We start from the raw sequence: 72089 nt of genomic DNA, 5'->3' as shown, positions 1-72089 counted from the left end.
TTATCTTCTTTATGAAGCTTTAAAGCTGCATTCTCACAGATTTTCTGTTTTTCCAACTTTTTTATTTTTTGTCTTGGAATAAAAAAAAAAAATGCATAAATAATTGCTAACCAGTGTTGAATGATTGCTGACAAAAGATAAGATTGCAGACCTTCATATTTCCATTCCAAATTCAATGTTTTATGGCTTAAACCGTTACTAACCGTTTAAGAAAAATGCATAAAACATCAATTTTGGGACGGAAATATGTAAAGCTGCATTCTGGTCTTTTATCACTGGTTTGTAGATATTTACGCAAAAAATTTGCTCGTTCCTAGACAAAAAAAGTTTTCAAAACATTTAATCTGTGAGAGTGCAGCTTTAACGGTTTTATACAATTTAAAAACAAAACAATTTACCAACTGACTATCATGGTAGGGTTGGCACCTATTTCCTGGGGAAGGGTTGGGTCACACGAACCAAATATATTTTGATTTTAAGCCTAACGCTATATTGAGAAAAAGCATTGAAAATCATGTACTAGGAACTTTCAATTGATTAGTAGTAAATAAGTTTCTATCAAGCAGGATACTAAAACGAAAACTACAGGGGCTTTGTCTTACACTAAAGGAAAGGGGGATAACTGAATAATTATTGAAGCCAGAGATATAAACCTTGCTGACAATTGTGTATTTTATCATGTAACACAGTACCAATTTCTATTGGAGTATTCAATATCTTGGAACAATTTTTCGAGTTTTGGCCAAGTTTTTGCACACTGACAACGAGACAAATGCTATGACAATAGATCAGTTCCCTCGCCTCCTCATGAAATATAGACAACCTTAATAAGAAATTGGCAACTGAGATGCCCAAAAAATAACATAAAAATTATGCTGCTATGCTTTAGGGATATTCTACTAAAACATGTGGTGGTGGGGGGAGACACTTGTATTTCAAACCATCCCATTACTAAAGCTGATTTTCCCTTTTTGGGGTCCAAATTAGCAAAAAAGAACAGCCCTACATTTACCAGTCATCGAAATTAGTCTTTTGGATGAAAAAGCCCGAATTTAAATACTATTGCTTGGCATTACATTTGTGAACAAGCCCTGCTATATAAAACCAAGAATTTGAGCAAGCCCACAAAGCTTTTAACCAGTAAGGGTCTTGCAGACTTGTATTAATTTCGACCACTGCATGTATTATGAAAAAATTGCCGTCCCCTGTTGGTAATATGTTTTACTGGAAAGGCTCTTACCTAGCTCCTGGATTTTTGCGTCCCGTTCATTGATGATCTTCTGGTATGTATTGATAACAGACTCCAGTGAGTGACGTATGGTATCACAGCAACTTCCACCACTAGTGTAAAAGAATATAGGGCCGTTTTTTTCAACAAGCATACAACACAATATTGTAAGATATAACCTGTCAAGGCCAATACATAAGAACCAAACATAAAAATTTTGAATGAGGCTTAAGGTCCGATCATTATAACCATTTAAAACTTTTGATTTTTTTTCTTAAAATAACCGACAAGCTACCTGGTTTGTTTTCCAGCAAGTAAGGACTGCAGTTTCTTATTCTCCAGGAGTAGCTGGTCATTCTGTTTCTGCAAGGCATCCAGTTTCTCTTCCTTGCTGTAATGCACACAATAATCAAGTAACACTGAGAAAAAATATTTGCTTTAAATTAAAAATTGGGAAAATTTACAGTTTAAAGAACATGCTCTCCTGTCTTCTGCAATGTGGAAATCATTTATATGTTAGTTTCTTTTCCCTTTCAATAGATCTGAAACGGCTGAAATATCAACATGTGAGGATGTACGGTAAATATATATGAATCGTGTGATGAAAAAGTTTTGGGGACTATTGAATTGTTTTTCATCACGTCATTAAGAGATCAGTATATTGCAATATAAACTGTCATGATTTATTGCAATATACTGATCTCTTAATGATGTGATGAAAAACAATTCAATAGTCCGCAAAACTTTTTCATCGCACAATTCATTAGGATGATTGATAAACAAATACAAGTAGAAAGACTCATATTTTTTTTCTTTTTGCTTTTGACTGGATTATTTTTCTCCTGATTGGGAAAAATAGCATACCGGTTTATTTTGCTAGGGGAATAGATCTGATAGTCGGACCCCTGGAAATTATAGTAAAAGGCCTGGGTTATGATTAAAATTCTGATTTAAATGACATAGAATTTATTTCACTTTCTATTCAATGGCATTTTATGTATAACTTGATTCAATAAATAAATTAAGCCTACCTTCTAATGACTGAAATCTTTTGCTGAACTGCATTCTGTTGCACTTAAAAAAGAGAGATAACATCTTTTAAACAAATAAATCTGTATTTTATAAAACATGAGGTTGAAACTTTAATCATTAGTTTCAACTTGAACTCACGCAAAACTCCTCTTGAATAGCATTAACATTATACTTGATATCCTTAAAACAGAAATCAGCTGAGGTTCAAAGCATTTAAACATGTATGTATTTAAAGATCTTAAATCTATTTGCAAAACAAATTCAATCCCCCAGGGTTTCCGCCAGCCCTTTATGGCTTGTCGGGCCCGACGTGCCTTCCGCTGGCAAGGCTAATTACCGACATGCGTTAATTGTGCCGACATGCTTTAATCCGCTTAGCGACAACCCTTATCAAAACAATCATCAGTTCTGACAATACACAATTTTGTTGCGATTGCAACCGTTGCAACGGTTGACTGACAGCTAGAAGGCGTGTCGGGACTATTACGACATTTGTATCAGCCATTCAGGATCGACGACAGCATGAAGGCGTGTCGGTGAGGTTCAACAGTGCAATTAACCAAACTCCTCCTATTCTTTATCAAAATGGGAATGTGTGAAATACACCACTGTCGTAATTGCGACCTTCATCACAATATGTCTTAATTGAGTTCGGTAACATAAATCATGTGTCGTTTTATTTTGTTTCTTAATCCCGAGTCCGTTTGTTAACCAATTATTAAATTATTATTGAGAACCGTGTGAATCCCCTACCATCTACTTATACAGTTAGAGTCCCAGAAGCCGAAATTGACCACTTCCTGTAGTCTAGGAAAATGGAAATTATCGGTAGATTTTTTTTGCATGAATTGTCTGCTACTGGCTAACTTAGGCCTAAAAAAAATAATTGTTTGGTTAGGGTTACATCCTTTTCAAAAATAGGTAGGGTAGGTAGGCTTTTTTTTTTTTTTTTTTTTTTTATTAGGCTTTATATGAGAATATCATTTTCATCATTGGAGAATGGTGTTAAAGCAATCTTCTGTATAAGCATTTAAGGTTTAAACTTCATATTGAAAAGCAATTAAAAAAAAAAACGAAAAAAAAATTTTTTTTTTTTATTTTTTTTTAGTTTTTCATATTTTTTTCAAACTGACTATAAAAACGGTAGGGTCGGCGCCTATTCCGTAGGTAGGGTCGGGTAACCCGAACCAAATGTATTTTTTTTTTAGGCCTTAGGTCATGCACAAATTGAGAATTATATTTTATTATTTCAGTTGTTGACAAAAATCGCTGTTAGATACCTCTGATCCCTTCTTTATATGTGGCGTAAACCCTCCGTAGAAGCTGTTCTATCTGTAGATTGTGGTCTCCTCCCTCCATTATGTCAACTGTAACATTAATCCTTAACTGTGTATATGTGTAAACAGTGGGTCATTACTTGTTGATGTAAAACATTATTACAAATTAAATAGTAAAAAAACAATGCATTTGTATGTTGAATTTAATATTAAAACACTACTACTGTTACAGGCTTAATGATGAAAAAAGTTGTAAAAATTGGAAGGACTCCTGATTTCAGGAAGGGACACTTGATTTCAAATGTTGATGTTCCTTCAGGTACTTTGGAAAAAAGAGGTTTGTGTCAACATCAGGCGTCGATAAATCCACTCGCCCGCTTGCAAGTAAATATTGAGGTCGGACGAGTAAAGATTTAATGAAACTTGTCTGCCCGGGCGAGTAAGATTCTCCAAATTTAAACATAAATGCATTTTATTTTCGGAAATAAAAGTTTGTGTAGGGCGAGTAGATTCTCAGAGTCACTTGCCCTACAGTACCAGTGAACCCCAAAAATGTGTTCATCTATCAGAAGGGTAAAAGAGAAAAAAAAGCATACTCATTTACTTCAACAAACAGCAGGCAACAAGGCCTATGACATTTACTACCCAAAACAACCAAACCTTGGATTGTATTGCTGTTTCAGTAATGTTTATGCTGCTAAAATAATAGACGTGTTATACGGGATTCTTCCAATCCTGAACGTCTAAACAGGTTTGTGAAAAAAACTGGGTGGGTTTGAAAAATATTGAAATTGTATTTTGTGAAGTATTTTATGTTTGAAATGGATAATAAAGGTTTATATTCATAATTTACCATGTAAGTACAAAGCTATTTTGCACAAAAAGCATTAAATGCATTGAAACACATGATTTACCTTTCCAATAAAACGAAACTTGACTGACACAGACAACAATTATGCCAAGCGGATCAGCTCGACCCAATCGTAATAACTCGGACACCTCCGACAAGCTTCGTGATAGACCTTGTAAATACAATCGTAACAACTCGGCCATGACCGAAGTTCTCCGATTGTTGTAAAACTGTGAACTGCAGGCTTGCGTTAAGTTTTGACAGAATGAAATGAAGAAAACCCCATCAAACTCATAATTATTTGTTGGATATTTATTTTTTGTGTACGGAACTAATATAAACTAACATTATCTAGTAATATTTCTTGTTTTTATGATATTTAATGGACGCAATATGCTTTAACCCGGAATTCCGATCGGTACAACTAGCCACTTTTGGTCCAAAACAATTTGTACATGAAGGATTTGCCATATCAAAAATCGTAAAAAAAATATGTCAACATAAAATTATTTGGACTAGCTGCTGAAATTGAACACAGGTACCCACCTAGTCACAATAATGCGCATTAAGGGAACTATTTTAACATTTGGTCATTCATTATGTTCCCTAAGAGTCGCCAAAACAAAAATTGTCAAAGACTCTGTAGCAGCTGTTTATATCCAAGATCGGCGTAAACAGCTACGATTGACCTTCATGTATAAGGTGGTGGAAGGGCTAGTACCGGCCATTAACATACGGAAATATCTCTCTCCTCAGGGCAATAGACGTTCTATCAGAACACGAAATTATAAAGACTATATCAGTGATAATATTGTAGAAAGATCAGTGTGTAACAATAGCAAGTGTTATAAACCAGTGTTTGCAAATACCTTAAACTTTAAAAACTCATTCTTTGTTAGAACAGTGATAGACTGGAATAAACTCAGTGAAAATCAAGTGAATGCAACATCAATAGACTTTTTTAAGAATAGAATTTCACTTTGTGACTAATTCGCGCACTCCCTCCGTCGTGTTAAAGCCAGAATTGGTTACTACGACGTACCCATACAGATACAGATACAGATATGGACTATGAACAAACCACACCAGGCCTGCAAGTACCCACCTAAGCACTAGCCGGAAACGTAGCCACAAGGAGTGTTCATACTTTTAAAATCATTTAAACATTCTTTATGTATCTGTGAATCTATCTGCCAAATAAAAATCAAGAGACTCTATGACGTCCATTTACGTGAACTGAGACGATGTAATCTGTGATGTAGTCGTAGAAATTGTTAACAGGTCAAGGGAAAATATCTACTCTTTAGTCTTACAACTTCAAAGCAAATGTTCTTTAGAAAGGTTACTATACTCAAACTATATATAAATTGAAACAAAAATAACCCCTTTGGTTATTCAATTCATATTCAGGGCGCTGTAAATATTTAAATAATTAAGTGTACGTACCAGTGTCCCACTCGCAATGTTTACATTTTCTTAAATCACGCGCCGATCACTTATTTAGTCAAAACGTCCCCAGCAACATGCAAATTATCTCCTTCGCAGTGATCTACCCTGACAATGTGAATAGATCACTTACAATAAACGTGTAAAGCTGGATTTCAGCTGGGATTAGGAGTTGTATTTAGTTTCAGCTTTTAGCTATATAAACTATATAAACTATTTTTTGAATATTCTTTAGGTTTTTTTTGATAGTTTTATTAAATTTCAATTATCCAAGGTGCACTGAGGCCCGGAGTAGGATTTAACTGAGAATTGTATTAAAGGAAGAAGAAACTAAGCTTTAAAACATGAGTCAGTCTGAATATGCTGTCGTTGGTTTATTTGATCACTTATAACAATGATTTGATTGATATCAACGCGGTCTTAATGATTTGTAGTGGTGCGGTTTCGGATGAATACAGGTCGCCCTTTAGGAAAACTGTCATAACTTTATAAACAAATATGGCATTTTTACAATCAATACACCGATATAAAACTGAAAAAAATACCTTTCATCCAATATAAAACACCATTGAAACAAAAAAAGGAAATTGGCATTGAAACGGCGAGTTAAAAAGGCCGTGGTCTTCCGAATTTCGTCATAACTTTATTATTGAAATGTTATTTATGCAATTTATTCACCGATATAAAACTAGGGAGATTGTTATTGGTCCCAGGTTTAAATAAGTGAATAGGATTGAATATTTGTTATGGGTTTCAGATTAGGATTACAGCTTTATACAATATTTTTTTTACAATCTTTACCTATGGTATCTATATGGTCACGTAATTTGCATGGTGGCAGTGATTACTCTACCGTAAGGGAAGTAACACTGCATAGAATTTGTACATGCTGCGTTTTTTGACACCTGTCCCGATGCATTTAGGAGTAGACCACTGGGTCGGGTGCGTTGTTGTGCCACATCCTCATTCATTATAACTAAAGAAGTATGAATATGGAATACAAGGAAACATACTTCGAACTTTTTGGCACAAATATCAAAAAAGTTTAATCATGTGTAAAATCGTTGTCGTCATATTCTTCTTATTTTTTTTTAGTTTATCTGTTAGCTTACGGCAAGGAGAAGTAATGTCCCGTTTAATGTTTTCCCTATGATTAAAAGATATTGAGTTGTATTTGTAAACACAGCATAGCATAGCACAGCACAGCACAACACAGCACAGAACACGGCACAGCACAGCACAACGCAACATAACAAAACTTAAAATAAACTAACTTAAGTACGCAGCGCTTTATTGCATGTAGTTCTATTTATCCTATACAGCAATATGATTTGTGAGATATTTTTTTTATTTAAGTTTTGTGAACATGAATGATTATTACTCTATCGTAAGGAAAGTAACACTGCGTATAGTTTGTACATGCTTCTTTTTTGTCACCTGTCCCGATGCATTTAGGCATGGACCACTGGGTCGCGGTGCGTTGTCATGTCACATCCTCATTCATCATAACTAAAGAAGTATGAATGTGGAAATACAAGGAACTATATTTCGAACTTTTCGTGACATGTATCAAAAAGTTTAATAATGTGTAAAATTGTTGTCGTCATATTCTACTTACATATATTTTAGTTTTTCTGTTGGCTTACGGCAAGGGAAAGTAATGTCACGTTTAATGTTTTCCCTATGCGTAGAAGATATTGAGTTGTTGCGTTGTCATGTCACATCCTCATTCATCATAACTAAAGAAGTATAAATGTGGAAATACAAGGAACCATACTTCGAACTTTTTGGGACATGTATCAAAAAGTTTAATCATGTGTAAAATTGTTGTCGTAATATGCCACTTACATATATTTTAGTTTTTCTGTTGGCTTACGGCAAGGGGAAGAAATGTCCCGTTTAATGTTTTCCCTATGCGTAGAAGATATTGAGTTGTATTAAATTTTGTAAACATAAAATAACATAACATAACATAACACAACACAACATAACACAACACAACACAACACAACACAACATGACATAACATTACATAACATTACATAACATAACATAACATTTCATTACATAACATTACATAACATTACATAGCATTACATAACAAAACACAACACAACACAACATAATATAATATAACATAACTTAACATAACATAACATTACATAACATTACATAACATTACATAACATTACATAACAAAACACAACACAACATTACATAACATTACATAACATTACATAATTATCCAGCGCTTTATTGCAAGCAGTTCTATTATTCCTATACGACAATATGATTTGTGAGAGACTGTTAATATATAAGTTTTGTGAGCATGAATGATTATTTTAAGTATATATGTTTACGAGATTAACATTATATGTACTTAGCTGCCATTGATGTTACCCCAAGTTAAAGTTTGCTAGATACACTTAATGGTAACTCTTGTCTCGTTTCATATAGGTGGTTTGATTAAAGGGATTTACGGTTATAGACTTACACGTTGATTTATGAATTTTGATTAATGCAATAAGAAACCATGTTTACCATGTAAATATACTTATTTAAGGAATTTGATAAAATATATAATAACTGATTAAACATGCATACGCAATGGCATTCTTAAATTTAGGCATATTCATAAAATGTAACACTGTTCTCCGATTGATTTACCTTCTGTCATAGATACATTTATGCATTCAACTTTTTGTATATTGGTTATTTAATTTGTATGCGTATATGCTTTGTTTTAACTGTAACACTTTTTACATGTATTTAATTGTCCACATGGGCCACGGCCTTCTGGATATTCTTTAAATAAAACTTGTCAAACTTGTCAAAACTATGTACGTTGCATGTAGGTTGCGAATTAATTTGATTTTAGCAGTTAAATGCGGAATGCCGTTAGGACCATCGCCTGTGAATGTTTTGATCTGAAATGCGACACTCGAAAGTACGATGATGAAAACGCAATATCACGAAACTACGATCATGGTGAAAACGCGACAGGACGATGGTGACAACAAGATAGTTTATCGCATTATCATCATCGTACTGTCGTATTGTCGCGTTTTCATCATTGTACTGTCGTATTATCGCATTATCATCCTCGTGCTGTCGTATTATCACGTTTTCATCATCGAACTGTCGCGTTTTCACCATTGTATATTCGTGATTTCGCGTTTTGATCATCGTACTATCGAGTATCGCGTTTCAGATCAACACATTCACAAGCGATGACCCTAACGGCATTCCGTAGTTAAACTAAATGACTTAACTCTTGGGAATCTTAATTTTGTTTGCAATTGCAATGATATACTTCCCTCAATTAATCATTTTAAACTGAGATACACATGTACAAGCTAAATCACTACATACATTTAATTAAAAATATAAATATAAAATTTTACGGACTAATTCTACTCATGTACCGGCATACATCCGAGGTTGTTTCCGATAAAAATGGCCAAGGAGCTCCGAATGGACGGAGAGCTGACAAATTAAATAAATGTTGATTTCAACTTTCAACTTTTATTTCCAAATGCTTAGATCCGCCTTATGTGGAGTACAAAAGAAAAAAAAACTATATACAAATACATATTTAAAAAGACTAGGCACCAGATGATACGATTGCAAGAAATAAATGTCAATGAGTTCCATAAATTGGTATCATTGTCTAAAACGAATTGAATCTTACTTATGTATCATATCGTTTACGACATATGTATCATTCGCAGTTTTTGCGTATTTTTCCAAATCGAAATTAACTAGGTTTGTCTACCACGTATTTTTTTTACCAGTAAATTTAAAAATAACGTCGGTATATTTATCTGTACTAATCTTGTGACTTTTTATCCCCCGCCTTGAAAAGGCGAGGGGATATAGTAATGGTAGGCGCGATTCCGTGCGTGTGTGTGTGCGTGCGTGCGTGCATGCGTGTGTGTGTGTGTGTGTGCATGTGTGTGTGCGTGCCTGCGTGCATGCGTGTGTGTGCGAGCGTGTGTGCGTGTGTGTGTGCGTGTGTGCGTCCGTCCGTCCCACATTCATTTCTTTGCATCTCCTCTTACAGTTTTCATGCGATTTCTACCAAACTTTCACAGATTGATGATCATAAAGTGAAGCAGCGCATATTGTCGGGCTTTACTGATTTGACCATTTTTGAAAGAGTTATTGCCCTTTGCTTATTTTACATTTAAAATTGGTTTCTTCGCAACTCCTCTTACGTTTTTCATGCCATTTCTACCAAACTTTCACAGATTGATGATCATAAACTGAAGCAGCGCATATTGTCGGGCTTTCCTGATTTTACCATTTTTGAAAGAGTTATTGCCCTTTGCTTATTTTACATTTAAAATTGGTTTCTTCGCAACTCCTCTTACGTTTTTCATGCCATTTCTACAAAACTTTCACAGATTGATGATCATAAAGTGAAGCAGCGCATATTGTCGGGCTTTCCTGATTTGACCATTTTTGAAAGAGTTATTGCCCTTTCTTTATTTTACATTTAAAATTGGTTTCTTCGCAACTCTTACGTTTATGACTAAACTATGTATATAGTGGCGCAGCGCATATTGTCAGGCTTTTGCAATTTGACCTTTTTTGAAAGAGTTATTGCCCTTTCTTAATGTTACGCATTTCTTATGTTCCTGAGAAACTACGCTTACCATTGATTGGCTTTCGTTACAAAAAATGTCCCCATGAGGCGGGGGATATAGCTGTCTGTGACCACTCTTGTACATGCTAAAAAAGTATAAACTTATGAAAAACCATATGCGCTATTTTTAAAAGGGTAAACTCAGCTCAGGCAGTGCAGAAATATTTTTTTAATCATATAAAATATACGTATCATCTAGTTCGTATTGAGAATTCTAGGCTTGTTTTAAGCAAATACTACAAAATTTAAATCACACAATGGAAAGCGGCTACGTATTAAAACAACAAAAAATGCAACACCCAAAAACAACAAAAGAAGATGAAATATGCTTTTTATATAAACATTATAATAAAGCAATATTTGTAATATCAACTTTATTTTCATTAAATAGTTGTCATTAATAGTTGTTGATTAGTACATACATTTTAAGTTTTTAAACTTTAAGCGCTCAGCTAACTGTGCATTATCGACATTTTATTAAACATGTCAATAAGAATTGTCGACATTTTATTAAACATGTCAATAAGAATAAATTACAGAACTACTTTCATGAAATAACAACAGTGACATTATTATTATTATCATTATTATTATTATTATTATTATTAATTATTATTATTATTATTATTATTATTATTATTCCAATAATTTATTAATTTATTGTTGACATCATCGGATATAAAAGGGACAAAAGGGAGCGGAAGAAAAAGAAGAGGATAGAAGAGGGAAGAGGGAGAGGGGAAATAGAGTAGAAGAGGGAAGAGGGAGAGGGGAAATAGAGGATAGAAGAGGGAGAAAGAGTGGGAGAAGGGAGGATATAAGAGGGAGAGGGGAAGAAGGGAGGATAGAGTAGGTAGAGAGGGAGAGAGAGAGAGAGTGGGAGAATGGATGATAGAAGAGAGAGAGAGAGAGAGAGAGGGGAAGCAGGGAGGATAGAAGAGGGAGAGAGAGAGTGGAAGCAGGGAGGATAGAAGAGGGAGAGGGGAAGAAGGGAGGATAGAAGAGAGGGTGAAGGGGATAGAAGAGGGAGAGAGAGAGAGTGGAAGAAGGGAGGATAGAAGAGGGAGAGAGGGAGAAGGGAGGATAGAAGAGAGGGCGAAGGTGATAAAAGAGGGAGAGAGAGAGTGGAAGAAGGGAGGATAGAAGAGGGAGAGAGGGAGAGGGAAAGAAGGAGGATAGAGGAGAGGGGAAGAAGGGAGGATAGAAGAAGGGAGGATAGAAGAGGAGAGTGTAAGATAGAAGAGGGAGAGAGATTGGGAGAAGGGAGGTAGAAGAGGGAGAGAGAGAGTGGAAGAAGGGAGGATAGAAGAGGGAGAGAAGGGAGCGAAAGAAGGGAGAATTGAAGAGAAGATGAAGGATGTAAGGGCAAAAAAAAGGGATGTAAGGGGGAAATGAAGGTCATAGGGACGATAGAAGAGGAAGGAGATAAGAAGATTGGAGAAATTTACAAAAAGAACTTAGAGCAGGGATGAAGCTGAAAGATAGGCTAAGGAGAAGAGAAAATGAGTATAAGAAACCATTAGAGCTAATAGTAATAAAGAAAGGCGGTTTGATAGTTCTCGTAACATGCGCGACCACATACGCATGTACGATGGTGACTCTAAGAGTCAGCGGAAAGACAGTGGAGAAGACAGATCTCGTACCATGCACGACCACACGTACGAGTGGTGGCTCTGAGAGCCAGGTTCGAGAACCAGCACCGCTAGTTCCCGTACAAATTCGTCCAAGATTTCAAACCCTGGGATTTGGTCATGATATAAAATATTGAGGTTTAAATGGCAAATTTCTATATCCCTTTCCGTGGAAATAGTATTTATATAAATGTTCGCATTGGTAAACGAAAAACATACACCTAATAAAATCTAATTTTCAGTGCTTTATTCTGGTGCGATATTTCCAAAAATTGAGTTTTTTTGTCCTATTTTAGCGATTTAATAATATTTTTACGCCTTCCGGTTTTGTTTTCTTCAGTCTATTTATATCATTGATAAACTTTATAAATACTCTATAAATAAATGTTATATTTTAATAACAATACGTTACTTTTAGCGCATTTGGCCATTACAATAGAAGGTGCGAAAGAATGGTCATGCATAAACAAAAGGTTTAAAACTTAATTCACTTGCATATCGGTCGAACATAAAAAACCTGATGTTTCTTCTACAAATTTGAGTCTAGCTTTTGAAATATGAAGTTTATTATTTATTATCTATAATTATTATTATAAATAAAATGTACGCACAAAATATGTTTTCAACTCGACGTCATAGTTTTCTTATGTCTGTTTTTGTGTGTAAAGATCTGATATAATTTATGTACTGTTTAGTGTACTGTTAATTTAGTCTGATTTTTAATACTATTTGAAAATATATAACTTAAATTTGTTTGTTAGACAGTCATATCAGAAACTAAAGTATGTACCATTTTAAATCTTTTTAACAGCTTATGCAGGTGTTGGTTAATTCATTATTGACAATTCGGGGCAAAATAATTGTTTAAAATAATGAGGGAAACAAAAAGAAACTTCTTAAAATCATGACTTCGAAACTAAACATAATTTTCCTTCGCCCCTGGATTGGAAAATTGAACAATATATTGATAGTGAGCCTTAAGGTTAACAGCATGAATTGTAGACCGCAAAATTAAAAACAAAAGTTATTGAACAGAAGACACACGCGTTGCCACTGGAAACAGGTAAAGAATGAGAATGATCATATGTAACCATGTGTAGCAGGGACTATAGCTGATAAATGTCAAGCTTTTCCCTTTGTTTGACTTAAATCAAGAAAACCAAACAAGCCAGAAGAGCATAGGTGCTCACTCTGTTTTGTCCTTGTGTTAAATGTGTTTTATTATTCTGTTATGAAAATATGAAGACATACCATTGTATGCGCACACATACAACAAGTCATGAAATGGGTTCAGATTCACGTTTTAGCAACAATAGTTTGAGCACTTCGAAGGATTGTGTATAAATCGGCTGCTACCTAGCTATACCTTTAAATGGTCAGGAATATTTGATACAAGTAGTTTGTATACACATTCTGTAAGTTAAATAGATCAGGGAAATTTTGTTGATCGAAAACATTTGAAAAGGTCGGGCAATAATGATTGAATTTCTTTTAAATTAAAACGATTTGAAATCATGTTGCATAGGCGTTGTTTTCATTTTGATATTAACCAACACTGTGTATTCAAAATGAGTATAATAAAAAAACATGGAATAAAATGCCTTGAGAAAAAAAGATAAAACATAACTAAACCCAAGGTGACTAAAATTGTTCATTGTCACAATAAAGTTTATGGAAAATTTCTCATCAAGACTCTTGTGTAATAACAATCAACAAACATTACTTTATTTCAGATTCCGTTCCTTTTCCCAGGCGAAGTTGAATACAGGGAACCAACTCAAGTCTACTTCTCTACAGGAGAGGAAATGTGTAACTTATCATTTTTTTTAATTAGGGGGTCCAAGGTGTCCCTCCAAAACACCCAAAATCCTTTCAAAAACCGCCATTTTGTTCCGCATCCAACATTTCCCTCACTTAAATTTCGGAAAACACAAAGTACGTTGGACCCCCTATAAAATATGGGTATCGAACTTTTAAGTCCGACAAGCAAAGTCTATTGAAATCTAATTTTATTAAAGGTATGATGGTAAAAAGCTCACAAACTTTATGTTAAAACAAAATTGACAGCTATGGTGGCTGACATCTGCCATTTCGTGTTTAAGCGTTTTACTCCCGCTACTTGTCGCTTTTTCGATTTTTCGCCCTTTTTCGCTCAGTTTATTATCAGTGTGTGTTGTTCATATGTTGATTTCATGGCCTGGTAATGTTTTGACATGTATATTTTATTATTTCACAATGCGCTGTATTTGTTGTGTGATATCTTTATGTAAAAATGAAATAGAAAGGACAAAACAAAGATTAAATTAATGAAACAACATTTTGTATTTATTCTTATTAATATTTCTGATGTAATACATTAGTCGATACTTCTTGAAAGGATGAAAAACATAGATGAAAATGTCCAATATTACGATGGCCCACATACAGGGTATACATGATCATGTCACTTCCGAAAACCAATTCAATTTTTTTTTATTATTCCGAGTACTCGAGTACTCGATCGGAAAATTATCCGAGTATTCTACTATTTTACTGCTCCTCGTTGCCATCCCTACTATTATCCAACTGTTGAGTTCATACGATGTTGCCAGGGGCGATTCCAGCTAGGGTTGACCTTAGAGGGTGCAATTTGGGTACAAAAGATTGGATGTGCGCCCCAATTCGGAACATCTGGGCCATTTTCCATCGAAAAAAAAACTCGGATGTATACAACCGAGGGCGTTTTCAATGGAAAATTGTCGATGAGTTCCGATTGGTGCGCCTCTCCCCCAATACGAGTCAAAATAGACTAAAGGTCTATTCACAAAGAGCTATGGTATCGCGCCTCTCCCCCAATACGAGTCAAAATAGACAAAAGGTCTATTCGCAAAGAGCTATGGTATCGCGCCTCTCCCCCAATACGAGTCAAAATAGACTAAAGGTCTATTCGCAAAGAGCTATGGTATCGCACCCGGATCTATTGCATCATAGTCTGTTTCCTCAAGTCTTCTAATGTCTGGATTTGGTTGCGAATTGCAGTCACTTCTATGTCATGTCCTTTATGGCGTTTAATCAAATTTTATTCGTGAAGGCGTCACGGCGGAGTCAAGCCATGATGCAGCCGATTGGTGCCGGCAGATATTGATAAACTTAATGAACAAACAAAATCGAAGTGTGGAATGGGGGTTGGGTAAGTTTCGTCTAAAATGTGCATTCTTGTGTTATTTATGCAGATTATTTCTTCCACGATGGCATAAGATTCGCAGGTGACCCCACCACCACTCATTCACTCTGATTCTGCTTAAGACGTTGCTTAAGGTAACTTATTTTATTTTCTATCTATATTTTTCAATTGTACTTTGCTTTTTTTTTTATTTTCAAACACATGTCTTATAAATTTCATTTTCAAACTGCGTACATGAACATTTTGGAAATGGTTAACAGAGTTATAGATATGAATGTGTGTGAGGAATATGATACTATAAAACTTGCTCTTGAAATCGTTTTCAAACAGGACTATTTATATATTTATTATACGCACTGTAGCCAAAAATAAAAAATAAAATATTCAGAAATAATAAGTTTATTGGCCAAAGAATTTCCTTTATTTAGCCAATAAGAGTTATCTCCCGTCGTCAACCGAAAAACGATTTATGGATATGGTTAAACTGAAGAAAGTTACCGAAAGACGCCTCCTTATGTATATATTTTTTAATAATCCTATTTATATATTTATTATAGTATAATAAATATATAAATAGGATTATGAAATATTTCCAAATATATTTTTTTTTGTATTTTTTGGCTACAATGCGTATTACGCATTGAAGCAAAAAATACAAAAAATACATTTTTTTTTTTAAATATTTGGAAATAATGAGTTTATTGACCAAAGAAATAGAGGATATTTGTTTATTTCAGTGTAAGATCGTATTTTATTTCACGAGTGTCAAAGAAAAACATATTTTCACGAGTGGCGAAGCCACGAGTGAAAATGTAGTTTTTTTATGATCACGATTGAAATTAAATACGATCTTACACTGAAATAAACAAATTTTCTGTTTCTTTTATGCTCATTTTCGGAGTTTTATTTGTTTTTTATTCATTTCTGAATTACCCCGTTTTTTGAAAAGGGTGGGCTTTACGTCGCTACCCGTGGGGCGCCCCTCATGCATAATTATAGCTGTCAACTTTTCTACTTTCGGTTTGCTGAGAAATAGTTCTCTGCTATTCATTCTTATAGCTTAATATTCGCTCGTTTTTTATTGCAAAGTGTTATGAACAGTAAACAATGAAGTATTATTAGTGCACATATGTTCCAAAAAATAATGAATTCACTTTTTATTTTAAGATGGGCATGAATACATAACCAAATTACTACGCCGCGATTTAAAGAATGAAAATTTGGAAGGTCAAATGTGTCAGCAAAACAAATGTGGATACTCATTGGATTTTAACCATTCTTCTTAGTTTAAGACTGCATGTACGCGTGTTTTTATAGTAAGTTAATATTCGGTCATCTTATTGTCAGAGACCAGTCTGTTTCGCTTTAAAATGATTGTTTTCCAGATAAAGAGTAAACGTCACGCTAGTTTGTTGACACATTTTGAGGTGTGGGTGGGGTAAAAAATATCGGCTCTATCTGTAAATTGTTGTGTGAATTCTCCAGGAAGCTCATTTTACGTACTACAACGGTTAACAGTTCAAAATACATTTGAACGATGATATAAAATTTTATTTATGTTCGAACAGTTGTTTTTGTCTGTAATTTGTTTGGTATGAAAGCAAATGTTCGAACATTCAGCTTCAAAGATCAGTAAAATGTTTGCTAAACGGGATAACCGGTAATAAACGGTAAGTTGTTAATTTCCAATTATATATTTATTTAAATTTCTAAAATATTTTTTTTAACATTTTTAAACATAATTTACTGAAGTCCAGTGTTCTGTTTTGATCAAGGCATGTACATGTAACAACAAAGGAATTTAAAAGTAGTTCTGAAAGTTGATATTTTCACTCCTTATTTTGCAGTGAAAATATCAAATTGATATTTTCACTGTTGTTATTTCACTGTTAAAACCCCATATTTCATCATAAAGCATGAAAGAATTTCCTTTATATAACCAATAAGAGATTTCTACCGTCGTCAACCGAAATACGATTTATGGATATGGTTAAACTGAAGTAAAAACAAAACAAATCGGGTGCTAATGATGCTGTTTTAAACATCACCTGATTTTGTGTACTTTATGTGGTCAACCTTCATATTTTCCATAAGTAAGCAAATGTATTTGAAGAAGAGCACTTCGCTGTTCAAAAACTTTTTTTGCCCTATATTTTTATACTAAATAATTGTTTGAAAGATCTAAACTATAGGTCTAAGTTATAGTTTATAAGAAAATGATTTTAATGACACTATCGACCTTTTCCCAAAAAATGTTTCGAACATTTTCCTAAATATTCTCATTAGCTCTTTATTAATCGAAAATTTCTATCGTAATGAAATATGATTACCATCATTTGAATCATCATTTCTAGTCATTTTCATCATCAAACAACAAGGAGTTAATTTTAACCGACGCGTTCAATCGTCTTTCGGTTGGCGAAGGGAGACAATTCTCACTGACATATTGCTTTCATTCTTATTGACGAATAAGTAAATATATTCTTTAAAATTTCTTTTTTATTTGTGTGTTTTCGTTATATGAATATTATGAGGTCATCATTAATGGGATAAATTGTGTATTTTGGTACCTTTTATCTGTCTTTCGGTTGGCGAGTCAGAACAAGGAATTTGATCTCGAAAAATGAAATTTCAAATGTCTACAATATCATTAGGTTTCAATATTTTTTTCTAAAATTTGGGTTGGTAATGTATTTATATAATATTAATATAATAACAATAAAAATAAATGTATAGAAGGCGTCTTTTGGTAACTTTCTTCGTCTTTCGGAATAAAGCGTATATCGGTAAGTCCAGTATCCGAACAAGACGTGTTGACTGTAAAAAGCAGTGAAAAGTAATTTGCAGTTGCCTGCCTTTTAACCAAATTTGCCATTTTCTTCACGGTACATATCAACTATTAAATCGTGTTGTCTGGTGATATTGTCGGTAAACAATTTAACTTTGAACAAAAAAATTATAATTGCATTTTTTATATTGTCACTGTAGTTTTAACTGTGTAGCTGATCATTTGTTTAAACCTGTATGCATTATATTTAGGCCAATTAGGGTTTTCAAATGCGATAAGTACAGTAAGTGCTAACGTCGTCGTTAAGGACACACTTGGAACATATGAAGTAACAAATGGTGTGAGAAACGGTTCTAAATAACAACAAATCTTATTCGATTATGTATATTTATTCAAGTTCATGGATATTGTTTTCAGTGTTCAGAACCAGAGGAACTAGACACATCTTGAACTTTTCCCGTGTTCTGCGAACCAGCATGATGCCATCCCAAATTTTGTAGTTATATCTACTGTTGTATGGTTTAAAACATTTTCAGACATATTCATTATATTAATTTCATGATTGCTTAATTTCCTATTCATTTCTAAACACAACAACTATCAAAGCCATATAAAACTATACAATATATCTGGTACGATCTCTCCATCCGAATGATACGAATTCTCCTGGTACGATATTGACATGTTTCAAAGCCTCCGTAATTCATAAGAACTAGCCACCCAGCTAGCTCAGTTGATTAGAACTCTATGCTAGTGTTCCTGCGATCTTGAGCGCTCTTTTCCTCCCTTGTTTACTTTCAGAATCCGAACACTTTATTTATATTACTGATTCTGGTGATTTAGTACTCTGTGAAATTGCATCTTTGTATGTTTATGATTGTGAATTTCAAGTTAAGCAAAATATGATCATAGGCTCATAGCAAGAGTACCTTTAATCACTTACCTTTCATCAAATCATTGTGATGTTAAAATACCTAGTTGAAATCTTGAAAAGACATTTACGGACTACTTTTACAAGAAACTAAGACATCCTCATGGATTCAGTCTTCGATGCAACCCACTTGAAGCAAAAAAACTGAGGAAAAGAAAGAGGTTACTAAGATATATGAACAGGCTAAAACAGGGTTATTTCTTATTGTTTCCTATTGATTTCTTTTATTGTTCTATCCGGACAGTTTTTTTGGCTCTTGGAAGTTGGAAATGGACTGTGCCACTGTTCTAGCGTGTAGGTGAGGTTTTTTCTGCAAACAAAACAAACACCACATACACATGTTGTTTAATATCTTGGCCTTCGTTTTTGTTGCGTTCACTAGGGCTGCCACGATACGCCAAGACCGTATCACGATATATCGCGATACAAGAGCAGCGTATTGCGATACGTACCACGATATTTTTGTGTATTAATAATATTGTTTCGAATTGGAACATTTTTATTCAAAACTGCTTAAACAATTCATAGATATGATGATATCATATTTTGACTAGAACATATCTAACTAAATACAAATGAACCAAACACAACAATAAAACCATCACGGAGTTCAAAACTTCTATATCATTTCAGTCTTTAACTTTGGACTAGAAATATGTAAACAATTAACACTAAGACCACACATGCACATGCACGATAGATCTATAGCATATTAAAATATGTGGTAAATTCACTGTGAAAGAAATGAAACATCTGTTATTATCTATATTCGGCTTATTGTTTATCATTACGTAACTACAATGAAACAAAATTATTAACTGTTACGTTTAAAGGGATTGTGTCACAGATTTGCACCAAAAAATTTTTTTTTTGTAACGAATCTCAGGACAATTATCTAATAGAATGTGTTACGGTTTGATGTCATAATTGTAAAAAAGTACCAAAATGTAAAAAAAAAAGATTGTGTCGGAGACGCGTCGCCAAAATTTAAGTCCAGCGTCTTCCTTACTGAGCTATCAAGGCTTACACTAAATGGGTGACATAATTAAGCTAATAAACCTACCTCAGTAATATCACGTGATAACACCGACTAGCCAATCACGCATAAGGAATTAATTCTACCTGGTAGACATACCCAGTAATCTTTTTTAATGGAAAAATACGAAATAACTGCTAAACTTAAATAAATTGTAAACTATGTGGTACTTCAATTAGTAAGTTTCAATGCATTTTACACATCGATGCCAAGTTTATGTCATTTTTCGACAATTTTTTTTTTTTGCTATTTCATCATCTGTGAGACAGTACCTTTAATAACAATACTATAAACTGTAAGAAAACACAAAATTGATCGGTAACAAATTGATCGGTACGGCGATCCGGTGACCCAGGGATATTGCAAGCGCCTACATGACTGGAACAGGAAGTAATCGATTATTGAATCTGCACACGTCAATTGTTTCATAATCCAAATTAAGAAAAGAACGATAAGTTTTGAAAATTGAATTTTAATGGAAAAAAACCGGTACGCTAATTTTGTACCGCGGTCCGATTTTTTTTGCTTCGTACCGCGATATACTGGTATACCGTGGCAGCCCTAGCGTTCACCTGGTGTTTTAGTATCTTGGCCTTTATTTGTTATTGCAGTCCCCTGGTTGTTCAGTATCTTTGCCTTTGTTTGTTATTGCGGTCCTCTGGTTTCAGAATCTTGGCCTTTGTTTGTTATTGCGGTCCCCTGGTTTCAGAATCTTGACCTTTGTTTGTTATTGTGGTCTCCTGGTTTTCAGAATCTTGGTATTCGTTTATGATTTCAGTCCTCTGGTTATTCAATATCTTGACATTTGTTTGTTATTGCGGTCCACAGGTTATTCAGTATCTTGGCATTCGTTTGTTATTGCGGTGCCCTGGTTTTCAGAATCTTGGCATTCATTTGTTATTGCGGTGCCCTGGTTTTCAGAATCTTGGCAATCATTTATGATTTCAGTCCCCTGGTTATTCAGTATCTTGGTATTCGTTTGTTATTGCGGTGCCCTGGTTTTCAGAATCTTGGCATTCATTTATGATTTCAGTCCCCTGGTTTTCATTATCTTGGCCTTCGTTTGTTATTGCGGTCCCCTAGTTTTCAGTATCTTGGCATCGTTTGTTATTGCGGTCCCCTGGTTATTCAATAATTTGGCATTCGTTTGTTATTGTGGTCCCCTGGTTTTTCAGAATCTTGTCAATCGTTTGTTAATGCGGTCCCCTAATTTTTCAATATCTTGGCCCTTTTTGTTATTGTGGTCCCCTAGTTTTTTAGTATCTTGGCCTTCGTTTGTTGTTGTGGTCCCCTGGTGTTTCATTATCTTGGCTTTCGTTTGTTATTGTGGTCCCCTGGTTATTCAGTAATTTGGCATTCGTTTGTTATTTTGGTTCCCTGATTTTTCAGAATCTTGGCATTCGTTTGTTATTGCGATCCCCTGGTATTTCAGTATCTTGGCCTTCCTTTCTTACATCGGTCCCCTGGTTTTTCAGTATCTTGGCCTTCATTTGTAATTGTGATCCCCTGGTTTTTTAGTATCTTGGGCTTCACTTGTTATTGTGGTCCCCTGGTTATTCAGTATCCTTGCATTCGTTTGTTATTGTGGTGCTATTTTAATGGTTCAAATCAATTAATCTTACATACATGAAAACTATATTAAATATTGTAGGCCCGATGTCTGGTGAACAGCAGAGCAAGTCCATCGCCTCGCCATCTTCTCGAGGGATGGACATGTGCAGTTCAGTTGCCGTGAACAAGGCAGTCATGAAACAGCTGTACAACCAGATGTTGAAACAATCAAACTTCTGTGACACAACTGTATCCTTTGGAGAAGGCGTAAGTTTTTGAGAATTTAACTTTTTTGGTTTTACTAATTATGCAAATGTCTTATATACATGTAGTTTATAGACGTGTATTCAGGTCTGTGTGTCCTGGACAAAACTGTCGTAGGCGTATCTAACATAATGTAATTATTTAACATTTTAATGTTAAAACTCAACGGTAAAATATCTCTAGGGTGAGTTGTAGATATTTCACTCTTTTATTTCAGCTCTAAAACAAGCATTTTCTTTCCAATCTTTTGCAAAATGTTGCAGCAATGCTTATTGGCATAATGTCTTCATTGAGTTCGATTACCTCACAAATCGCTGTAAGAACTTTAGTGTTATGTTTGGCCAGTATTCAATGTTGATCTTATCCTAAGACACGCTTCAGTGATTTCATATAGCCTATTTGTCAGCTAAATATTCCGGCAAGGCTTTTACTGCCCATTTTTGGAAAAAGACCCTATCCCGGCGAAAAAGGTTCATGAAGTTCATGAATTATTCATGAAATAGTTCAAATAGGACAAATGGCCGATTTATTCATGAAGTTCATGAACTAAATGTTCATGAACTTCATGAACTTTTTAATGAAAAGTTCAGGAAGGAAAAATGGCCAATTTATTCATGAAGTTCATGAACTAAAGGTTCATGAACTTCATGAACTTTTTAATAAAAAGTTCATAAAGGAAAAATGGCCAATTTATTCATGAAGTTCATGAACTAAAAGTCATTCAACTAAAGTTATTGAACCAAATTTCAAGAACTTCATGAACTAAAGGTAACTGAACTAAGTGTTCATCTTAAGTGGTCATGAACTTCTTGCAGCAAATTAATATTATGAATTTCATAAATAATTATCAACAAAATTTCACTATGATCACAACAATTTACTCAATAATTGGAAACTATAATTGTTATGCAATAAACATGTAGAAATGTGATGATCACAACTTTAATAGACTATTAGTGGATTGTAAGCAAATTAAACTTGACCATCACATAAATATTCTAATAAATGTACTTTCAATAGTTATGCAATTGAACACACATTAATTTATAATACTTATTCATTGTTTTTCATAATGGTTTAAGAAGTTATAATGAAACAAGACTAATCTTTATAAAATATGACAGTTCTATTGTTTTGTCAAGAAGTCGTCCATTTATAACACTTCCACTTTTTATGACACATAACACTGTTGTGAGTATATACACCTAAGACCTTGCCAAATGATGTAATCATTGTAGATGATGACGGTTCTTCTTTAGGGTAGAATGTGTGTAAGCTTCAAATTTATTTAATTACTGCGACTTGCCAAACTTTTTCTGACAGGATCTAGTTTGTGTAAAGCAGTCCCGCACTATACAGGAACAGTTTTTCCCTTCTTCTCTAGTTAAGATAGTGTAATTCATATTTTTTAACAGTTTCCAAAATTACATCTGTATCAATGTTGATTCCCACAGCAACTAACATGGAGTTGGTAGATGATTTGATTCTATACTGCAGTGCAGTAATATGTATCGCCCATGTCCTCCTTTTCTTTCTTAACCGGCAGTTGTCTGCCTCTATTTTAAGTCTGTTTTCCCTGAAAAATATATGACATTGAATTTAGCTTTTGATGATAAGAAGCAAGTTTAAAATGCATAATTAGTCTTCTTTCTTTAAATAAGGCCAATTTTAAATCATTTTAACTCTAGAGGATTATAAAATTGATGAGATTTTAAGCTGTTCACATTTAAGTTTCACTATGCAGTTGAAACAAAATTAGCTAGTATTAATTGTAGGTAGAGGACGATTCACATTTAAGCCTCAAAGTTAAGTGATACCAATTGCGATCTACTGTCAAGTTCTTGAGTCATATGACAGTTAAGGGGCATTGCTCTCGTAATTGAATTGCTATGTTTGAGAGAAAAGGGTCCTCCCGGGAAAAAAACAAATGTATGACTTTGTATTAACACTCGCTTCTGTCAAATATGTATTTGGTTCCATTGAAATCCACTATGAATTGTTCATGACAAGAAAAAACTTCATAACTTTTAAAATTATCGTAGCTTAAACCCTTACCAGTTACTCTAGTCAGTAGTGTCATGAACACGTGGGCATCTGCAGAAATTGTACAGGACATGTTGGTGGGTTGGGGCTCTGTATGGTGGCAACATGATCAGGGTTCAGGCATACCGGTAACAAGAAAAGTTGACATCCTCACTTTCGCCACATCTATAGCTGAGTAACTGCATAATTTGTTGTGTTTTACTCGTCTCCATTGAGTCTGAAATGGACAATATACTTTAGTGAATATCATAAACAATTATATGTAAGACATGTTTTCTTCACCCAATCACCTAAAAACATTAAATGAATGCAGTCACATATCACAATTCTAAACTGTCACATATTTTCGCGACTTCTGTAAATTGTCTCTTTTCCAATCAAATGAAAGTATTACACAAGAAAACACATTTCAAAGTGATGAAGCGAAATGACAATAAGTTCTAATGATTTTTTTTGTAAGAAACATATATAGTTCATAATTAGAAAAATCAAATTGCCGATTGACATGCTCTTTCCAGAAATTACAATTTACAGTCAATTGATATTGTCATTGAATAACGTTGTACATTTAGTAAGGAGTCAAAACCAATTAAGTTCAACAATAATTTACAATTGATAGGTAAAAACTCACCAGTTTGCCATCCTGATCATTTTAATGACCTACACAATGAAAGCTTCATCCAGTATCGTCTGCAGAACTATACTTCCGGTTCAGTTCAAAATGGCGGCTTATTGTTGTCATTCAGCTGTGTTTGCAATTTTTTCAGTGTTAAAGACAACTAATGGATTTTGAATTACTCTGGAGGAAAGAAATCATAGCTATTAATTATCTTACCATCTATCAGTCAATGTGTTACATTTTCACGCTGTCTAATAGTGGAGATTAAAAACTACTGTTTGGAACATTGCCGTCACCGCAAACTCAAGACATTTGTTTAAACAAAAGGTAAGTTAATTTTGAAGTTTAGAAATCATATAAACGACTATGACTGCCTATCAGTTATATATGTACAGCATGGTCACTAAAACAGAAGTTGTATGGGAAAACTATTTCTTAAGAATCTTAACCAATAAATCTTCTTTTCTTTTTCAACACTTTGTTAAGAATATTCCTTCAGCCACAAATCACAGAACATCTGTATACGAAGTTGATGAACAAGAAAGGTAAAAACATACCACATTCCCCTCTCAATCCCTGGTGTACCCCGGCCCTGGGGGGGGGGGCGTTGTTACAATTGTCTGACTGGTACATTAACAACTAGAAAAGATATTTTTAAATGCAAACTTGAATCTTACGTTGCAGTTCTGCTAAACGTTAATGAAATGTTCAGGAACTTGACAAACAAACTTTCAAAGTTCATGAACTTATTCAAAAGTTCATCAACTTCAAATGTGGTTCATGAACTTTCAGTTAACTGGTCAAAAGTTCATGAACTAATAAATTATCAGAATAATAGTTCATGAACTTCAATACTTGGTTCATGAACTTCACAAAAAATCTTTCAAAGTTCATGAACTTATTTTGAAGTTCATGAATTTATTTGGAAGTTCATGAACTTTTGGAATAGTTCATGAATTTTTGGAATAGTTCATGAACTTCATGAACCTTTTTCGCAGGGGTAGACATTTAGGAAAATTTGCGTCGCGAAATTTGCCGCAGTTGGGATATTCAACAGTTACAATAATAGGCTTTTCAGTCTTCTGCGAATGAAGAAACTATTAAAATATAAGTTTCTTTTCGCTTTCAAACGACCTAAAACGGCTGAAATATCAACCCTTGGGGTGTATATATCTATTGCAATAATATTTCATACTGATCTCTGAATGTGGGGAATATCAAGGATTTCTGAATTAATGTTTTTTCAAAACTAAAGATTGGGGAAAATATATATTTTGCCAGGGGAATGGGTCCGAAATGGTACTATAGGGAATGGGTCCGAAATGGTACTATAGGGAATGGGTCCGAAATGGTACTATAGGGAATGGGTCCGAAATGGTACTATAGGGAATGGGTCCGAAATGGTACTATAGAAAAAGGTATGCGGGCCAATCAAGTTCAATGTAAGTTAATTATTGAATACCACCCATAGCCGTGATGGATGCTCCTAACAGACAACACGTCCGATTTCAGAAATTTTTATCTTCAATACAGATCATGATATGGTCAATTTAGGAATATAATTTTGATGAGTAATTTATCTCATTGCTTTTGGAGATCGTTTTCGCAGTATTCCAGAAAATATGTGTTTTCCCCCTTTTTTCAGGACAACTGGGCAAGCATGAAGGCCCACTGGTGTGTGTTGGTTCACAGCCCTTACTTCCAGTCCATGTACAGAAGTGGTTTAAGGGAAAAACAGCAAGGTAATCCGTCACACTTAGATGATAATATAACATTACTCTGTAATTTGTCAAATTTCTCAATCGTTCAAGACAAATGAGCAATTAATTGATTTAACTCATATAATTAAGTTTTTAGGTTGTCCGGTTAGCGCAATGTGAGTGGTTAGCGGACAAGTGGGTTTTCTCTGGGTACTCCGGTTTCCCTCACAACACAAGACCACATTCTTGCGCAACATCGTGCCAACGAGAGTGATTAATATATGTTGCAATAACTTGTTTCACAATCGTTGTAAAATTAAATAAGTTTAAACTAAGTTTTGATTGGGCAAATATACAACACATTGCTATTTTCTTGGTCTTTAAAGAAAAGACTTAAGTTTTGGACTGACATATTATGACCAAATGTTGTGTGTAGGAATAGTTTATGGAACCTTTATGGGATTGCGTTTGGTTTGGGGCCTAAAGGTAAATCGTCATTGTAACATTGTCATACTAAAAAAAGGTTGAAAATGAATTTTCAAAGTTTTTGGTTGACATATTATGACCACATTGGTAAATAGGAAGAGCTTATTAAAATTCAAACCTTTCATGACAGTGGGTTTAAGACACCTTGGGTCAAGGTCAAGGTCACTGTTATTGAAAATAAAAACCGTTTGAAACTAAATATCTTTAGTTGCAGTCGACATATTGTTATCAAATGAAACAAAAGTTTATGGAAACCTTTTATTGGATTTCGTTTAAGGCCCCTAGGGGCAAGGTCAAGGTCACTGTGTCTTAAACAAGAAAGTGGGTTGAAACAGAATATCTTAAGTTGCGGTTGATATACAACTTCTGTTTGCAGGAATAGATTATGGAGACCTTTCATGGGTCCCTAGGATGAATTAAGGTCACTGTTACTAAAAATAGAAGAACAGTTGAAAATGAATATCTATTTAGCTTGTTTTTGAATAGTTTGAGATTTTGTGAAAAACTTGGTATATAGGAATTATTTATAGAGACCTTTCATGGGATTTCATTTTGAATTTCTAGGGTCAATTTCAGTTACTAAAAATAGTTGAAACTGAATTTCACAACACTGGTTTCATCTCATTGCAGCGTTTCTTATTCCATTAATGTATTAACATATATGTACCTTTGCAGGAGAAGTCCATATAGGGATAGGAAAACCCGAGTTTGTGAAGATGGCACTGACGTACCTTTACACAGGCAAAATCTTCATTGAATATTCCACCATTAAGGACATGCTTGAAGTGGCCGACTATCTTCAGATAGACAGCCTAAAGGCGGACTGTAGCAGATATATTCGCGATGTTGAATTGACTGTTGAAAACTGCCTCTCGCTATGTTTTATAACTAGTTTGTACAATATAGAAGGCCACTCTGAAGTGCTTGAATTTATAAGGGCACATCTGCCGGAAGTTATGAGCCAGCCAGAAGCATTGAAGATGTCGTCAGATTTGGTTAATGCTCTGCTGTCTGATCCAACCTTAAGCTATGTTCCAAGAGAAGACCTGTTCAATTTTCTAATAAAGTGGATAGAATTTGATCCAGAAATACGGACCAAGCACTTCGAGGATATGTTCTCTTTACTTGATTTGTCCCGAATGTCTTTGCAGTTTCTCACAAATGTTGTAAATCGCTGTAAGTTTGTCAAGGCTTCTGAAAAGTGTGCGAAAACCTCGTTGGAAGTAGAGCAAGTGATACGGAATGGAAGAGGACCTGTGTTTGCTGATATAGATGTTCTTATTGTTGGTGGGAGTTTACAAAATGGCGACGAACAAATGTTCATATACTTGATAAAAGAAAACCGTTGGGTGCCATTATCAACATTGTGTAATGGCAATGCAGTATGCGTTTTCGATTTAATTGCCACAGTGAACTGTAAAGGAGACGAATTATATTATCTGAATGAGGAACCACGTTTCAGAGGCCCAGATGGATTGATGAAATTTAATAAATATAACTTTAAAACAAAGAAAAGTTCTTCGCATGAGGTTCCATTTAAAGACAATGTTGATATTAGAGATGGGGCGTATCTCGCCGGAATCTTTGCGCTGAAGGAATTCAATGAAATCTGCGTAATTACTCATAATTATATGTGTAACACTTCTGGCAACAATGAACCGGCTATGGTTCATGCAGTTTTCTTCGATGCTGAAATGTCTCGAATTGTTTCCAAAACACTTGTGTTCAAAACTTTTAACCCTCACGCAGAACTATTGCTTTCTTGTTGTCTAGCAAGGGATCGTTATCTGTGCGTCTATGTGTTTAACAATAATGGTGGCAGTGTGACAAATAACGAATACCAGAAATTCTTCGTGTTAGATACGCACAAGAAACCAAACAACGAATTTCAAGATTTCTCCAGAGGATCATATCGAGGCGATGTTATCTTTCCTGTTGGTCGTGAAATTTATGTATGTACATTTATTAATAGCAGCGATTCGATTGGAAGATTTGATTTGAAAAAAGGAAAGTGGTCCGTATTTGAGTCTCCAGCATTACATGGCATAGACGAAAACATATGCGGATTAGGGTTCTTTGATAATAAGGTTTTTGCTTTTATTGGTGACGACGAAGATATATTTGTGGAAGAGTGTAAAATGTTTGATTTTAAAGGCAATGAATGGGTGCCCGTTGCACCATTGCCAAGGCCTCTATCCTGTTCGATTGAGTCCTTTACTGTTCTTTCACACAAAATTTCCAGCCAGTATCTAACATGTCACGCGGACTGTCCACACTGCAAGCTGGCTGTACTGAAGCAGTAGATGGTTCTCAAATACTGAAAGGAAGCGTGTCAGAAGAAATGATTAAGGTCCAACTACAATAAATGTTACTACATTATGCTGTAAGTTTATGGACTCGTGTGCTTAATAATGATCATGTTCCTACATTATGATATTATGGTTAGGACTATTGCACGAATACGAACGGTATTGTTAAAGAAATTGAAGGGGCACATAATGACACATGAACAAGGTACTTATCAATAGCAATTGATTAGACTATATATGGTATTCTAACGTAAGTATTTTTTAAGGGAACGTGCACTAATAAATGATGAAAAACAATTCACGAGGCTAGTCATCATTATGTCATAACAGTAAGTACAGGCAAGAGCAATTAATGGGACTAGATTATGCTATAACTGTAAGGACAGGCAAGAGCATTCGATTGGACAACATTATGCTATGACTGTGAGGACAGACAAGAGCATTCGATTGGACAACATTATGCTATAACTGTAAGGACAGACAAGAGCATTCGATGGGACAACATTATGCTATAACTGTGAGGACAGGCAAGAGCATTCGATTGGACAACATTATGCTTTAACTGTAAGGACAATTAGGAGCAATTGATGGGACTACATTATGTTATTACTGTAAGGACAATTGGGAGCAATTGATGGGACTACATTATGTTATTACTGTAAGGACAATTGGGAGCAATTGATGGGACTACATTATGTTATTACTGTAAGGACAATTGGGAGCAATTGATGGGACTACATTATTCTATTACTGTAAGGACAATTGGGAGCAATTGATGGGACTACATTATTCTATTACTGTAAGGACAATTGGGAGCAATTGATGGAACTACATTATGTTATTACTGTAAGGGCAATTGGGAGCAATTCATGGGACTACATTATGTTATTACTGTAAGGACAATTGGGAGCAATTCATGGGACTACATTATTCTATTACTGTAAGGACAATTGGGAGCAATTCATGGGACTACATTATTCTATTACTGTAAGGGCAATTGGGAGCAATTCATGGGACTACATTATGTTATTACTGTAAGGGCAATTGGGAGCAATTGATGGGACTACATTATTCTATTACTGTAAGGGCAATTGGGAGCAATTCATGGGACTACATTATGTTATTACTGTAAGGACAATTGGGAGCAATTGATGGGACTACATTATGTTATTACTGTAAGGACAATTGGGAGCAATTGATGGGACTACATTATTCTATTACTGTAAGGACAATTGGGAGCAATTGATGGGACTACATTATTCTATTACTGTAAGGACAATTGGGAGCAATTGATGGAACTACATTATGTTATTACTGTAAGGGCAATTGGGAGCAATTCATGGGACTACATTATGTTATTACTGTAAGGACAATTGGGAGCAATTCATGGGACTACATTATGTTATTACTGTAAGGACAATTGGGAGCAATTCATGGGACTACATTATTCTATTACTGTAAGGACAATTGGGAGCAATTCATGGGACTACATTATTCTATTACTGTAAGGGCAATTGGGAGCAATTCATGGGACTACATTATGTTATTACTGTAAGGGCAATTGGGAGCAATTGATGGGACTACATTATGTTATTACTGTAAGGGCAATTGGGAGTAATTGATGGGATTACATTATGTTATCACTGTAAGGGCAATTGGGAGTAATTGATGGGACTACATTATGTTATTACTGTAAGGGCAATTGGGAGCAATTCATGGGACTACAATATGTTATTACTGTAAGGGCAATTGGGAGCAATTCATGGGACTACATTATGTTATTACTGTAAGGGCAATTGGGAGCAATTCATGGGAGTGCATTATTCTATTACTGTAAGGGCAATTGGGAGCAATTGATGGGACTGCATTATGCTATTACTGTAAGGGCTATTAGGAGCAATTCATGGGACTACATTATGTTATTACTGTAAGGACAATTGGGAGCAATTGATGGGACTACATCATTACTAAAGGACAGGCATGATCATTTGATGGGACTACACTACATTACTGTAGTAATACCAAGGTATTGATTAAGAGCAATTTATTGGACTGCATCGTTATATAACCGTTAAGACAATCAAGAGCAATCGATAGGACTACATTATGCTATTACAGTTAGGAAACGAGTTCTACGTGAACGAAGTTATTATCAAGTGCATGGTACTGCTGGTTCTATAAAAAAGTAAAGGGGATTCCAATGTTATTGCGAGCACAAGTGCTACCACCGTCAATTGACTTTCAGAGAATGAACACTAGCCAGTAAACTGGTGCAGATATACTCGCATACTAGTATGTGTTGTTTGTCTGTTTGCCAGCTTAGGAACATTTATTATGCATTATCATGAATCGATGATATATGACGTTGGCACGTGCTTGTTCATCACGTATTTTAAAATCATTATTAATAAATTATTGTGTTAGGCTGTTTTCGAGATTGGAAACCAGCGTCCAAAATGGTTTAAACTATGGTGTTTGAAACATAAAACAATGAAACCACGTGGATAGTTTTTATTATACCTATATATCCGGTCGCTATATATGAGTTGCTTGTATCGCATGACAAAACAATGAAACCACGTGGATAGTTTTTATTATACCTATATATCCGGTCGCTATATATGAGTTGCTTGTATCGCATGACAAAACAATGAAACCACGTGGATTGTTTTTATTATACCTATATATCCGGTCGCTTTATATGAGTTGCTTGTACCGCATGACAAAACAATGAAGCCACGTGGATAGTTTTTATTATACCTATATATCCGGTCGCTATATATGAGTTGCTTGTACCGCATGGCAAAACAATGAAACCACGTGGATAGTTTTTATTATACCTATATATCCGGTCGCTATATATGAGTTGCTTGTACCGCATGACAAAACAATGAAACCACGTGGATAGTTTTTTATACCTATATATCCGGTCGCTATATATGAGTTGCTTGTACCGCATGACAAAACAATGAAACCACGTGGATAGTTTTTTTATACCTATATATCCGGTCGCTATATATGAGTTGCTTGTACCGCATGACAAAACAATGAAGCCACGTGAATAGTTTTTATTATACCTATATATCCGGTCGCTATATATGAGTTGCTTGTACCGCATGACAAAACAATGAAACCACGTGGATAGTTTTTATTATACCTATATATCCGGTCGCTATATATGAGTTGCTTGTACCGCATGACAAAACAATGAAGCCACGTGGATAGTTTTTATTATACCTATATATCCGGTCGCTATATATGAGTTGCTTGTACCGCATGACAAAACAATGAAGCCACGTGGATAGTTTTTATTATACCTATATATCCGGTCGCTATATATGAGTTGCTTGTACCGCAAGACAAAACAATGAAACCACGTGGATAGTTTTTATTATACCTATATATCCGGTCGCTATATATGAGTTGCTTGTACCGCATGACAAAACAATGAAACCACGTGGATATTTTTTATTATACCTATATATCCGGTCGCTATATATGAGTTGCTTGTATCGCATGACAAAACAATGAAACCACGTGGATAGTTTTTATTATACCTATATATCCGGTCGCTATATATGAGTTGCTTGTATCGCATGACAAAACAATGAAACCACGTGGATAGTTTTTATTATACCTATATATCTGGTCGCTATATATGAGTTGCTTGTACCGCATGACAAAACAATGAAACCACGTGGATAGTTTTTATTATACCTATATATCCGGTCGCTATATATGAGTTGCTTGTATCGCATGACAAAACAATGAAACCACGTGGATAGTTTTTATTATACCTATATATCCGGTCGCTATATATGAGTTGCTTGTATCGCATGACAAAACAATGAAACCACGTGGATAGTTTTTTTATACCTATATATCCGGTCGCTATATATGAGTTGCTTGTACCGCATGACAAAACAATGAAACCACGTGGATAGTTTTTATTATACCTATATATCCGGTCGCTATATATGAGTTGCTTGTACCGCATGACAAAACAATGAAACCACGTGGATAGTTTTTATACCTATATATCCGGTCGCTATATATGAGTAGCTTGTACCGCATGACAAAACAATGAAACAACGTGGATAGTTTTTTATACCTATATATCCGGTCGCTGTATATGAGTTGCTTGTACCGCATGACAAAACAATGAAACCACGTGGATAGTGGATAGTTTTTATTATACCTATATATCCGGTCGCTGTATATGAGTTGCTTGTACCGCAAGACAAAACAATGAAACCACGTGGATAGTTTTTATTATACCTATATATCCGGTCGCTGTATATGAGTTGCTTGTACCGCATGACAAAACAATGAAACCACGTGGATAGTTTTTATTATACCTATATATCCGGTCGCTGTATATGAGTTGCTTGTACCGCAAGACAAAACAATGAAACCACGTGGATAGTTTTTATTATACCTATATATCCGGTCGCTGTATATGAGTTGCTTGTACCGCATGACAAAACAATGAAACCACGTGGATAGTTTTTTTATACCTATATATCCGGTCGCTATATATGAGTTGCTTGTACCGCATGACAAAACAATGAAACCACGTGGATAGTTTTTTTATACCTATATATCCGGTCGCTATATATGAGTTGCTTGTACCGCAAGACAAAACAATGAAACCACGTGGATAGTTTTTATTATACCTATATATCCGGTCGCTGTATATGAGTTGCTTGTACCGCATGACAAAACAATGAAACCACGTGGATAGTTTTTATTATACCTATATATCCGGTCGCTATATATGAGTTGCTTGTACCGCATGACAAAACAATGAAACCACGTGGATAGTTTTTATTATACCTATATATCCGGTCGCTATATATGAGTTGCTTGTACCGCATTACAAAACAATGAAACCACGTGGATAGTTTTTATTATACCTATATATCCGGTCGCTATATATGAGTTGCTTGTATCGCATGACAAAACAATGAAACCACGTGGATAGTTTTTATTATACCTATATATCCGGTCGCTATATATGAGTTGCTTGTACCGCAAGACAAAACAATGAAACCACGTGGATTGTTTTTATTATACCTATATATCCGGTCGCTATATATGAGTTGCTTGTACCGCATGACAAAACAATGAAACCACGTGGATAGTTTTTATTATACCTATATATCCGGTCGCTATATATGAGTTGCTTGTACCGCATGACAAAACAATGAAACCACGTGGATAGTTTTTATTATACCTATATATCCGGTCGCTATATATGAGTTGCTTGTACCGCATGACAAAACAATGAAACCACGTGGATAGTTTGTTTTATACCTATATATCCGGTCGCTATATATGAGTTGCTTGTACCGCATGACAAAACAATGAAACCACGTGGATAGCTTTTATTATACCTATATATCCGGTCGCTATATATGAGTTGCTTGTACCGCATGACAAAACAATGAAACCACGTGGATAGTTTTTTTATACCTATATATCCGGTCGCTATATATGAGTTGCTTGTACCGCATGACAAAACAATGAAACCACGTGGATAGTTTTTTATACCTATATATCTGGTCGCTATATATGAGTTGCTTGTATCGCATGACAAAACAATGAAACCACGTGGATAGTTTTTATTATACCTATATATCCGGTCGCTATATATGAGTTGCTTGTATCGCATGACAAAACAATGAAACCACGTGGATTGTTTTTTTATACCTATATATCCGGTCGCTATATATGAGTTGCTTGTACCGCATGACAAAACAATGAAACCACGTGGATAGTTTTTATTATACCTATATATCCGGTCGCTATATATGAGTTGCTTGTACCGCATGACAAAACAATGAAACCACGTGGATAGTTTTTATTATACCTATATATCCAGTCGCTATATATGAGTTGCTTGTATTGCATGACGTCCTACGTTTTCATCATTTTTGAATGTATTCCATGAAAAATACTTATTCGATCACGACGAACAAAAATGCTCGATTGCAACGCACGTTATTATGACTTAGGGAGAAGTTTCTCAGGTCATTATTATTGTAAATAACTTATAACTTACCAAAATTAGCTCCTTACGTTGACAATTGTTCGTTTGAATCCGTACGGTCATGTGTGCATATGAATCAAGCACTAGAACCCAACGAACCTGTCACGTTAGACCCCCTGAATGAAATTTAAACAAACTCCACTTTGTTGTTGAAGTTTATATGCAATATCTTAATGGTTATGTTGAAGTTTGATATGAGTTAATTAAATTCATGGCAGAGTACATATATCACAACTATCACACTCTCACATCACCCTTCCTTAACTTTTTCATGAGTTTTGTCCCTTGCTTATGTTGAAAAATCACTTTCATACCCACATGCATTTAAAATGCTTTTCAATGCGGACATAAGAAGCTGAACAGTTTTTAATAACATGTATTTTGAAATATTTTAATTTAAATATTTGTTCTAAAATTACTAATAACAATTTAACGAAATGCGATTTTAAATGCCTAAGTTAAGGAACGTCTGTCATGTAATCCCGAGTGATCAGCCCATGTTTTATGGCCACGATGTTACAGCAGGGTGCCAAATATGCTATGTATAGGCAATCTTCCTTTTAAAGTGTGTGCTCAAAGTAAAGAGACTATATGTAATAACATAGAATTGGTAAGCGTGGGGGTCTTTAAACTAGGCTTTTAACCAAACGATACTTTCTTTATATTCACGCAAAGTTCAAATGCGCATAAGGGATAATAAAATTACCGTTCGTATGTCCATGTGTCCTTCGTATCCGGACTGTAACGTCCTAATGCACATGGGATGAACTAAGACACAATGTAGCACATGGATGCGACTTTTCCCATTTAGATGCATTGCAATTACCTTAAAGACGTCCGACATATGCTCTATGGGCCATAACTGTGAAAATAGTACTATGCACAACAATGAAAAGATGAAGACGCAATGTCGTTGGCTGGACCCAGGATCCTTCTTATGGTGAGGATCACCCTTTAGAACGGTTATTGTGCAAACGTTTCATTTCTAACATAGCCTGTGAAAACTTCTAATTGATCTTTGTATTAATGCCATAACATTTAATACAAAGCCACCGGTAAATATCGTGGTTCAGTAACTAAGATTTCGTATAAATGTAGTGTCCATATATATTGGTTGCGCTTAAATCTTCAAAAACAATTATACTACACTAAACGGCTAGTTGCCAGACAAAATTTCCAAGGTTATTTTGTTCATACGATTGGATGCAGAAGTAATAAAACTTCGGGAAGCACAATAAGCACAAAGCCTATGACCCTTTTTTATGTTCTCAAACACTGAATCAGTTAGACATTTAATCACAATGCCGTTTGCAATGTGTACGTTTTGACCGTCGGAGTATGTGTTCTTGATTTCTCTTCAGTTACCTCCCTTATATTCGAAAGTAACATTTACATACACGTGTATGCAAAGGCCACGAACGTTCCTTGAAATTAAAGGTAGACAAAACAGGTACTTGTAACAAACCAAATTCATTAATTGAATTCTTTAAAATTGTTTCATTATTCATATTTGCCAGAGATATCGGGTATTCAATTAAAGCTCGACTATTCGAGGAATAAGAAAAGCTATACTCACCCTAGCGTCGGCGTCAGCGCCGGGGACACACGTTGGTATTTCTTTTTGCATGTAAGCACATTCAAGTCATTATCTCCAGGGGCGGATCCAGGATTTGATGTTAAAGGGGGCGTAACTTAGGGTGTAACCTTTTAACTTGCGCACCCCCGGACAGGGGAGGGGGCGGTTCCTCCTTTTGGGGGTCATCGGGCCAGAGGTCACAGTGACCTTGAATGGTAAAAGGTTGTCCGAGTGATAACTCGACAATGCCCGCACCCATAGCCCTCATACTTGACTTGGAGGTTGGGTCTGACCAGTAGATGACCCCTATTGTTTTTGGGGGTCATCGGGCCAAAATTCAAGGTCACAGTGAACTTGAATGATAAAAGGTTTTCCGTGTAATAACTCGACAATGCCTGCACCCATGGCCCTCAAACTTGACTTGAAGGTTAGGCCTGACCAGTAGATGGCCTCTATTGATTTAAGGGGGTCATTGGGCCAAAGGTCAAGGTCACAGTGACCTTGAATGATAAAAGGTTGTCCGAGTGATAACTCAACAATGCCTGCACCCATAGCCCTCATACTTGACTTGGAGGTTGGGCCTGACCAGTAGATGACCCCTATTGTTTTGGGGGGTCATCGGGCCAAATTCAAGGTCACAGTGAACTTGAATGATAACAGGTTTTCCGTGTAATAACTCGACAATGCCTGCACCCATGGCCCTCAAACTTGACTTGAAGGTTGGGCCTGACCAGTAGATGGCCTCTATTGATTTAAGGGGGTCATTGGGCCAAAGGTTAAGGTCACAGTGACCTTGAATGATAAAAGGTTGTCCGAGTGATAACTCAACAATGCCTGCACCCATGGCCCTCAAACTTGACTCGGAGGTTAGGCCTGACCAGTAGATGACCCCTATTGATGGGGTCAAAGGTAAAGGTCACAGTGACCTTGAAAGCAAACCCGACAATTCCTGGAATTATGGTCATCAAACTTGACATGAATGTTGGGCCTTACCAGTAGATCACCCCTCTTGACTTTGGAGAACATCAGGCAAAGGTCAGGGTCACAGTAACCTTTAACGCAAAAAGTTAACAAATCTTTTCCCAGTGATATCCCAACAATGCCTGAACCTATGATCATCAAACTTGACATGGAAGTTGGGCCTGATCAGTAGGTGACCCTTATTGATTTTAGGAGTCATCGGGTCAAATGTCAAGTTCACAGTGACCTTGAATGCGAAAGTGTTTCGAATGATAATTCGACAATGCCTGCACCCTTGGCCCTCAAAATTGATTTGGTGTTGCGTCTGACCTGTAGATGACCCCTTATGATTTTAGGGGTCCAAGGTCAAGGTCACAGTGACCTTGAACGAAAAAAGCTTGTCTGTGTGATAACTTGTCAAAGCCTGCACCCATTGCCCTCAAACTTGACATTTAGGTTTTTGGTGACCAGCTGATGACTCCTATGGATTTTGAGGTCAAAGAGTCAAAGGTCATGGTCAAACCACAGTCTATCCTCACACTTTGAATGATCATAATCTTAAAACTGCCTCAACGGCATCCAATGTCAGTCACAAATCAGCTGTCATTTCGTTCCATGCATATTTCATTCAATTGTCCATATAATCCTGACAACATGGCGCTCAGGGGGGGGGGGGGGGGGGGGGGCAGCATAATGTTTGACAAACATCTCTTGTTTTAATTGGTTCACGGAGAATACCGAAGAATTTCAAGCGCGCAATCGTCTATATGATCAAGATCATTACCAGACCTAAACAAATCAATATCAGACGTAAACAAACAATGTCCCTCGGTGTCGGCGATGGCATTCCTATCTGCCCCGGGACAATAGTTCAGAAGTCATCCCCAACACCGAGGGACATCAGTTTTGACTGTTACACAAATGCCCAGGCAACAACTGTATATTGTCCGGACTACATTATGCTAATACTGTTAGGTCAATCAACAGGCATTGTCGGGAAGATATTATGCTATTACTGTACGGACAATCCACGTGTAATGTCGGGACTGCATTATGCCATTACTGTAAAGTCAATCAATAGGTATTGTCGGTACAACCTTATGCTATTACTGTACGGTCAATTAATAGGTATTGTTGGTACAACATTATGATATTACTGTAAAGTCAGTTAATAGGTATTGTCGGTACAACATTATGATATAACTACAATGTCAATCAATAGCAGTGTACGATATACGACTATATAATGTTATTACTGTAAGGAAACGAGTTCTACATGGATATAAATGTGACCACTAGTGCTACCACCTTGAAAATACTTTCAGAGAATAAACAGTAATAAATAGACTCGTGAAGATATACTCATCACTGGTATTTGTTGATTGTCTTTTTGCCAAATAAAATGTCTCAAATCAATGCAATATGTCGTTCGCTTGCTTATTTATCCCCTATTATCAAATATATTGTGTTTAGACTGTTTTCTAGATTGGAAGCCAGTGTTTGATATGGTTTTAAATATGGTGTTTGAAACATAAAAAAATGAAAGCACGAGGATTTGTTTTGTTATACATATATCTTGTCGCGATATACGAGTTGCTTGCATCGCGTGACGTTCAACGTTTGCATAATTATTTTTAAAAAATCCATAACATAACATATAGGTTGATGAGAGACGCAACTGCTCGCTTGCAATGCACAGTATTGTGACTCAACTATTTAGGATTCCTTTTTTTTCTTATTTATTTTTTACATAGATATATATAAATTCTCAACATATACAACATATCTATGTATTTTGATAGGATTTACATATATTCAGAAACAATAATGCACACACACACACACACACACACACACACACACACACACACATGTACACGCACACGCACTCGCTCACATACACGTACACACGCACACACACACACGCACACACACATTGCATACACACCCGAAAAAATCATATGATTTAACACAAGTGTGCATGACAGACTACATAGAACTAACCTACTTTCACATCACTCTGAGCTTTGTCCTATGCTCTTGTAGGAAAAACAATTTCATCCCCACAAGCATTTAATATTTTTATGGGCACGATGTTACTGCAGGGTGCCAAATTTCCTGTGTATTGCTTATTGGCAAATCCAAATTAGAGTTATGTGCAAAATGAAGGATTGCACCGTTTACGCACCAATAAACAACCGTGTGTAAAACCATAGATTTATCGGGGTAGGGGATGGTTGGCACTATATATACTAATAAAAGGGTGAAACAAGGCTTTAAAATAATTGATTCTCTCTACAGAGTCTCAAATGTCAAATGTGTAATACCATATATGGATGGGGTTCAGCAAGGCTTTGTACTAAACGATACTCTTTATACATTTTCGCATCTCAAATGTGTTATACCATGGGTTGGGTGGGGTTGGGGGTGATTTAACTAAGCCTTTAACCAAACTATACTTTCTTCACATTCTCGCAGAGTTCAATGCGCGTAAGGGATGGATAATTGATGTACCGTTCGTATGTCCATGTGTCATTCGTGTCAGTAACCTCCTTATGCACATGGGATGAACTTCAGACAGCTTAGGCACAATTGTGCACCACATGGATGCGACTTTTCACATTTAGATGTATTGCAATTATCTTAAATACGCCCAATATATGCTCGTCTCTGGGCTATAACTGTGAAAATATTACTATGCACAAAAATGAACATATGAAGCCGGTTTGTCGTAGGCTGGACGCAGGTTTCTTCCAATGTTGAGCATCACCCTTTAATAAGGTAATTGAGCAAATGTAAAATTTTAAACATAGCATTTTAAAGCCTCGGTCTTATTGATCCTTGTTTTAATGCAATAGCATACTAAATAATATAAAATACACCGGTAAATGAAGTTGTAAAGTAACTAAGAGTTTGTATAAATTGTTTACAATGTAACCATATACGTATGTCGGTTGCGCTTAAACCTTCAAAACCAATCATACATATCTAAACGCGAAGTTACCACTAAAATAAAATTGCATGGTAGATCTTTTATAAACGATTGCATGCAGTGGTTATGGCTGTTCGGAAAGCACAATAATCACAAAAGCTATGACACTCTACTTATGTCCTTAACACTAAATCAGTTTGATATTTAATCACAATGCCGTTTTCAATGTGGACGTTTTGACCATCGAAATATGTGTTCTTGATTTCTCTTCAGTTACCTCCCTTGGAATCGAAAGTAACATTTTGTACACGTGAATACAAAGGTCACGAACGTTCTTTGAAATTGAAGTTAGACAAAACAGGTAAGAATTGTTGTTGAATACTTCAAAATGTTTCATTAATCATAGTTGCCATATTATGTAGGGAACTCCTCAACCCCTATTTCAATCGGAACTCCTCGGCTAGTATCAAGATATGGCCTCGGATATAATACGGGTCGTAAGAAAATAGTCCATCATGACCGACCAAGAAGATGTTCAAACAACCAAGAGATATGTTAGTCCAAAGACAGAATGAGGAGCGAACTTTTACCACTTATTTGTGTGTAAGTGTTATTTTTATATTATTTTAATAAAATATAAAAATAGTTTTAAAAGAGCCCTAATGAGAAACTAATTGGAAATGTCATTAATTCTTAGTGGGTGGGGTAAAGCCTTCTTTCATTTGACAGATTCTAATATAGTAAATAACAATTTTGAAGCTCCAGTGATCAGTGGCAAAAATTGAGAAAACAAATACTCTATTTGATTTTTTTTAATAATACATAAGTCTGAATCTGACTTTACTTAGATCGATAATAGGTTAGACTTTCTTTCTCAGTGTATTTATCTCATACATTTCATATCATTAACTTTAATTTTTTATAATTAAAATTTACATTCTTTTAACCAAGGATGTATGGTTTATATGTCCGTGAGTGTTGGTATCGAACAATTTAATGTAATGGCACAATTGAATGCCTCGGCCCTGTTCACTAATATAGTTCTCTAAATAAATTAGATCTTCATTCTATTGGTTTAACAAAATGAGTTTGAACGCATAAACCAGCACACATTTCTTTCAAGACTTAATTCTATGATATCCACCAGTGGTGGTGATGCAGAAACATTGAAAAATGCTGACATTTTTACTGTGCCAATAAAATGCAGACATTTAAATTTTAATCTTATTGTCATTTTCAGAGAAGAGTATGGTACCAGGGGTGCAGCTGACTCTGATTCCCGGCTTCTTCTAATGAAAAAAGGCAGATGAGGTAATGGTTGTACTATTTTCGAAATTCGGACAATAATTTAACAGTCAAGTATCCTATTGGTTTAAGCCCAAAAGTACCTACATGTTTGTTCAATTAACCAACAAGGATTGACAGTATTAAAATATCAACATTGTAGATGAATTTAAACATGATAACAATTTCATTTCATATTTTTTTAATTTACCAGTAGTCGTTGTTGTACAGGCTTTTAAAATAAGTGATCTGAAAATATAATTCCTATTATTGTTGTAATTTTTGTTTTCTATTTCAGGCACTGGAATCCTAATGTAATCAAAAATGCCATTGTATGAGGATTGACCTGCAATGCATGGAAATCATCTAACACAACTGCAACGCCTACCTTGGAAAAATGAGTGCAAGATGGAAACAAAGCGTTCAGTGGAACATCTTGTCATCTCTAATATTTGATGACTTACATACTGATGTGAAGTTCAAGATAAAAGTCATCTGTTGGTCTGTGATTATTAAATAAACCCAAACATATATTTTAAAAATGTAATATGGTAAAGGATTTATCTACGCTTAAAGTGGTTTTCCTATATTATGGAGGGAAGATAACTACAAAAACAGAAACAGATGGCATCGGCAGACCAAATAAAGGAGAACTATTTTGTTCAGTTCAATTTTTAAGACTTCAGAAAATCCGTTAATAGGGCACATCCTTGCAAATGCCATATTGTAAACTGGGCTCTTTAAAATGTGAAAAGGTGAAAGTGGTCTAGAGGATAAGCCTCAAATTCAAGGTTGTGAGTTCAAGACCTCCAAGATACTTTCTCTTGACCTCAGGAAAAGGATGTCCATACTTGTTTCTACTTAGGCAACAGACTTAAGAGTGATTTTGTAAGCTTCCAGCTTGCATAGCAATCTGATAAGGCATAAAATAAGATACTAGCTGACTTGCAAACAGTTTTTCCATTTGTGTTGATTTATTTTCCAGTCTGTTGGAATGTTTATTAGAAGTGATGCGCATTGCTTACTGCAACCAATATTTATTTTCTTTATTAAGTAAAATTTAACGAACACATAACATGACTTGTGATTTTACAGATGCATGTTTATTTCGTTGATTGTATGAGTTTATTTTCTCAAATGATGTAACAAAAGTTATTCTTGATGACTGTCCTTTTTGTTTGAAGAAAATGTGTTGAGGTTTTGGCATAGCATAGTGTCATCATCATCATCATCATCATTGTTGTGTACAAATAAAACATTCAAAACAATGTAATAAAACCCAAACTGTCAAGCCAAGTACTCAAAGAGGCACAAGGATATTGCTAAAGAGACCGGTAATACATTTAGACAAATAAAATGCAAAGAAAAATCTTTAATTCTGACACATGGTCATGCTTTAAATAGTCATCTCATTGTGTGTTTATGGTTAAAGTGGAGACATACAGTATTTTTTATAATGAAGACTTAAATTTGTATGGCAACTTAAAGCCATATATGGGGATTAAACGCCAGAAATATGTGAAGTCTCCCAAAAGACTCAATGCACTTAAAAGGGCTTGGCACAGAAATGAAAGTAAAAATGGGAGCAAAACCTAATTTATCATTAATTTTACATTGGATTGCATACAGATGGCTCTGTTATTACTTGACTAATATTAAAAATAAAATTAAGAGACATGTTGATCCAAACTGTAATTATTCTTGTTTGCATTTTATGGAGTTGGACATAAAAGAGTCATTTGGTGAAGAGTGATCTAAAGGCTAATTATTCAAAATAGATTAAGTATTATTGAAAAAAGTCTGGTATACATTGCTGAAAAGCTTAGTAACCTGGCTAAATATTTGTTTAAGGCTTTTATTTACAAAAAAATAAATCAGTTGAGTATCTTATCAGTTACTCTTTTGGTGTGGTTGTTTTTAATAAAAAATGACAATTTACTCAAAGATATTGAGACTAATAATTATACATTTAAGACAAATATAATGTGTAAGGAAACTTCTAATGAGTGGGTTTTATCCACAGCTTAGGAGGTAAAGTGAAGCATGATCTGCCTTGAACAAATACAATTTTAAGACAAGTTCTGTCAACTTAGTGCACCAGACAATTGTAACCCCCCCCCACCCCCAGGTCCGGGGGGAATACTGGGGTTAACCCAGGGAAATGGGCCGTGTTTTTACCTATCAGGTGGCCCTGCAGTGCTGGGTGAATGCGGTGGTTTTATCTTCGCTTAAAATATAGAGGGGAATGGACCTTACCTAGTGTCCCTGGGGTGTGGGGGCATTTGGCAGGGATTTTGCCATTGGATCATCCGCGCAGGGTGGGGATTTTAGCCGGGATTGGCTGTACTGAAAGTCAAAGTCCCCACTATTCCCCAGACCTGGGGGGGGGGGCGTGGTTACAATTGTCTGGTGCATATCCACATGAACGTTGTACTGGTACTCTAACAATTGAGCTTACTGCGTGGATAATCACCGCCCCACCCCAACCCCACAGAACTGTTTACACAAAAAAAATCTGCAGCCCAAACCCAACAATGCTGAAGTAAAGGCATGCATAGATTTCAGCTGGTAAAGCTGACTGGGTGCCAAGCTCACACCCATCCACCATCTAAATATTCATAAAACGAACATTCTTTGAGGTTACAATAAATATTTTCTCTTAAACAAGCACATTTAATTTAACACACAATCCATTTCCTTGTTGTTACAATGGGCCTTCTTTACGCGGATTGAACACGGTGTTAATCGCCGGCAGCCGCATCGCACTTTCGTATATCCTTACTACTATTTACGAGGTCTATCTCGAAGCTTGCCGGAGATGGCCGAGTTGTTACGATTGCCCCTATTTTAGTATGGTTTCTGATATCAGGACATATTTAGCTCGACTAGTCAAAAACAAGGAGAGCTATACCACTAGCGGGTTTGGGAACCCGCCCCCCCCCATCCCTCCTCCCCACCCCCTTAAAGATCGTCTAAGTTTACTTTTCAGGAGAAAAAAGTAATAAAAGAAGCCCAATATGCACTATTTCGGATGAGAAATTGTCCAAAATTGTTTAGGAGTACCGGACTACCCTCAAACCCTATCCAACCACTTTATACCAATTTAATTTCGATTCTGCAGGAGGGGCACAAGTCAAAAGGTTACGCCCCTTAGTTACGCTCCCTCTTCGAATCCTGGATCCACTGCTATACACTACTCACCGTTGCGTCGGTGTCAGCGCCACTCGTTTTGCATGTTAGTACCTTCAACTCTTACCTCGGGAATACATCGTGTATTGCATTGAAACTTTAGATATGTATTGCCAGCTTTTAAACTTAATTAATTGATGAAATAAGCTAACAGTTCTTTGAGTATAATGCAAATGATTATTCTATATTATTAAACTTAGAAATTCTGGTTAAGGTTTTGCATGTAAGCACACATAGGTTAATATTTCAGCAACTACTTGACATATTGCATTGCAACTTGAAACAATGGTACTCAACCAGTCCAACCTACTTAAATAACCAAGTTAGATAACTCTGTTATGTATACAATGCAAATAGTTGTCCTATTGTATTAAACTTAAAAATTGTGATTAAGGTTTTGCGTGTAAGCACTTGATGTATTGCTTAAAACTTTAAACAATCATGTATGATAACTCTATATCGTATATAATGCAATTTTCCCACGTTATTATTTTACTTAGAAATTCTGGTTAAAGTTTCTCCTTTAAATATAATTTTACAGCGATCCATACATCTTTCACGAACACTCTTTTACAAATTGAGTTCGCCCTCGTGAATGCCAAATATTCCCCTAAAATCTAAGGTTCGAATGGATAAACGAACAGTACATCCCAGTGGCAACATATTTACCAAAACCCTTATAACATACAGGTACCCTTTGCCTGTTTTCTTTTGCATTTTAAATGTAGCTACCCACTTATGAACAAAATGCTTCCTATATGTACCAGGTTCTCGAGTACTAAATAGTTATAAACAATGTCATACACCCGTTGTCGTTGTAGTTGTCGGCGTCGATGTGCAAAATCATTAACCGTGGTCAAGATTGAAAAAAAATCACATTCACGGTATTCAAATGAAACCTATGCTGCCAGAGTCAAAAAGCACCTGTATACCATGATGATTGAACGCGTTCGGACTCTGGCGATCTTTTCTTGTAATTTTCGGGTAAAGGTTTGAATGAATACCTCGTACCAAAATTGTTTAAAAGACATCTTCTCTGACACCAGCAGCTCAAATTTGATGAAACGTTACAGGAAACGTTCTAGGGTGACCTTCTACAAAAACGCAACAATAAGTTTCGTTTGAATTACAACAATAAAATCAGAAAGACAGGCTTCGTGTTTTTTTTTGTTTTTTGTTTTTTTTTTCGAAAAAAAAGTACAGCTTCTTTGTTACTTCTCAGTCGAATTTATTGGAATGTTTCTTTGTTTCTCATGTAGCACAAACATTATGACACGCTTAAACTTCAATGAATTCTGAGCATTTACCACTAGCTAACATCTTGCTACATTATGTAGGTTATTATCTGGACATTAGAGATATGGTCTATTTTTCGGACCATGGGACGACTATATTTATACTTTATGAATTTTATTCTTCAAATACGTCACTTTTAGTTTATTTTTGCTCTTTTTTAAAACTTTTGGTGGTTTCCTGAAATAACTGTACTGGTTTCATAGCCACTTTCAATACTTTAATAGACTGATGCATTACCTCAAAGACTGACAACTTTTTATAAACTTCAATGATAAACAGTTTTATTATACATGTATTCGAAATACATTATTGTTGACGATACTGTAACAAGTTTATTTGTATTAACGATGATAAATGAGAAACAAATGATATTAACCTACACAAAGTAGAAAGATTAGCTCCCTTTGCTTCTAGTGGATGGTTTAACCTGTGCGATTTTAAAGTGACACTCTTTAAAATTAATACATACCCATGTATAACAGACATACATTTTGAGTGATAAGTCTTTAACTACTTCTAAATAATGCATATATGGAAAATATTAATTACTGATAACAAGATTGTAGCCGTGAATTTAATAGCTAAAAATTTTTTTTTAATGATTAGTGAATGCTTAAAGATTAACAGTGATCTACTATCGTCTCATAAGGTAGAAATACCGTGTTTTCTGCACATTTCTTTAAAATTAAACTCGAAATCCTACATAATAATCATTGTTTTCGACATTTATTCATCTTTTCTGGTATATTTAAACAATTATATTAATTGTGGTAAATTTAATTATTTGTTCGAGGTACAATGTCTTCTGAACTGCAATCCGATGCCTCCTTACCTGCTCCTAGAGAGATAGACAGTGCAGTTAACGTAAATCAGGCTGTTATGAAGCAACTGTACAGCCAGATGATGGAACAATCAGACCTCTGTGACATAACAGTGTCGTTTGGAGAAGGGGTAATTAATCATTAAGGTGTATATACCATGTCTTTGAACTTAAACTTAGTTCTGAAAAATTGGTCCATGGTTTATTACTTTAAATATCTTTGGGTCATAACATTCGTAAATCAATAAATCTTTACGATAATACTTTGATGGACCTGATAGACCTATTATTTTGGGGAAAATATCTGAAAAATCCAATTTTAAACGAAATTATTGCAAAAAACTAAAGGGCATATGTTTAAGGAAACACCTGGAAATTTAAGCTCAACCATTTACGTTATTACTTCACTTGGGATTGTTGGGAAAAGACTGAGGTTTTGCTCACTGATTTACATCCCCAAAAATTTACATTTTACTTACCGTTCCAAGGCGGTACCTAACAATCCTCGATAAACATACCTAGTTTTTTGTTTAGTTATATGCACTGTGTTGTTTGTGGAGTAATGTGCTGTTGTTCAATGATTCTTGTTTGTGATTTTTTGTGATCTATGCTTTTGGCGTTTACACTGTGCCATTAAACGGGTTTATGTTTAAACTTTTGGCTACTGAACTTGTTTCTGTAGTTTTTCATATAAATAATAATACTTTAAATATCTTTGGGTCATATCATTCATCAATTAATAAACCTTTACTAAAAAAATAACATATAATCAACGTTATATATGAAAACACATCGTATAGCCAAACCGGTATTATGATTTCAAACCAATTCACATATAGTTCTTAGTCGGTTCATAGAGGGTTCGATATTTGATTTGTTTTCTAAATTCCATTCAGGACCACCAAGAGAGCATGAAAGCCCACTTGTGTGTGTTGGTACATAGCCCTTACTTTCAGTCCATGTACAACAGTGGTCTAAAGGAAAGACAACAAGGTAAATCCCTTTATTGCAGTTCTGCGTACATTGTTAAACAAGCCTTGCCTATTTCATTTTTGTAATTATTGATATATCGTATGTTCAGGTGTGAGGTAAACAATTAGTTTAAAGTGACACTCTTATTCAAAATCAATACATACACACATGTATACAAAACATAAGTTTTGAGTGATAAACTTTTAACTACTTACTAAATAATGCATTTATGATTTATGGAAAATATTTATTACTGATAACAAGATTGTAACCGTGTATTTAATAGCTGAAAAAGCAAAATTGTTAAATTATTGGTGAATGCTAAAAGATTTTTTGTGATCTACTATTGTCTCATAACGTTTCAAATTAAACTTGGTATCCTTCATAAGCACCATTGTATTCGTTATTTATTAATCCTTTTTGGTAAATTTAAACAATTGTATTAAATATGGTAAAACTTATTTGGGAGTAAGAGTGCATCTTTAATTCTCCAGCAGGCCCGTGCCCCAGTGAGCTCGTGTTTCACTGACAGTTCCAAGGCGGTAATCCAATCGTTTATCGGCATAGCTATTTAGATGCATGTGTGTTTTTGCGTGTGTGGTGTTAATACGTTTGTATCTATAGTTCATTGCCGTTTGGGTCCTGTGCTTCTAAACAGGGTGTAGGTTTTTAATGTTTTACTATTACTATTTTTTCCTTGCAGGTTTAATTGTAGTCTTGATTTGTCTTTTATAAGTCAAAATGAATAACAAAAACAAGTAACACGAATCACTTATTTAATGATGCATTATCACTATATGTATCTGTTCTGGTTTTTGTGTGTCTATTTATCAGTTACACTTATTCTAAAACGTGTGGCCATGGCTTTATGCTGTTTTAATAAACTTTTAAAATGTATAGGTTAGTTGCTAACCGGGCAAAAACACTCAAGTAATAATTTAACATGCGTTTTATATATATCCTATTCATGTTGTTGCATACATTGTAACCTGAATTAGTAAATAAAACGAGTTTTGAGTTGAGTTGAGTTGAGTTGTGACCCAATTTAAAAGCATATAATCATCAAATAGGTTAGATATATTTTGTCAAAGTGTGAGTCATGCGTGTCTTCGCGTTGTATTACTGTATGTATTACGTTTCATTTTATTTTGCAGGAGAAGTTTACATAGGCATTGGCAAACCAAAGTTTGTGAAGATGGCCCTGATTTACCTTTACACAGGCAAAGTCGCTATTGAGTATTCCACCATCAAGGATTTGCTTGAAGTAGCTGATTACCTTCAGATAGACAGTCTTAAGGAAGACTGTAGCAGATATCTTCGCGATGTTAAGCTGACTGTTGCGAACTGCGTCCCATTGTGTCTAATGTCTAGTTTGTACAATATTGAGTATTACTCGGATGTGTTCAATTTCATAAGAGCCCATTTATCTGACGTTATAAACCAACAAGAAGCTTTGAAGATGTCTCCAGCCTCAGTAACGTCTTTACTTGCTGATCCAACCCTTAGCTATGTTCCAAGAGAGGACTTGTTCAACTTCCTATTCAGGTGGATACAGTTCGATCCAGAAAATCGCAGCAAGTACTTTGAAGATATGTTCTCTGTTCTGGATTTGTCCCGAATGTCTTTGCAGTTCCTCACAGACATTTTGCAACGATGTAAGTATGTCATGTCGTCAGAAAAGTGTTTGAAGAGAACTTTCGAAGTCGTGCAGATAATACGGGACGGAGATGTGGATATGTCTGACAAGACCGATGCTTTTGTTTTCTCGGGGAGTTTGAATTCTTACAAGAATGACCGCAGCGTGTACTTGTACGCTATAAAGTCAAAATGTTGGGTAAAGCTACCAACACTGTCTGATGCAGCTAACTTTTCAGATGCTCATTGCATACTTAATTGTAAAGGAGATGGAGTTTTTTTAATAAGTAAACTGCCAGAAATGAAAAATCCTAAGGGTATGATGGAATTCTATAAATACAGTTTCATCTCAAAACGGTGGTCACGGCATCTCGTTGAATTTGAAGGCAGTTTTTATGCTGATATAAGAGATGGGACACATATTGAGGATGTCGTTGCTCTTCAGAAAACAAATGAAATTGGCATAATCACTAATACGTATATTTCGTCTAACAACAATGGTGAGAGTGATCAAGCTGTGGTTCATGCGGTATTCTATGATTCTGAAATGTCGCAAATTGTTTCCAAAACACAGGTATTCAAAACCATCGACACATCCACAGAACTTCGTTTGTCTTGTTGCGTGGCTGAGGATCGTTATGTGTGCGTCTACATATATAGCGATGAGGACAAACCTCTATCCAACAACGAATACAAGAAATTCTTTATGTTAGATAGACATACTAAACGCAACAAGAAATTTAAGGAGTTTTCTGAAGTATATTTATTGGGTCACATGCTCCATTCTGTAGGACAATTTGTTTTTCTAAAACACGCTTACAATCCGGGCGTCGAGTTGTATGCATTTAACGTAAGGGAAAGGAAATGGTATATTCCTGAAGAAATAGCAGAGCATAGCATAGAAATGAAACCAGACACATGTGGAGTTGGGTTCTTTGAAGACCAGTGTGTCCCTTTCAGCAGTAACGACATTAACAAACGTTTGGGACCTACATCTCCTTCGTCTAGAAATCAGAACGGTTCGTTCCGGTTTATTGTCCGTTCAGATAAAATTCCAAGCCAGTTTCTTCCCTGTCATGTTGAATGTCCCCATTGTAAACTAAATGTAGATTTAAACGACGAAGTTGTGATTTTGAGTTAACTGTATACCAAGGCATGTTTTAAAATCTACTAGCAAGATTTTCTGTAACTACTGCTGTTAAAATTAGACTATATTGACAGCATTTATAGGACGTGTTATTTGAAATATTGTTTAAAGTTCGACTAAAATTGGGCGAAAAAATAAAATTTTACATGTACTTTTGGTTTGTTTGTAGCTAAGTTGTGCTTGGGTTGTCTGTTTGTCCATCCGTCTGTCCGTTTGAAACCATGTCCGCTCTATGTCTCTTAACAATTTTAAATTAAATTGCGACAAATGTTAATCATATTTGAGCGATGTTACAACCAGTTAGGTTCACGGTCAATGCCACACTTATAGATCAAAGGTAATATAACTACATTTCGAGTTCGGTCCAAATTTCGTGAACCGCTTGTATAATTTCGAAATAACTACCTACATATGTTCACCATATAAAGGCGATTTGCAGAGCGCATGTTGAAACCAGCGTGGTTGAATGTCACACTTAAAGGTCAAAGGTCATATAAATATCATATTACATTTTGTACAATCTGGAATCGTTTGATGGATTTTGGAATGACTACCCACAAATGTTCACCATATTCAGACAATGAGAAAGATGCATGTACAACCTGCTGGAATCGGTTGAAGGTCGCACGTAGAGGTCAAATGACATATGACTACATTTCGTGTCAGCTCCATATCTCGTGAACTGCTGGGAAGGTTGTGGATCGCATGTTACGACCAGCTCGGTTTAAGGTCAGGGCCACACATACAGGTGAAATGTCACATGACTATAATATCACTATGTTTTATGTCTGCTTGTATAATAACTACCCAAAATATTCACCATATCTAAACATGTGAGGACCGTAACCACCAACTCGGATTAAATTCAAAGTAATATTTTTATGAAAAACTACAGAAACAAGCTCAGTAGCCAAAAGTTTAAACATAAACCCCGTTTAATGGCTCAGGAATAGGCACCTAGTCTATAGAAACGTACAACATTGTTATATTAAGTACCACCTAAGATCGACGTAACTACACATGCATTGAAACATGAGAGTAAGGTCCTGGCAAAATAAATGCGGTCTAAACACTCATAAGTGATTACAAATTCAGTCATTTAAACAACTTAGAGGTCAAATGACATATGACTATATTTTATTTCCGATCCATATCCCTTGAACCTCTTTGAAATTTTGAAATACCTTGTCACAAATGTTCACCGTTTTGAGATTACTAGTGTTTGTTTCTTTTTGAAACTTTAAAATGATGCAATAAAAACCTCATTTATAAGATGATTTTTCGGAAGCTGTACTGGTATTGTTGAGCAGAGAAATTTGATCCCAGGGAGAGAAACACAAAGGACATCAACTTTCAAAAGAAATATACTACAGCTTTATATTTGAACCAACAACTAATCTACGTTAGAATAAGTAAAACTGCGGTCGTTCGAATATGCGGCCATTCGTGAACCGGCGGTCCCTCGAGGTCGAAGCTTAGTCCCGAACATTTTTCCTTCTATTTACATATAAAATATACCGACGCTGCATCGAAACCTAAATAAGTCGAGGAGTCGAGCAAAATAGCCGGCCCCAAATACACAAATCATGCACAAAACCGTATGACTCCCTCGATGTCATCAATTCACACTTTTTCCCAAACGCATGTTCCAAAGTAAACAATCGGTTTGACGACTTCAAACTAAAACACACTGAGAGACAAAATTCAAAACAGACTGGGAAATTGAAACTTTAAACGTTCGTAACATCGGTTCCTTCGAGGTTTTAGCTCGGACCCAGGTATTCTCGAGCGATCGCAGTTTTACTGGAAAGCAAAACAACAAGAGGTATTCAAATATAAATGTTACTTAATGAGTTACCTGGTATGCAAACTTAATTGTTTTACCTGACTTCAATCAGTAGTCTTGGTCACATACCTTGGTTATTTACAGTTTAAAGTAGGTCACAAAGTCAACTGTTATTAAAAGCCTTGTATTCATTACCGGCACTCAATCTTAATGCAACCTGGTCCAAATGTTTTGAATTCAAAAGGAGATCCAGGCGTTGGTACTACTGGGCCATGTCAGGTGGAACAGTTAGAAGTTCACTAGGTCGGATGTTCCATTATCTTTGTTAACGTTCTACATATCGCGTAATAAAACATAATGGTTATAAATATTGGCACCATACAGTTATAGTTCATATAAATAGCCACTTTAGAGCCTTTGACGATTTTTGTTTTGGCGACTCTACGCGTCCATATCCCATTTTTTGTTTTCCTAGCCAAGAATGACAGATCTCGGGGCTAAGTATATTGAGTGGCAAGATAACGTGCACCTGCTAGATAGTTCCAAAATGGCCATGCTTTGTTGACAGAAGTCGATCCGAATAAGTGTTTCATGAAACACAAGTGTTATAAGAGAGAAATATTGGCTAAATGTAATTTATATGTAACTTTTTTTTAACAGTTCAGTGGAGTTACAGTCGAATAATATATTTTACATTGGTATGAATCAGTTGACTTGTGGCGTTAAGGGAACACAATGAATATCCAAATGTTAAAAAGTTCCCTAAACGCGCATTATTGTGTCTTGTACAGTTATATGGACTCTTCGCACATGTATCATGCAGTTTTGTTAAAACATACATGGCCAAATTTTCGAAAACATTTGAGTTCATAGTAAAGATAAAAGCTTTATGTTATCTTTAAAATTTGTTTCTAAATCGCTGTCTATTACAAATATGGGTCATTTCATGTGAGCAAAACAAATCACTTACTCGTTTTTTTTGTGACACACCACCTTTTAGGTTTAGAAGTCAGATTTTAAACGCTGATATAATTATGAAACGTTAATAAAATAAGTGCTAATCTAGTCCAATTTTGAGTCACTTGGTAAAATACTAGGGACAGCGTAGTAAATGCTGATCGGGCAGCTGTGAAAAGTCGTCCAGTATTTTGTCTACAGTATCATTGTGGTGTATGCTTTATATCTTCCATACCAAATAGACTATCGCATAAGCTACCGCTAGAGAATTTTGAAAGTGTCTCACGTTTCATTGCAGTCAATGGACACATTCATCAGACACCGAAACTTTTATAATTTGACTCTCTGTGTGTGCGTGCGTGCGTGCGTGCGGGGGCGAGTGAGTAAATGAGTGAGTGAATGAGGATGCTGATGTTGTTCTTACTGATGCTGCTCTTGCTGTTGCTGCTGCTGCTGCTGCTGATGATGATGATGATATTGATGATGGCGATGGCGTTGGCGCAGCCGATAATGATGCTGATCGAAGTAGTGGTGATTACTAGTAAGTTGCTTGTTTTTGAAGATGATTATCAACCAGACAAAGTTACCAAATATATATCCCACGAAATATTACTTATTAGGTGGAATTCGCAAACCATACCTAGATAAGCTGTTAGTGGTGTACAGCATGAAAAGGAAATAAGTGGCAGTTCTGAGCGCTTTCAAGCCTGTTTTTATTCTAATGTTATTTATCGTACCGAAAAAATCGCGAATATTTACTAAAGATAGCTAGATAATTATCGTGAAAATTAAGTGGTTAGCACGAAATAATCACGAAACGTTATCAGATTATCTCACGGCAGTAATAGGCCACCATACGAATAAATTCAGTTGTTTCTGAAAGAGTTTTTTTATAAATACCCTGCAACTAATCAAAAACCATGGTTGTGCAGGTTGCGCATACGTTTCTACGGTCTGCAGCAGCACGTTCCGCCGTTACTCCACCAACGGGTTCACGTCATACAACGTCACTCCCGTCGCCGCTCACGAGCTAGGACACGCGTAAGTTTCCTCCCATTTGTAAATGCGCGTTTCTTTTTCCTATAAGGTTATTTCTTTTGCCCGATTTGAATGTGTACATAAAATGATAATGCATATTCATTTTTCTACATTTCTGGAGTAAAATCAGGATTTGCAATTTGCTAATCTGAAAGAGTCGAACCCCGCTGGCTCGAAATCGCCTGGCTCGAATTAATCGTTGGCTCGAACTGGATATAATAATAATATCATAATTTTCATGAAACGCAAGTGTTAAAAGAGAGAAATATTGGCGAATTGTAATTTATGTGTAACTTTTGTGTTTTTTTAACAGTTTAGTGTTAAATATTGTTATATATTGTGGAGTTACAGTCGAATGATATATTTTACATTGGTATGAATCAGTTTACTTTATACTGAATGTAAGCATTCTCGCTTGGTTCGATTTTTCCGAGGCTCGAGGTATTTTCAACGGTCCCTAGTAGTTCTAGACAACGAGGTTCGAATGTATTCAAAGCACCCCGAATTGGTATTTGTAAGTTTCATTTCTAACAGTTTATTCCCTCAAGCTCCTATCAAAACTGAAACGACTGAAGCCGGTTGCAACTGTAACAATTGGTTATGTTAGCCAAAAATAGTTATTCAATAATTGCTTTTATCAAACTTTATGTGATTTTCCCAAACAGAATTCGCATATACACGCTACATGTATTAGCAAATCCGTAATGTTACCCCGTGACATAACGAATTTTCCTTGTGATATAAATTGTTTAGTCTCGCGGGTCTTAAAGTAGTATAGGGTGATTTATTTAACCTGTTACTATAAAGATTCTCTTAATGAATATGACCCAGGGGCCCATTTCTATAAATGATCTTAGTCGTACCTTCTATAATCTTAAATCTGTAGAAACCTCACATATGTAAACAACCTGTTGTTGTGTTTAATTCAAATAACTTTGTTTGATCTTAAATGTTTGAATTGAAGGCATTGATACCAAAATCAGCTTCTTCTGAAACAAAAACTAAAAAAAACGTCAATCTTTGAGAATGCAGCTTTAAACTGGCTGAAGTCAAATTCACACAAACATGTACAGTGTGTGTATACCACGTGACAAATTGCGTCATAAATGCTATGTCCAAAGGCAATATTTTGCTTCGAGTGAAGACTTAAAACAAAGACAAATCACCTTATCGAACTCCGGTAATAAAACGAAGGCGGGGCTCTTTAAGCGGCATAGACTGCCCTTTTTTCATTGAAAATGGTGTATTAAAAGAAAAGTTATCTTTGTTTTAAGTCTTCTTTTTAAGCAAAATATTGCCTTCCGATGTAGCATATATGACGTACTTAATCGCATGGTATAAACACACTGAAGTAGCAGAATAACAAAAATAGGACACTAAGAAAGTGAAAAACGTGATTTTTATTTAAAGAGGCTCAAAACATCTTCTTACAAAGTCTGTTGTTGTTGTTTTTCATTTTAATGCATTATTATGTTTAACTCATTTGATTTGTGTACAGTTAAAAAAATAATAACCTTTAAAAAAGTTTGTTTTTTCAATGTTAAGCTACATGGCCACAAATTCCTCAGTTAAAAGAGCGCCATTTTGTTATTTTTTGCATCAACCAATAGTGTGCCCCATAAACTATTGTTCAATATTAGCCCTACCTTGTGGTCTGTACTCTGGCACAAACTTCAATTTAAATCTGCACTCTCACAGATATACCAATTTTACAACTTTTTTATTTTTGTCTTCGAAAGAGCAAATTATTGCATAATTATCTGCAAACCAAAATATATGATTGCTGACAAAAACCAGATCGTAGATTTTCATATTTCCGTTCGAAAATTAATTTTCTTTATGGCTTAAACCGTTACTAACAATTTAAGAAAACTGCATAAAACATCATTTTTTGACCTTAAATATAAAAATCTGCGATCCAATTTCTGTCAGCAATCTTATATAACTGGTTTTCATGGATTTTCGCAAAAAATGCCTCGTTCCAAGACAGAAAATAATTAAATTATCAAAACGTTCAATCTGTCAGAGTGCAGCTTTAACAGTGAATACATTCCCCTCATTATATAAGTGACTAGATATTAAAACAAGGGACTAGATATTCCAACAAACTGTGTTATAATTCTTCGCTTTGCAGATGTCGGCGTTTCTTTTTGACCTGAACAATTTTTTTCAAGGCAAAGCTTGCCAAGATTAGGTTTCCTGCTATATTTAATGAAACAGTGTACGGGTATTCATAGTTTTCAATGTTAGAAACACAAGTTCCATGGTCATTATTGCTACACACTCTGTGAAACCCTGAAAAAAAAAGATTTTTGTAGATTCAAGTTCCGAAAGCAGTGATTTTAGAAAGTTATGTTTTCAGAATGTAAAAATCTTAGAAAGTAATATACTACATTGTATGTCCAAAGTGAATGCACAACCACTGGTCTATCGGGGCGGTCACTAGAAACAAGGTGATTTACTTTGTATACCACCATATCAACATGTATAAGAGTTGTATATGTCATGTCATATCCCGTCAATTGTTTTGGTCGCAAGTAGCTCCAAAAGTATTGCTCCTACAACAATTAAACTTCAATGTTTGTCAGCAAGTATTCAAATGCTTCAAGTAGTTTTTGTGTAGGTTTCATCATAAAAAAACAAGGAGTTCATGTTTCAAGTTTCAATCAATTCGTTCGAGCAAACATCTTTCCCGTTTTGGGTAACCAAGTGACATTTGGTCCTTACGCGATACTTCATAATTAAAGTGACACTCTGATTCAAAATCATTACATAAACATGTATAACAAACATAATTTTTGAGTGATAAACCTTAAACGACTTACTAAATAATGCACTTATGGAAATATTAACTATTGATAACAAGATTGTAACCGTGTATTTAATAGCTGAAAACGCAAAAATAGTATATGATTGGTGAATGCTAAAATATTTACTGTGATCTTCTATCGTCTCATAAGGTAGAAATTTCGTGTTTACTGCAATTTTCTTTCAAATTAAACTTGGTATCCTTCATAAGAACCATTTATTTATCCTTTTTGATAAATGGAGACAATTGTTTTAGTTGTGGTAAATCTAATTTGAGAGTAATAGTGCATATTTAAAAAGTTGGAGAAAAAGTAAATCTGTGAGAGTGCAGCTTTAAAACTGCATTGTCATATAATACCTGAGCTCAAATAAAGTTTTATAATTTTATATGTTTCCTTTCAGTGGTTTCCAGTAGGATACACAGACCGAAATCCCAATCCCGACCGTCAGACTCAAAGAGAATTGAAAATTTGGAATGCTTTATTAGTATGTTTTTTAAACCAGATAGAAGGAAAGAAAATGATCGTATCATTTCAACAGTGAAAAATGGTAGAGGATGGATTGAGAACAGAACATATGTGTTATACTTAAATCGTATAATAAATTATATACTTACTTCTTCACATTGTTTTAATCTAAGCCTCCTTGCCTTTACTTATAACTTAAGTTTGTTAGTTTCGGGAAAAATTGTATCTATCTTATCAGTTATACTAAAACCAACTTCTTCTCGGTCAATTCAATTCGATTCAATATTCAATATAATAATATAATATAATAATAATATAATAATAAACTAATAATATATATATAATTTTTATATTATACCTTACAAAAATGTGTCCCTTCTTTGTGTATATAAAGTTGATCGGTCCGTATATCAATGTATTTTAATAAACATCCAGTGTTTATGACGTCAGCGGTCCATATCATGTTTTTGGCCGGTCCGGACCTCGCCTGTGGTAATATAACACACCAATTCGGGTCATATGGCGATGGTGAATGGACCTCGGCAATCGCCTTGGTCCATATACACCTTCGGACGCTGACTGGCCGGTCCTTATAATGTCATATGACCCTCAGTGGTGTGTAATATTTCTTAGATGTATACAATTAATATTCAATATAGTTGGTATCGTTGGAAAAATGGCTGTTTTCTATATAATTTTCATCGTTCTTCTTTTATATGCCTCCATTCAGTCTATTGGCCAATCAATTGTACAGTCAAATCCGAACACACAGATCCTACTCTTAAAAATACATTTATTGATAAGGCTAACTTACGTTTTTAGCTCATTTCGATATCTTATTCTGTTTATAAACAAAACAATCTATGTATCCTGGTTTTTTGTTTGTGTCAATGACCACCAAGAATATTCAAGTCCTGTCAGTCATTTTGCGGTTCCAAAAAAGAACCAATCCCCGTCAATTATTGTGCGATACCAAAAAAGAAAAAATCCCCGTCAATTATTGTGCAATACCAAAAAAGAACCGTTCCCCGTCAATTATTGTGCGATACAAAAAAGAACCGTTCCCCGTCAATCATTGTGCGATACCAAGAAAGATCCAATCCCCGTCAGTCATTGTGCGGTACCAAGAAATATTTATTGCCCGTCAGTCATTGTGCGGTACCAAGAAAGACCCATTCCCCGTAAGTCATTGTGCGGTAACAAGCAATATTTATTGCCCGTCAGTCATTGTGCGGTACCAAGAAATATTTATTGCCCGTCAGTCATTGTGCGGTAACAAGAAAGATTCATTCCCCGTCAGTCATTGTGCGGTAACAAGAAAGATTCATGCCCCGTCAGTCCCTGTGAGGTAACAAGAAAGATTCATGCCCCGTCAGTCACTGTGAGGTACCAAGAAAGACCCATTCACCGTCAGTCACTGTGAGGTAACAAGAAAGATTCATGCCCCGTCAGTCACTGTGAGGTACCAAGAAAGACACATTCACTGTCAGTCACTGTGAGGTACCAAGAAAGATTCATTCCCCGTCAGTCACTGTGAGGAAACAAGAAAGATTCATTCCCCGTCAGTCACTGTAAGGTAACAAGAAAGATATATTCCCTGTCAGTCACTGTGAGGTTACAAGAAAGATTCATGCCCCGTCAGTCACTGTGAGGTACCAAGAAAGATTCATTCCCCGTCAGTCACTGTGAGGTACCAAGAAAGATTCATTCCCCGTCAGTCACTGTGAGGTACCAAGAAAGATTCATGCCCCGTCAGTCACTGTGAGGTTACAAGAAAGATTCATTCCCTGTCAGTCACTGTGAGGTACCAAGAAAGATTCATTCCCTGTCAGTCACTGTGAGGTACCAAGAAAGATTCATTCCCGTCATTCACTGTGAGGTAACAAGAAAGATTCATTCCCCGTCAGTCACTGTGAGGTACCAAGAAAGATTCATTCCCCGTCAGTCACTGTGAGGTACCAAGAAAGATTCATTCCCGGTCAGTCACTGTGAGGTACCAATAAAGATTCGTTTCCCGTCAGTCACTGTGAGGTACCAAGAAAGATTCATTCCCCGTCAGTCACTGTGAGGTAACAAGAAAGATTCATTCCCGGTCAGTCACTGTGAGGTAACAAGAAAAATTCATTCCCCGCCAGTCACTGTGAGAAAGATTCATTCCCCGCCAGTCATTTTGAGGTAAAAATAAATATTCGTTCTCAGACAGCATTTATTTGGTTAAGATAAAGTCGGTTCCGAGAGATTTATAATGAGTGTCACTAGTGAAATGGACATTTTTATTGCAAAATCAACTAAAAAATGCGTAATCTGACCAATAATGTCCTCATGTTCGAAAATGGATAGATAAACTTTCAGAAATGCTAATTTAAAGTACATTGTAATGATTTTAAGAAAAGAAACGCTTGTCAATACATTGTGTGCTCGTTGCTGAGAAAAAAAAACAACGATGGGCATGAAACGTACACTGTTCGATTGGAGACGAAGCAACCAGGGTTCATCTAGCGGTCATGACCAACCTGTATACAAAGTATGAAGTCCCTGGGTTCAGGTATGAAGCTTCTGGATTCAAGCTTTGAGTGGAAATGAAATGTGACGTAAGGTCGGTGACCAACAAATCGTTTTTCACATGAAAGGCACTGTGATCTTGACCTAATGACCCCAAAGTCAATGGGGGTCGTCAAATACGAATTGGACTATTTTGAAATTAGTGGAAACATGTTTGAAATACGAAAAATATTTAAAAAAAAATTAATTCTTTTCATTACGGTTGCGTGCTTTAATAACAAAATGCGCGCTCTGTAATGTAATTTATTCGCGTGTTTGAGGCGGCAATGGCCTTTTTGGTGCTTGATAAAGTTATTACATTTCCCCTTTTTTATTTTCCAATAATTAAAATTGAAATATTATTAAGATTATAAAATTGACCAACACATGGTCGTTATGGAAGATCATTTCACATTGGTAGTTTAAAGACGCGTTTTAGTAGTTTGCTAGTTAGAATAAAATATTAAAATAGCTCAAACTTAAATAAAAACAAAAACAACATAATCGTGAAAACAAGCTATAGCTTTTTAACAGTAGTATTGTTTTGAAAATCAGATTATAAAAATAGTAAACACTATGATGCGATAGAAAAGATGAAAACAATCAGTGACACAAAGCCGAATATTCACCATGATTTCAAGTGTAACTCATCTTGTTCTTATTAAACAGCATGTTCATGGCGGAAATACGTGTCAAGTTATCTTAAGTGACACTTATATTTATAATCAATACATACACATGTCTTACAAACATAAATTTTGGTGATAGACCTTTAACTTCTTAATAAATAGTATATTTATTAGCTGAAAACGCAAATTAATAGTAAATGATTGATGAGTGCTAAAGGATTTGCAAAGATCTACTATCGTCTAATAAGGTAGATAAACCGTGTTTTCTGCACCTTTTTTCAAATTAAATCGGCATCATCCATAAGGACCTTTCCTTTCGGCATGTATTCACCCTTTTGGTATATATTAGCAATCGTATCACTTTTGGTACATCTTATTTGGGATTAAGAGTGCATCTAAATTTAAGATGGCCAGGAAAATATTAGAGTTATTCATTGTACCTTTATACACTATAAATGTAATATGGTTTTATTATGGTTCATCAATATATATTTCATTTCACATAATATAGGAAACAATATGTTTAAATGAATCAATTTCTGAGGATGTAATCTCTAACCCCTCATGTGCAAACGCTCTGAGAACCTATTCATTTAGTTACCTGAATCCTGTTTGACAAATAATGTTTTAATGATTAATCTTGGTAACGAATAATGCCATATCTGAAGTTTTTGCGGACCACGTTCCGCTTTCATGAGTCATTTGTGACTCTTAAAACATACCTGGGGCCGTATTCAATAAGCATCTTAGTGAATATTTTCAACTTAGTGAGAATTTCGTAATTTTTGACAACGATTATTTTAAACACCCGCTACTTTTCATCAGATTTATTCATATGCATATATTGTTTAGACCATTTTCTTGCTTATTTTCATATTTTTGGTGTACAAACATTGTTCGTTTTCTTAAAATTCAAATTAGAAAAATGGCAATTTTTCACTAAGTTGAAAATTATTACTAAGATGCTTATTGAATACGGCCCCTAAATAACAAAATTCCAAAAATGAGTAAAATCCCAATTTCTTGCGTTAACTTGTTGCGTAGCTTATAAATACATCGCTTGAACTGAGAGGAGTAGAGACATATGCGAACTATATACAGTGTGGTTTATTACTAAATCAAACACTTTGCATGGTGCAACCCTTGACGGGTATCTCATCCCATGAGTGGTGATGTCTAGAATAATCTTGGCCATGACATCTTTGGATTATTCATCTGTGGTTCCGAGGCCGTACACGATTTGGGCATCCTTATATGCAGTTCACCATGTTATTTTACAATTTCAGGTGGATAAGGCCGCGATATCTCATACGGGAAGATTATACGCTTCGACTTGAGGAAGATCCTCAGATTCGATACAAATAGCGTCGTCACAAGTTGAATAGATAACTTCCTTGCCTATTCAAAATGTTTATAGCACAGTAAAAATAAAACCGAAATAGGTTCGCCATTTTCACATATTTAATGTCCGTGGAGCAAACATTATATATTGAATGGGTTTCGAAAAACTTTATCTTATCATATCGAAATTCAAATTATCCTAACTTACAAGGAAATGGATGTAAAGATGATAGCTGGACTTTTGTTTTTGGCTGGTTGTTTGCTGTGTCAGGTTTGCTGTCTAGAGGAGCCAACGTGTTCATCTCGATGTGAGTTTGAGGCCAGGATATCGAGGCAGCTTGCAGAAATACAGCATAATTTGTCCTCCATCCGTCAAGGTTAGCATGGTTAACATACTTATGGTACTTATTTGAGGCCTGGATCTCGAGGTAGCTTGCATAAATTCAGCATAATTTGTCCTCCATCCGGCAAAGTAAGCATGGTTAACAAACATATGGTACTAGTTTGAGGCCAGGATATCGAAGCAAATTGCAAAATACAGCATAATTTGTCCTCCATCCGTCAAGGTAAGCATGGATAATATACTTACGGTACTAGTTTTAGGCCGGGGTATCGAGCTTACAGACATTACAGTCAGGTCTGCCCTTCATCCGGCAAGATAATCACTGTCGATATACTGGAACTACCTAAAGGCATGCTAATTATTTTTTATATACATGTACTTATTGTATTAGTTTGAGGTCAGGATATCGGGGTTACAGACATACAAGTTAAGTTTTTTTTCTCAATCCGGCAAAGTTTTCATGCTTGATATACTTATGGGGCACAGCATGTCGAGATAACAGACATACAGCAGACTCTGTTCCCCATCTGGCAATTTGTAACCAGTGATTATTTTCTCAAAGTACGCGTTCAATGCCAGGATGTCAAGCTTACAAGCATATGACAGAGTTTGTCTTTTATCTGACAAGATAATCATGTTTAACAGACATACACCTGAATCTGTCCTATGGTATATACGGCAAGGTTAGCTTGCTGGGTATACTTCGTAAATAACGCATTGCCAAAAAAATGGCCAATATCATTCCTCACGAATTTGTAGTTATTAGATGATGGTCATCTAATTCATCAATTGAATATTTAATGACTGATTTTGTGGGCAAAAGTTATAATGATCATTACTTCAATCAGATCGCGGGACGGCCTGTCGAGATGGGTGGATCCCATTCCACGGGTCCTGCTATCTGTTTGATGACTCTGACTTTGATGACTTTCTCGGTGCAGAGGTACGGTCAGTCAGTTACGAGATTATTGTTCATCTATAGGGATTTAATTTACGTTTAGATATTTTATAAACGAGGTTAATACGTGTCATAACGCTGTATTTGGAATATTTGTTTTATGTTTTATACCATGACCGAACGGTCGATAGTTTAGTAATTGAGTAATTTATATATTTACGAATCTATTATTTTACTTTTTCTATCTTTCGATCAGGCTTGTTCGATATGTTAAGATTGAGTATGACGTATATTTATGACTTTATTTCTCAATCAGCATCACTGTCGTCAATATGGGGCCCACCTGATTCATGTGAACACGGAGGCGGAAAACATGTTTATTAAAGCCCACCTTTCAAAACTACATCGTAAGTTTTTCATCTTCCAGTGTACTAACGCAGAAACAAATACGTCATATATGCTACGTCGGAAAGCAACAATTTGCTTAAATGAAGACTTTAATCAAAGATGACTTTTCTTTTAATACACCATTTTAAATGAAACAAATGGCAGTCTTTGTAGTTTAAAAAGCCCCGCCTTCGTTTTATTACCGGAGTTTGATAAGGTGATTAGTTTCGACAAACCTGTTTGCAAAATAATGTTTTGAGAGCGCTCCGTCAGACGGCCGTATTATAAAAAGGTTTGTCGAAGTGTTTTAATAAACTAAACTCATTCATTAAAATGCCAATCAGTGAGACAGCCCCTTTAATATCTTTCAGCTAATAAATACACGGTTGTTGATAACATCGGCGCTTTATGGGTTACGCCTAAAACCTGTCTTTGTTATAAAATAATTATGTTCCGTTTCTTTATTCAAATGCAACCTTAAAAAGAGTATTGTATTGTATGAACAATTATGAGGACACAAATATTTCTTCTTTATTATCCGTATCCAACTTATTTCAACGTGTAGTACAGGATATAAATCATGTAGGAAATATTCATTTGTTGAAATGTGCGGCCTTATACATCGAGATTTCGAGAGTCAAAGTGTTGCTTTATGTAAAAGTTAGATGGCATGAAGTGAATTCTTAATGATTAAGAATGGGCGGAATGAGCGTAGCGAACGAGTCCTTCCTAATCATTAAGAATTAATTTCATGTTATCTTAACTGACTTATAAAATAATCTCATTGGCTGATACATTGTCGACGCAAACTCTGACGCATGATGTGTGTATCAGATGATTGGCAATAGGCGGACCTTTAAACATGCGCGAACGTTGAAATTCTTAATAATTAAGTCTACTACTTAATGGTTGCCTATCTGCAATCCCATTGGCTGAAAATGTAGGCTGTATTCTAAATTAGTTATACTGAGCGCTACTTTCTTTAAGTGACACTCTTATTTGAAATCAGTACAAACACATGTATCACAAACATAAAGTGATTTTGAGTGATAAATCTTTAACTACTCAGCACATAATGCATTTAAGACAAATATTAATTACTGATAACAAGATTGTAACCGTGTATCTAATAGCTCAAAACGCAAAAATATTTAATGATTGGTGAATGCTAAAAGATTTACTGTGATCTTCTATCGTGTCATAATATAGAAATGCCGTGTTTTCTGTACCTTTTTTCAAATTAAACTTAGTATCCTTCATAAGAACCATTGTTTTCGACAACAATTCATCATTTTAAGTAAATAAAAAAATGTTTAATTGTGGTAAATCTTAGTTGGGAGTAAGAGTGCATCTTTAAGTTTAGAATAAAAAGTCTTTGAATGTTAGTACGTCACTACATTAAGATGACGGTAAAGTTGGAAGGTAGTTGGAAGTTGGGGATTCGAATAGTCAACTACCTGCTAGTTGCCAGTTGGGGATTCGAAAATTCAGAGTTAGATGTTAATGTTGATATAAAGCTCCTCGACTATTTTTAGTCGATTATTCGCGAATATCCAACTACCAACCAGTTGGTAGATTTGGTTGTGCATTTGAAGGCGCAGTGCACTGTACTTACTTATTGATGAATGTTAGTAACAAACATATTGTTTCTTGCCGCTTATCATTCCATAATATATTCTCTATTTAGTCCTAAAGTGGTGGATAGGGATTCAAGATTCGGAGTTGGAGGCAGTATGGAAATTCTATGGCGATGACTCTGTCGCAACGTTCACAGGTAAAATTCAGTTAACAGAGATTTAACAATTAAGTTAGTCCCTGTTCCTTGGTGAGAAGGCGAGGCTGTCACAAGGTTAAGAATTTAGAATTAATACGTAGACCATATCGGATTACAGTCGAACCCCGTTGGCTCGAAATCCTCGTTGGCTCGAACTGAATGCAATGGACCGATTTATTTGTACTGAATGTAAGCATTCACGCTTGGCTCGATTTTTCCGAGGCTCGAGGTATTTTCACTTGTTCCTGTGGGTTCGAGCGAACAGGTTTCGACTGTAAATATTATTTCAATTGACTTTCAAAGTCATTTCAATATTTATATCAGGGTGGTTTGGCGTCATGCAACGATGATCGCACAATCACAATTTTATACGCGAGCTACGGCGGGTTCATTACTCAGGTAGTGACGCCACACTGTTCCGTGCAACTATTGGATGACCCTTTATGAACAACACGTACTACAAATTATTGTTATTTATTCATGTATTTGGTTAAACATATTTATTTTACAACGATTGTGAAACAAGTTATTACAACATTATATTAATTACTCTCGTTGGCACGATTTTACGCGAGAGTGTGGTCTTGAGTTGTGGGAGAAACCGGAGAACCCGGAGGAAACCCACCTGTCCGGCAAGGTGACCACAAACCAAACTCACATGCGCCCAGGTCGGGAATCGAAACCGGTTCGCCTAGGTGAGAAGCGAGTGCGCAAACCATTACTGTAAATATTGTCCAAACACAATCTGATGAAAATCAAATTGGTCCTTAAATAGTACATTACGGATACAGCGTGTGTAACGTGATGAAAAGGGGTTTTGTTTCATGGAAAACAGACATTCTTTCACATTTCGTCTATATTTGTAGCAAGAAATGACGAATGAGCATTTGGCAGAACCTTTGGTGTGTTTTTTGCCTTACTATATAACAAAAACAAGTGGACATGTAAATATTAACATATGTAATTCATTAGTAAAATTAAAACATGAGCACCGTTAAGTAAAAATCAATGTGTTTAAGTTATTTCACAATCGAAGATGGGATATAACTCATAGTTGTGAGACTTGCAATAAAGGTGTATATTGTCTCTGTTGACATATGCACCTAGTTCATATGAATGTCTTGACACTCTTTTGAGTTTGGGACAACTTTTTTTATTAAATCGACGTCTACTACAAGCCTTTAATAAAACCTGAATAGTTTTCCTCCAAAATCAGACGTCATTAATTTACAACAAAATGAAATGCACTCTCACAGATTAAACGTGTTGGCAACTTTTTTTTGGTCTTGGAACGAGCCAATTTTTGCGAAATCCATGGAAACCAGTTAATAAGACTGCTGAGAAAAAATAGATAGCAGATTTTTATATTCAAGTTCAAAAATGGATGTTTTATGCATTTTTCTTAAACCTTTAGTAACGGTTTAAAGCTGCACTCTCACAGATATACCGTTTTTACATATTTTTTTTTGTCTCGGAAAGATCAAATTTTTGGGTAAATATCTGCAAACCAATAATAAATGATTGCTGACAAAAAATCAGATCGTAGATTTTCATTTTTCCGTTCGAAAATTAATGTTTTATGGCTTAACAGTTTAAGGAAAATGCATAAAACATCAATTTTTGAACTTAGATATAAAACAACTGCGATCTCAGTTTTTGTCAGTAGTCTTATATAACTGGTTTCCATGGATTTTCGCAAAAATTGGCTCCAAGACAAAAAATAAAAAAGTTGTTAAAACGTTCAATCTGTGAGAGTGCAGCTTTAAGCCATAAAACATTAATTTTCGAACGGAAATATGAAAAAAATACGATTTGATGTTTTGTTTAAGCGTTCCTTTATTATAATTTTGCAGATATATACGCAAAAATTTGCTCTTTCCAAGACAAAAATAAAAATGTTGTAAAAATGGTATATCTGTGAGGGTGCAGCTTGAATAGTCAATTGTTGCCCATCATTTCGATTTGTATTTGTAGACTTCAATCCCGGTGACGGTGGAGACCATGGAACAGAGGACTGTGCCTCCTTTGACAAAAACAGCGAGTTCCGATGGGTGGACGTCCTTTGTAACGGCGCTACTATAAGAGGAGCAGTCTGTGAAATGAAGGGAATCTAAAAGCCTTCGCGTTTGCGTCGAAATGGCAAATGTATTTGAATAATGCTTATTACAGAGGATTTTTTGTAATTAAATTATGCGTCATTTAGTCGCTGAGGAATTAATACTGAAAAAATAAATATTTATTGTTGAATTCCTTTGCTTATAAGTGTACATCTGTTTTTCTACGCCGATTCTTTAATGTTTTTTATAAAGGGTTGACATAGCCACTTCTATTTTACTGTACATATTTAATGAAAAAGTTGTTTACTCATGCCTGAAAGTATCACATGTGCGCCAAAACTGCTGAAAATATAATAAGTACATAATTCCTCTAATTCGGAAATTTTATTTTCTGTGTTTGTGTTCTATTATAAATAAGATTCCATCTATCTATGCATTAACGCCAACTTTTCGAGAGTATATGCAATTCCAAATTACTTCTCCGAATAGTTTTCGCTTCAAACTACGTGTTATTGCTATGCTTCATTCAACACCCAAGTTGTTAAGCAAAATGTGAGTAACAACAGTCGTCAACTTGACTTGATTTACCGTTTTGACCACTTTTTTTGTCTTGGAAAGAGCCGATTTTTGCGTAATTATCTGTAAACGAGTGATATAAGACTGCGGACAAAAGATCAGATTGCTGATTTTCCTATTTCCATTCGAAAAATAATGTTTTATGGCTAAAGGCGTTACTAACGGTTTAAAAAAAAACTAGTTGGTAAGGAAGTCAAAAGTTCCCAGGAAAGTCGTTGGTGGCTATGGCGGAGGTAGTTGGTATGGATGTCATATTTGCGAAGACGTTCCTTCGCTGCTAAAGAAGTAAGTGGTTGCTTAGGAAGTCCTAAAATGCTTATGCTGTCATTGCTTTGCTATGGATGTAGGAAGTTAAAACTATTTAAGTGGCTAATGAGTAATATTTTTCTAAGAAAGTCGTTCGTTTCTTAAGAAAGTCATTAGTTCTATGCATGCAGGTAGTTGGTAAGGAAGTCATGGTAGCAAAAGAAATCTTTGGTTCCTAAAAAAGTAAGGGGTTACTTAGATATTCATTGGTTATTCAGGAAGAAAGTGGATGCTCTGGAATGTTTTGGTTGCTCTTGTAGTCATTGTTTGCGAAAGAAGTCTTATATGAATGAAGGTAGTTGCTAACGTTGTAATTGGTAACTAAGAAATCCATCGGTTTTGAAGGAAGTCATTGGTTGATTTGGATGAAAAAGCTGCTAAGAAAGCAACCAAGCAACCGCCCCATTGTGAAAGTATTGGTGTTTTTCATATAATCACATTACAAGATAAAAATGTCTAGACCGTTACGACCAAACTGCTCGACATGGAATTGATAGTTTTGAGACTGACTTCTACGCGTGTAATATAGGGATAATGCATTACCGAGGGTGTCACCTACAGCGGACGCGTGCGAAATGCGCTCATACCCAGGGGCCGTATTCAATAAGCAACTTAAATTTATCTTAAATTTGAAATTAGAAACTAAGTGTTTTGATTGGCCTGTATATTTAGTTGACCAATAGGCTGAATGGAAACACTGAGTCATGTCTAAGGATAAGATTATTCATTTCACGCGTTTCGTTAGTATAGCGTGAAATATTTGTCTTGGCGAAATGATAGTATTTTAATACAGTAGTGGTCAGTCTTGCACGAGGATTTCGTGCTATATTGGTATATTAGCGTGTAGAGTCATTCTACCAGTCGATTTCACTCAGTTCACTTCGTAACCTAAATTTTCACCTCAATATTTTTAGTGATTTTGTTTCACTGTTTTATATCCATATTGAAACCAGGCAATTGAATGAGGTTCGACATTCATACTTTGTGGATCGACACGGGGCAAACGAACACAGGTTTCCAGAGTTAACCGTCTCTGTTTTTTCCTGGCCGGTCGGTTGCACTGCATAGGACTTTATTAGCCAGGGAATTTTATTGTGTTGTGCTCTACATAAATACATGTGCTCGTTTTATACTTACTTAAGCTGGCTGCACGTCATCATCTAATAAACAACTCGTCTGGTATTGCACATTTGTGTTGTTGTTTTTATGGTAAAAACGAAGTATAGCAAAGACCAATATTGAATACTAGTCTAGGTCGAAGTCGTCTTTTCGCTTTTATCGTTAAACTTAATGACGTTAACATATTAATTGTGATACATGGATTAATTTTAACAGTGTACCCTATTTAAAAAAAACAAACACCCTGTACAATCTAAAATTCGATAATAAAAAATGACGTCATCAATTAATATCATTTTTTGATAAATATCAACGAACTGTTTTCAATAACGATGCTAGATCAATATCGTCAATTGACAACTAAGTGTGGATAATATGGAATAGTTATTTAATTTGATTTACTGTTTTAAATGGTCGTTAAATGTTTTAAACATCGAACGTACGTCAAAATATGTTTAAAAATTAAAGAAATAAATGGACGATTTATCAACGATTCATACACAGCCGGATTCGAACCAGATTATTATCATCAGCAGCAGTGCTCAGCAACTGCAGCAGAACATAACATACTAACTGGTTAACGTAAAAAGATTCGTGTTACCACTTATCTAAATATATATTTATACAACTGGTAATCTACTTATGATTTGTGAATTTCACTTTGTAAGTGATACACGAATCTTATTACGTTAACCAGTTACTATGTTACTTATTAAGTAGAATTCGCAAACCATAAGTAGATAACCTGTAAGCGCCTGAATCTGGAATGCATTTATAGCTAACATTTAGTAGTTTTGCTTTGTAGTATTTTTTTATGTTTGTACGGGTACGTTTACATGTGAACTATACGGAAAAGAATGGCAAGCTGAAACTTTCGCTTGGACGGGTAGGTGAACGTGTGAACTGTACGGAAACTGATTGGCAAACTGAAACTTTTGCTTGAACGAGAATGTGTACGTGTGAACTATACAGAAAACTAATGGTAAACTTAATCTTATGCATGTGCGGGTAGGTGTACGTGTGAACTATACAGAAAAAGAATGGCAAACAGAAACTTTTGCTTGAACGAGAATGTGTACGTGTGAACTATACAGAAAACTAATGGTAAACTTAAGCTTATGCATGAGCGGGTAGGTGTACGTGTGGTCTATACCGAAAACTAATGGTAAACTTAAACTTATGCTTGGACGGGTATGTGTACGGGTGAACTATACAGAAAAAGAATGGCAAACAGAAAGTAATGCTTGAACGAGTATTTGTACGTGTGGTCTACACCGAAAATGAATGACAAACTGAAACTAATGCTTGAACTGGTACCGGTAGGTGTACGTGTGAAATATACTAAAAACTAACGCCAAACTGCAATAGCAATTGCTTGCACGGGTATGTGTGTATGTCAACTATAACGAAACCAAAAGGCAAACTAAACTGCAACTAGTACGTGTACGGGTAGGTGTACGTGTAAGCTATAACGAAACCAAAAGGCCAACTGCAACTGTTGCTTGCACGGGTATGTGTATGTGTCGACTATACCGAAATTGAGAGGCCAACTGCAACTAGTGCGTGTACCGGTAGGTGTACGTGTAAACTATAACGAAACCAAAAGGCTAACTACAACTGTTGCTTATACGGCTAGGTGTATGTGTGAGCTATAACGAAAACGAAAAGCCAACTGCAATTATAGTGTGAACGGATAGGTGTAAGTGTAAAAATAACAAATAGCGAAAGGCCAGCTGTATTTTTGTCTGCACGGGTAGGTTTATGTGTGAACTATAAATAAAGCGCAATTTTAACTTATCTGGGTATTTATCCATGTTCTTCAAGATTTTTTGAAGATTTGTGTGAAAATCGTTTTATTGCACACACCATAACATCAAATCACTTAGAAGGTTGTTCCAGTATTTAGAGTTTGCAGACCGTTTTAACATTTATAATAAGTAGAACAGTAAGAATACGAAAACAATGATAAAATTGCCGATAAATTTTCGAACTATTTGCGTTTGATCTAACGTTTCGAAAAGTATTATACAATATCGAAATTATATTTCGCTCGCTGTCATCGTGTTTTTAGAAGCTTTTTCATACAAACCGGCAAGACATCCATGTACATTATAGTGTGTCAAAAAGTTTTTTCAGTGCCCATCTGCCAGTCGTTATAGTCCAACCAAAACTATTGAAGATGTGGACAGATTACGAC

The 72089-nt window shown here is 35.4% G+C and overlaps 4 protein-coding genes across 5 annotated transcripts in view; 3 read left to right on the top strand and 1 right to left on the bottom strand.

Moving 5' to 3' along the window:
* Positions 1–3625, bottom strand: part of LOC128206219 (uncharacterized) — a 17082-nt gene extending 13457 nt beyond the window's left edge. The window contains exons 1-4 of the mRNA XM_052908544.1: positions 3541–3625; positions 2260–2302; positions 1524–1619; positions 1241–1341 (exon numbers count right to left, since the gene is read on the bottom strand). Coding sequence (XP_052764504.1) covers positions 1241–1341; positions 1524–1619; positions 2260–2302; positions 3541–3619 — 319 coding nt within the window. The 5' untranslated portion in view covers positions 3620–3625. The remainder of the gene's footprint in view (positions 1–1240; positions 1342–1523; positions 1620–2259; positions 2303–3540) is intronic.
* Positions 3626–18128: 14503 nt separating this feature from the next.
* Positions 18129–31485, top strand: LOC128205240 (kelch-like protein 13). Of its 2 annotated transcripts, none has more exons than XM_052906748.1 (4): positions 18129–18203; positions 21682–21848; positions 26153–26249; positions 27369–31485. In XM_052906748.1, the coding sequence occupies exons 2-4, from the start codon at positions 21687–21689 to the stop codon at positions 28994–28996; spliced, it is 1887 nt and encodes a 628-aa protein (XP_052762708.1). In that variant the 5' UTR covers positions 18129–18203; positions 21682–21686; the 3' UTR covers positions 28997–31485. The 2 variants fall into 2 exon arrangements, with proteins under 2 accessions (XP_052762708.1, XP_052762709.1); XM_052906749.1 differs by having other exon boundaries at positions 18173–18199.
* A 15604-nt stretch (positions 31486–47089) lies between these two features.
* On the top strand, positions 47090–62456 carry LOC128204815 (kelch-like protein 18). Its single transcript, XM_052906225.1, has 5 exons — positions 47090–47242; positions 48020–48104; positions 49238–50035; positions 54541–54649; positions 62378–62456. The coding sequence occupies exons 1-5, from the start codon at positions 47090–47092 to the stop codon at positions 62454–62456; spliced, it is 1224 nt and encodes a 407-aa protein (XP_052762185.1).
* Positions 61203–69960, top strand: LOC128205188 (perlucin-like protein). The gene is made up of 6 exons (XM_052906662.1): positions 61203–61339; positions 62378–62809; positions 63624–63718; positions 63990–64080; positions 65748–65834; positions 67809–69960. The coding sequence occupies exons 2-6, from the start codon at positions 62647–62649 to the stop codon at positions 67946–67948; spliced, it is 576 nt and encodes a 191-aa protein (XP_052762622.1). The 5' UTR covers positions 61203–61339; positions 62378–62646; the 3' UTR covers positions 67949–69960.
* Positions 69961–72089: the final 2129 nt, after the last annotated feature.

The sequence above is a fragment of the Mya arenaria genome, chromosome 10 (genome assembly GCF_026914265.1).
Source record: "Mya arenaria isolate MELC-2E11 chromosome 10, ASM2691426v1".
In the NCBI taxonomy this organism is placed as follows: domain Eukaryota; kingdom Metazoa; phylum Mollusca; class Bivalvia; order Myida; family Myidae; genus Mya; species Mya arenaria.
The sequence above is the reverse complement of the archived record's forward strand: the minus strand, read 5'-3'. Positions and strand labels throughout refer to the sequence as shown.

Excerpts from the sequence above, each read along its gene's own strand:
- LOC128204815 (XM_052906225.1), top strand. The coding sequence starts at position 47,090 with ATGTCTTCTGAACTGCAATCCGATGCCTCCTTACCTGCTCCTAGAGAG. Across the intron at positions 48,105-49,237 it reads TCTAAAGGAAAGACAACAAG|GAGAAGTTTACATAGGCATT; the intron begins GTAAATCCCTTT and ends TTTATTTTGCAG. Across the intron at positions 54,650-62,377 it reads GCTCACGAGCTAGGACACGC|GTGGATAAGGCCGCGATATC; the intron begins GTAAGTTTCCTC and ends TTACAATTTCAG.
- LOC128205188 (XM_052906662.1), top strand. The coding sequence starts at position 62,647 with ATGGATGTAAAGATGATAGCTGGACTTTTGTTTTTGGCTGGTTGTTTG. Across the intron at positions 62,810-63,623 it reads TTTGTCCTCCATCCGTCAAG|ATCGCGGGACGGCCTGTCGA; the intron begins GTTAGCATGGTT and ends TACTTCAATCAG. Across the intron at positions 65,835-67,808 it reads CTCTGTCGCAACGTTCACAG|ACTTCAATCCCGGTGACGGT; the intron begins GTAAAATTCAGT and ends TTGTATTTGTAG.
- LOC128205240 (XM_052906748.1), top strand. The coding sequence starts at position 21,687 with ATGTCTGGTGAACAGCAGAGCAAGTCCATCGCCTCGCCATCTTCTCGA. Across the intron at positions 21,849-26,152 it reads CTGTATCCTTTGGAGAAGGC|GACAACTGGGCAAGCATGAA; the intron begins GTAAGTTTTTGA and ends CCCTTTTTTCAG. Across the intron at positions 26,250-27,368 it reads TTTAAGGGAAAAACAGCAAG|GAGAAGTCCATATAGGGATA; the intron begins GTAATCCGTCAC and ends GTACCTTTGCAG.